The sequence below is a fragment of the Tursiops truncatus genome, chromosome 20 (genome assembly GCF_011762595.2).
Source record: "Tursiops truncatus isolate mTurTru1 chromosome 20, mTurTru1.mat.Y, whole genome shotgun sequence".
NCBI lineage: Eukaryota > Metazoa > Chordata > Mammalia > Artiodactyla > Delphinidae > Tursiops > Tursiops truncatus.
This window is the reverse complement of record NC_047053.1, coordinates 25,891,860-25,963,948: the sequence shown is the minus strand read 5'-3', so window position 1 is coordinate 25,963,948 and position 72,089 is coordinate 25,891,860. Positions and strand designations below refer to the sequence as shown.

Genomic DNA, 72,089 nt, shown 5'->3' with positions numbered 1-72,089 from the left:
CCTCTAAAGATAGAGGGAATGTATTGAATACTATTTATCAAAAGTTTTTTGCAGGTCCCCGATTCTGTGGCCCAACAATTTCAAGCCCTAGAAAATTTCTCAGGAAAGTATGAGCTGCACTCCCGTGACCACAAATACAGATGCTCCAGTGGTCAGGCCCAGAAATCACATCTGAGGTCTCTGAAAGACACATAAGAAGGAATAGCTTTAGCAGATGCTTCTGCAAGAATTAAAGATAATGTTTTCCACACCAGGTGGACATACCACCACTGGGTGACAGCCACAGGCCATGTAAACACTTAGAAAGCTGAGTAATGGTGCATCTTAGGAAAGGATACATCTCTGTTGAACTTGAGAGAAGGGCACTTCATCTTCCAGTAGATCACTACCTCTCTGTTGCATTCTTCTTCATAAAGTTATAACAAAACACAAAAGAAGTTATTGCATCTGGAAGCCTCTTTGGCTTCAGTTAACAAGAAGCTTTGATATGAAAACCTTATAAGAATGATGAACCAATAACTTACAAGGCACAGAATTCTAGAAGAAGACAGATTCATTACCACTGAAAACTTGTGCCCAGGGACAGTGTCTAGTAGATATAAAAACACAGTAAAGAGCGACTTCTGGGAAGATGGCAGAAGAGTAAGAAGCGGAAATCACCTTCCTCCCCACAGATACACCAGAAATACATCTATACGTGGAACAGCTCCTACAGAACACCTACTGAACGCTGGCAGAAGACCTCACACCTCCCAAAAGGCAAGAAAACCCCATGTACCTGGGTAGGGAAAAATAAAAAAGAATAAACAGAGACAAAAGGATAGGGATGGGACCTGCACCAGTGGGAGGGAGCTGTGAAGGAGGAAAGGTTTCCACACACTAGGAAGCCCCTTTGTGGGCGGAGACTGTGGGGGGCGGAGGGGGAAAGCTTTGGAGCCGCAGAGGAGAGCACAGAAACAGGGTTGCGGGGGTCAAAGCGGAGAGATTCCCACACAGAGGATCGGTGCCGACCGGCACTCACTAGCCCGAGAGGCTTGTCTGCTCACCCGCTGGAGCGGGTGGGGCTGGGAGCTGAGGCTCGGGCTTCGGTCAGAGCGCAGGGAGAGGACTGGGATTGCTGGCGTGGACACAGCCTGCAGGCGGTTACTGCACCACAGCTGGCCGGGAGGGAGTCCGGGGAAAAGTCTGGACCTGCCGAAGAGGCGAGAGACTTTTTCTTCCCTCTTTGTTTCCTGGTGCGCGAGGAGAGGGGATTAAGAGCACTGCTTAAAGGAGCTCCAGAGACGGCCAGAAGCCGCCGCTAAAAGCGCGGACCCCAGAGACAGGCATGAGACGTTAAGACTGCTGCTGCTGCCACCAAGAAGCTTGTGTGCGAGCACAGGTCAGTATCCACACCCCTCTTCCGGGGAGCCAGTGCAGCCCGCCACTGCCAAGGTCCTGCGATCCAGGGACAACTCCCCCGGGAGAACGCACGGCGCGCCTCAGGCTCGTGCAACGTCACGCTGGCCTCTGCCGTCGCAGGCCCGCCCCGCCCCGCACTCCATGCCCCTCCCTCCCCACCCCCCACCCCCCCACCCCCCACCCCCCTACCCCCTCACCCCCTACCCCCCCACCCCCCACCCCCCCACACCCCCCCAACCCCCCCACCCTGGCCTGAGTGAGCCAGAGCCCTCCAATCAGCAGCTCCTTTAACCCGATCCTGTCTGAGCGAAGAACAGACGCCCTCCAGCGACCTACACGCAGAGGCGGGGCCAAATCCAAAGCTGAGCCCCTGGGAGCTGTGAGAACAAAGAAGAGAAAGGGAAATCTCTCCCAGCAGCCTCAGAAGCAGCGGATTAAAGCTCCACAATCAACTTGATGTACCTGCATCTGTGGAATACCTGAATAGACAACAAATCATCCCAAATTAAGGAGGTGGACTTTGAGAGCAAGATTTATATTTTTTTCCACTTTTCCTCTTTTTGTGAGTGTGTATGTGTATGCTTCTGTGTGAGATTTTGTCTGTATAGCTTTGCTTCCACCATTTGTCTGAGGGTTCTATCTGTCCGGTTTTTTTTTGTTTTTTTTAAAAATTTTTTTTTCTTAATAATTACTTTTTATTCTAATAACTTTATTTTATTCTACTTTATCTTTGTTCTTCCTTTCCTTCCTTCCCTCCTTTAGACAACAAATCAACCCAAATTGAGGAGGTGGACTTTGAGAGCAAGATTTATAATTTTTTCTGCTTTTCCTCTTTTTGTGAATGTGTATGTGTATGCTTCTGTGTGAGATTTTGTCTGTATAGCTGTGCTTCCACCATTTGTCCCAGCATTCTATCCGTCCGATTTTTGTTTTGTTTTTGCCTCTTAATAATTACTTTTTACTTTAATAACTTTATTATATTTTAAATTACTTTATTTTATTTTACTTTATCTTCTTTCTTTTTTTCCTTCCTTCCCTCCATCCTTCCTTCCTCCCTCCCTCACTCCCTCCTTTCTTTCTTTCATTCTACTTCTACTAAATCTTTCTTTCTACTTTTTCTCCCTTTTCTTCTGAGCCGTATGGATGAAGGGCTCTTGGTGCTGCAGCCAGGAGTTAGTGCTGTGCCTCTGAGGTGGGAGAGCCAACTTCAGGACACTGGTCGACAAGAGACCTCCCAGGTCTACATAAAATCAAATGGTGAAAATCTCCCAGAGATCTCCATCTCAACACCAGCCCCCAGCTTCACTCAACAACCAGCAAGCTACAGGGCTGGACATCCTATGCCAAACAACTAGCAAGACAGGAACACAACCCCACACATTAGCAGAGAGGCTGCCCCAAATCATAATAAGTCCACAGACACCCCAAAACTCACCACCAGACGTGGACCTGCCCAACAGAAAGACAAGATCCAGCCTCATCCACAAGAACACAGATACTAGTCCCCTCCACCAGGAAGCCTACACAACCCACTGAACCAACCTTAGCCAATGGGGACAGACACCAAAAACAACAGGAACTACGAACCTGCAGCCTGCAAAAAGGAGACCCCAAACACAGTAAGATAAGCAAAATGAGAAGACAGAAAAACATACAGCAGATGAAGGAGCAAGATAAAAACCCACCAGACCTAACAAATGAAGAGGAAGTAGGCAGTCTACCTGAAACACAATTCAGGGTAATGATAGTAAAGATGATCCAAAATCTTCGAAATAGAATAGACAAAATGCAAGAAACATTTAACAAGGACCTAGAAGAACTAAAGATGAAACAATGATGAACAACACAATAAATTAAATGAAAAATGCTCTAAATGGGAACAATAGCAGAATAACTGAGACTGAAGAACGGATAAGTGACCTGGAAGATAAAATAGTGGAAATAACTACTGCAGAGCAGAATAAAGAAAAAAGAATGGAAAAAACTGAGGACAGTCTCAGAGACCTCTGGGACAACATTGAACACACCAACATTCGAATTATAGGGGTTCCAGAAGAATAAGAGAAAAAGAAAGGGACCGAGAAAATATTTGAAGAGATTATAGTTGAAAACTTCCCTAATATGGGAAAGGAAATAGTTAATCAAGTCCAGGAAGCACAGAGAGTCCCATACAGGATAAATCCAAGGAGAAATACGCCAAGACACATACTAATCAAACTGTCAAAAATTAAATACAAAGAAAACATATGAAAAGTGTCAAGGGAAAAACAACAAAAAACACACAAGGGAATCCCCATAAGGTTAACAGCTGATCTTTCAGCAGAAACTCTGCAAGCCAGAAGGGACAGGCAGGACATATTTAAAGTGATAAAGGAGAAAAACCTACAACCAAGATAACTCTACCAGCAAGGATCTCATTCAGATTTGATGGAGAAATTAAAACCTTCACAGACAAGCAAACCTGAGAGAGTTCAGCACCACCAAATCAGCTCTACAACAACTGCTAAAGGAACTTCTCTAGGCAAGAAACACAAGAGAAGGAAAAGACCTACAATAATGAACCCAAAACAATTAAGAAAATAGGAATAGGAACAGACATATCGATAATTAACTTAAAGGTAAATGGACTAAATGCTCCCACCAAAAGACACAGATTGGCTGAATGGATACAAAAACAAGACCCATATATTTGCTGTCGACAAGAGACCCACTTCAGACCTAGAGACACATACAGACTGAAAGTAAGGGGATGGAAAAAGATTTTTCATGCAAATGGAAGCCAAAAGAAAGATGGAGAAGCAATTCTCATATCAGACAAAATAGACTTTAAAATAAAGACTGTTAGAAGAGACAAAAAGGACACTACATAATGATCAAGGGATCAATCCAAGAAGAAGATATAACAATTGTAAATATTTAGGCACCCAACATAGGGGCACTTCAATACATAAGACAAATACTAACAGCCATAAAAGGGGAAATCGACAGTAACACATTCATAGTAGAGAACTTTAACACCCCACTTTCACCGATGGACAGATCATCCAAAAGGATAATAAATAAGGAAACACAAGCTTTAAATGATACATTAAACAAGATGGACTTAATTGATATTTATAGGACATGCCATCCAAAAACAACAGACTACACATTTTTCTCAAGTGCTCATGGAACATTCTCCAGGATAGATCATATCTTGGGCCACAAATCAAGCCTTGGTAAATTTAAGGAAATTGAAATGGTATCAAGTATCTTTTCCGACAACAACGTTATGAGACTAGACATCAATTAAAGGAAAGATCTGTAAAAAATACAAACACATGGAGGCTGAACAATACACTACTTAATAACGAACTGATCACTGAAGAAATCAAAGAGGAAATACAAAAATACCTAGAAACAAATGACAATGGAGACATGACGACCAAAAATCTATGGGATGCAGTAAAAGCAGTTCTAAGATGGAAGCTTATAGCAATACAATCCTACCTTAAGAAACAAGAAACACTCGAATAAACAACCTAACCTTGCACCTAAAGCAATTAGAGAAAGAAGAACAAAAAACCCCTAAAGTTAGCAGAAGGAAAGAAATCATAAAAATCAGATCAGAAATAAATGAAAAAGAAATGAAGGAAACGATAGCAAAGATCGATAATACTAAAAGCTGGTTCTTTGAGAAGAAAAACAAAATTGATAAACCATTAGCCAGACTCCAAGAAAAAAAGAGAGAAGACTCAAATCAATAGAATTAGAAATGAAAATGAAGAAGTAACAACTGACACTGCAGAAATACAAAAGATCATGAGAGATTACTACAAGCAACTCTATGCCAATAAAATGGACAACCTGGAAGAAATGGACAAATTCTTAAAAAGGCACAACCTGCCAAGACTGAATAAGGAAGAAATAGAAAATATGAACAGACCAATAACAAGCACTGAAAGTGAAACTGTGATTAAAAATCTTCCAACAAAAAAAAAAGCCCAGGACCACATGGCTTCACAGACGAATTCTATCAAACATTTAGAGAAGAGCTAACACCTATCCTTCTCAAACTCTTCCAAAATATAGCAGAGGGAGGAACACTGCGAAACTCATTCTACGAGGCCACCATCACCCTGATACCAAAACCAGACAAGGATGTCACAAATAAAGAAAACTACAGGCCAATATCACTGATGAACATAGATGCAAAAATCCTCAACAAAATACTAGCAAACAGAATCCAATAGCACACTAGAAGGATCATACACCATGATCAAGTGGGTTTTTTTCCGGGAATGCAAGGATTCTTCAATATACGCAAATCAATCAATGTGATACACCATATTAAAAAATTGAAGGAGAAAAACCATATGATCATCTCAATAGATGCACAGAAAGCTTTCTACAAAATTCAACACCCATTTATGATAAAAACCCTGCAGAAAGTAGGCATAGAGGGAACTTCCTCAACATAATAAAGGCCATATATGACAAACCCACAGCCAACATTGTCCTCAATGGTGAAAAACTGAAAGCATTTCCACTAAGATCAGGAACAAGACAAGGTTGCCCACTCTCACCACTCTTATTCAACATAGTTTTGGAAGTTTTAGCCACAGCAATCAGAGAAGAAAAAGAAATAAAAAGAATCCAAATCAGAAAAGAAGAAGTAAAGCTGTCACTATTTGCAGATGACATGATACTGTACATAGAGAATCCTAAAGATGCTACCAGTAAACTACTAGAGCTAATGAATGAATTTGGTCAAGTAGCAGGATACAAAATTAATGCTCAGAAATATCTGGCATTCGTATACACTAATGATGAAAAATCTGAAAGTGAAATCAAGAAAGCACTCCCATTTACCATTGGAACAAAAAGAATAAAATATCTAGGAAAAAACCTACCTAAGGATACAAAAGACCTGTATGCAGAAAACTTTAAGACACTGGTGAAAGAAATTAAAGATGTTGCAAATAGATGGAGAGATATACCACAGTCTTGGATTGGAAGAATCAACACTGTGAAAATAACTCTACTACCCAAAGCAATCTACAGATTCAATGCAGTCCCTATCAAACTACCACTGGCATTTTTCACAACTAGAACAAAAAATTTCACAATTTGTATGGAAACACAAAAGACCCCGAATAGCCAAAGCAATCTTGAGAATGAAAAACAGTGCTGGAGGAATCAGGCTCCCTGACTTCAGACTATACTACAAAGCTACAGTAATCAAGACAGTATGGTACTGGCACAAAAACAGAAAGACAGATCAATGGAGCAGGATAGAAAGCCCAGAGAAAAACCCACACACAAATGGCCACCTTATCTTTGATAAAGGAGGCAGAAATGTACAGTGGAGAAAGGACAGCCTCTTCAATAAGTAGTGCTGTGAAAAGTGGACAGGTACATGTAAAAGTATGAGATTAGATCACTCCCTAACACCATACAGAAAAGTAAGCTCAAAATGGATTAAAGACCTAAATGTAAGGCCAGAAACTATCAAACTCTTAGAGGAAAACTTAGGCAGGACACTCTATGACATAAATCACAGCAAGATCCTTTTTGACCCACCTCCTAGAGAAATGGAAATAAAAGATATTAAAAAAAGAAATTAAAAAATTAAAAAGTGTCTATTAGCTGCTGTAGTTTATAAACTTATAAAAATTACTACATCAAAAAAACAAACAAAAAACACAGTATACATTTAAAAACCCAACAAAGCTTGTTCATCATATACCACAAACAACATTCTCAGATTGAAGTGAAACAAAATTAGTCATTCATAAATAAATTTTAAGGTTTGAAAATCAGTGTAACAATCAAAAATCAGTAGAGTATGATTAGTTTTACTATTGTGTCCTTATTCCACTTTTAGATTTCTTTTCTTTTTTTTTTTTTTTCCAAATTTGAACATCTGATTTTTTTTTAACATCTTTATTGGAGGATAATTGCTTTACAATGGTGTGTTAGTTTCTGCTTTATAGCAAAGTGAATCAGTTATACATATACATATGTTCCCATATCTCTTCTCTCTTGCATCTCCATCCCTCCCACCCTCCCTGTCCCACCCCTCTAGGTGGTCACAAAGCACCAAGCTGATCTCCCTGTGCTATGCAGCTGTTTCCCACTAGCTATCTATATTACATTTGGTAGTGTATATATGTCTATGCCACTCTCTCACTTTGTCACAGCTTACATTTCCCACTCCCCATATCCTCAAGTCCATTCTCTAGTAGGTCTGTGTCTTTATTACTGTCTTACCCCTAGGTTCTTCAAGACTTTTTTTTTCTTAGATTACATATATATGTGTTAGCATACGGTGTTTGCTTCTCTCTTTCTAACTTACTTCACTCTGTATGACAGGCTCTAGGTCCATCCACCTCACTACAAATAACTCAATTTCACTTCTTTTTATGGTTGAGTAATATTCTATTGTATATATGAGCCACATCTTCTTTATCCATTCATCTGATGATGGACACTTAGGTTGCTTCCATCACCTGGCTATCGTAAATAGAGCTGTAATGAACATTTTGGTACATGACTCTTTTTGAATTTTTTTTTTTCCTCAGGGTATATGCCCAGTAGTGGGATTGCTGGGTCTTATGGTAGTTCTATTTGTAGTTTTTTAAGGAACCTCCATACAGTTCTCCATAGTGGCTGTATCAATTTACATTCCCACTAACAGTGCGAGGGTTCCCTTTTCTCCACACCCTCTCCAGCATTTATTGTTTGTATATCTTTTGATGATGGCCATTCTGACCCATGTGAGGTGATACCTCATTGTAGTTTTGATTTCCCTTTCTCTAATGATTAATCATGTTGAGCACTGTTTCATGTATTTTCTGGCAATCTGTATATCTTCTTTGGAGAAATGTCTATTTAGGTCTTCTGCCCGTTTTTGGATTGCATTTTTTGTTTTTTTGTTATTGAGCTGCATCAGCTGCTTGTAAATTTTGGAGATTAATCCTTTGTCAGTTGCTTCATTTGCAAATATTTTCTCCCATTTGGAGGTTGTCTTTTGGTCTTGCTTATGGTTTCCTTTGCTGTGCAAAACTTTTAAGTTTCATTAGGTCCCATTTGTTTATTTTTGTTTTTATTTCCATTTCTCTAGGAGGTGGGTCAAAAAGGATGTTGCTGTGATTTATGTCACATAGTGTTCTGCCTATGTTTTCCTCTAAATGTTTCATAGTGTCTGGCTTTACATTTAGGTTTTAATCCATTTTGAGTTTATTTTTGTGTATGGTGTTAGGGAGTGTTCTAACTTCATACTTTTACATGTACCTGTCCAGTTTTCCAAGCACCACTTATTGAAGTGGCTGTCTTTTCTCCACTGTATATTCTTGCCTCCTTTATCAAAGATAAGGTAACCATATGTTCATGGGTTTACCTCTGTGCTGTCTATCCTATTCCATTGATCTATCTTTCTGTTTTTGTGCCAGTACCATATTGTCTTGATTACTGTAGCTTTGTAATATAATCTGAAGTCAGGGAGGCTGATTCCTCCAGCTCTGTTTTTCGTTCTCAAGGTTGCTTTGGCTATTCGGGGTCTTTTGTGTTTCCATACAAATTGTGAAATTTTTTGTTCTAGTTCTGTGAAAAATGCCAGTGGTAGTTTGTTACGGATTGCATAGAATCTGTAGATTGCTTTGGATAGTAGAGTCATTTTCACATTGTTGATTCTTCCAATGGAAAGCATGGTATATCTCTACATCTATTTGTATCATCTTGAATTTCTTTCATCAGTGTCCTATAATTTTCTGCATACAGGTCTTTTGTCTCCTTAGGTAGGTTTATTCCTAGATATTTTATTCTTTTTGTTGCAATGGTAAATGTGTTTTTTAAATTTCACTTTCAGACTTTTCATCATTAGTGTATATGAATGCCAGATATTTCTGTGCATTAATTTTGTATCCTGCTACTTGACCAAATTTATTCATTAGCTCTAGTAGCTTTCTGGTAGCATCTTTAGGATTCTTGATGTATAGTATCATGTCATCTGCAAACAGTGACAACTTTACTTCTTCTTCCGATTTGGATTCTTTCATTTCTTTTTCTTCTCTGATTGCTGTGGCTAAAACTTCCAAAACTATGTTGAATAATAGTGATGAGAGTGGGCAACCTTGTCTTGTTCCTGATCTTAGTGGAAATGCTTTCAGTTTTACAGCATTGAGGATGATGTTGGCTGTGGGTTTGTCATATATGGCCTTTATTATGTTGAGGATAGTTCCCTCTATGCCTACTTTCTGCAGGGATTTTATCATAAATGGGTGTTGAACTTTGTCAAAAGCTTTCTGTGCATCTATTGAGATGATCATATGGTTTTTCTCCTTCAATTTGTTAATGTGGTGTATCACGTTGATTGATTTGCATATATTGAAGAATTCTTGCAATCCTGGAATAAAACCCACTTGATCATAGTGTATGATCCTTTTAATGTGCTGTTGGATTCTGTTTGCTAGCATTTTGTTGAGGATTTTTGCATCTATATTTATCAGTGATATTGGCCTGTAGTTTTCTTTCTTTGTGACTTCCTTGTCTGGTTTTGGTATCACGGTGATGGTGGCCTCGTAGAAGGAATTTGGGAGTGTTCCTCCCTCTGCTATATTTTGGAAGAGTTTGAGAAGGATAGGTGTTAGCTCTTCTCTTAATGTTTGATAGAATTCGCCTGTGAAGCCATGTGGTCCTGGGCTTTTGTTTGTTGGAAGATTTTTAGTCACAGTCACCTTAGGGAGGTGCAGACATTTTCCCGGACTCCATCCCGGCTAGCCGTGGTGCACTAACCCCTTCAGGCTGTGTTCATGCAGCCAAACCCAGTGCTCTCTCTGGATCCAACCGAAGCCCGAGCCTCAGCTCCCAGCCCCTGCCCACCTCAGTGCATGAGCAGACAATCCTCTCGGGCTGGTGAGTGCTGGTCCGCACTGATCCTCTGTGCGGGAATCTCTCTGCTTTGCCCTCCACACCCCTGTTGTTGTGCTGTCTTCCATAGTTCCAAAGCTTCCCTCCCTCCATCACCTGCAGTCTCTGTCTACGAAGGGGCTTCCTAATGTGTGGAAACCTTTCCTCTTTCACAGTTCCCTCCCAGGGGTGCAGGTCCCTTCCCTATTCTTTTGTCTATGTTTTTTTTTTTTTTCTTTTGCCCTACCCAAGTACGTGGGGAGTTTCTTGCATTTTGGGAGGTCTGAGGTTTTCTGCCAGCATTCAGTGGGTGTTCTATAGGAGCAGTTCCACATATAGATGTTATTTCTGATGTATCTGTGGTTAGGAAGGTGATGTCCATGTCTTACTCGTCTGCCATCTTCCTCAACTCCCTGCTTTTTTTTTTTTAACATCTTTATTGGAGTATAATTGCTTTACAGTGTTGTGTTAGTTTCTGATGTATAACAAAGTGAATCAGCTATATGTATACATATATCCCCATAACCCCTCCTTGCGTCTCCCTCCCACCCTCCCTATCCCACTCCTCTAGGTGGTCACAAAGCACCAAGCTGATCTTCCTGTGGTATGCGGCTGCTTCCCACTAGCTATCTATTTTAAGTTTGGTAGTTTTTATATGTCCATGCCACTCTCTCACTTTGTCACAGCTTACACTTCCCCCTCCCTGTATCCTCAAGTCCATTCTCTACATCTACATCTTTATTCCTGTCCTGCCCCTAGCTTCTCCAGAACCATTTTTTTTGATTCCATATATATGTGTTAGCATATGGTATTTGTTTCTCTCTTTCTGATTTACATCACTGTGTATCACAGTCTCTAGGTCCCTCCACCTCACTACAAATAACTCAGTTCTATTCCATTTTATGTCTGAGTAATATTCCACTGTATATATGTGCCACATCTTCTTTATCCATTCATCTGTTGATGGACACTTCGGTTGCTCCCATGTCCTGGCTATTGTAAATAGTGCTACAATGAACGTTGTGGCACATGACCCTTTTTGAATTATGGTTTTCTCAGAGTAATTGCCCAGCAGTGTGATTGCTGGGTCATATGGTAGTTCTAATTTTAGTGTTTTAAGAAACTTCCATACTGTTCTCCATAGTGGGCTGTATCAATTAACATTCCCACCAACATTGTAAGAGGGTTCCCTTTTCTCCACACCCTCTCGAGCATTTGCTGTTTGTAGATTTTCTGATTATGGCCATTCTGACCAGTGTGAGGTGATACCTCATTGTAGTTTTGATTTGCATTTGTCTAATGATTAGAGATGTTCATACTTTCATGTGTTTGTTGGCAATCTGTATATCTTCTTTGGAGATATATTTATTTAGGTCTCCTGCCTATTTCTGGATTGGGTTGTTTGTTTTTTGATATTGAGTTGCATGAGTCACTTGTATGTTTGGAGATTAATCCTTTGTCAGTTGCTTCATTTACAAATATTTTCTCCCATTCTGAGGGTTGTCTTTTTGTCTTGTTAATGGTTTCCTTTGCTGTGCAAAAACTTTTAAGTTTCATTAGGTCCCATTTGTTTATTTTTGTTTTTATTTCCATTTCTCTAGGAGGTGGGTCAAAAAGGACCTTGCTGTGATTTATGTCATAGAGTGTTTTGCCTACGTTTTCCTCTAAGGGATTGATAGTGTCTGGCTTTACATTTAGGTCTTTAATCCATTTTGAGTTTAGTTTTGTGTATGGTGTTAGGGAGTGTTCTAATTTCATTCTTTTACATGTAGCTGTCCAGTTTACCCAGCACCACTTATTGAAGTGGCTGTCTTTTCTCCATTGTATATTCTTGCCTCCTTCATCAAAGATAAGGTGACCATATGTGTGTGGGTTTATCTCTGGTCCTTCTATCCTGTTCCATTGATCTATATTTCTGTTTTTGTGCCAGTACCATACTGTCTTGATTACTGTAGTTTTGTAGTATAGTCTGAAGTCAGGGAGTCTGATTCCTCCGGCTCCATTTTTTCCCCTCCAGACTGCTTTAGCTATCCGGGGTCTTTTCTGTCTCCATACAATTTTTAAGATTTTTTCTTCTAGTTCTGTAAAAAAATGCCATTGGTAGTTTGATAAGGATTACATTGAATCTGTAGATTGCTTTGGGTAGAATAGTCATTTTCACAATGTTGATTCTTCCAATCTAAGAACATGGTATATCTCTCCATATGTTTATATCATCTTTAATTTCTCTCATCAGTGTCTTATAGTTTTCTGCATACAGATCCTTTTTCTCCGTAGGTAAGTTTATTCCCAGGTATTTTATTCTTTTTGTTACAGTGGTAAATGGGAGTGTTTCCTTAATTTTGCTTTCAGATTTTTCATCATTAGTGTATACAAATGTAAGAGATTTCTGTGCATTAATTTTGTATCCTGCTAATTTACCGGATTCATTGATTAGCTCTAGTAGTTTTCTGGTAGCATCTTTAGGATTCTTTATGTATAGTATCATGTCATCTGCAAACAGTGATTGTTTTACTTATTCTTTTATGATTTGAATTCTTTTATTTCTTTTTCTTCTCTGATTTCTGTGGCTAAAACTTCCAAAACTATGTTGAATAATACTAGTGAGAGTGAGCAACCTTGTTTTTGTTCCTGATCTTAGTGTAAATGGTTTCAGTTTTTCACCATTGAGAACCATGTTGGCTGTGTCATATATGGCCTTTAGTTGTCACATGTTGCCTTTATTTTGTTGAGGTAAATTCCCTCTATGCCTACTTTTTGGTGAGTTTTTGTCATAAATGGGTGTTGAATTTTGTGGAAAGCTTTTTCTGCATCTATTGAGATGATCATATGGTTTACTCCTTCAGTTTTTCAATAAGATATATCACATTGATTGATTTGTGTATATTGAAGAATCCTTGCGTTCCTGGAATAAACCCCACTTGATCATGGTATATGATTCTTTTTATGTGCTATTGGATTCTGTTTGCTAGTATTTTGTTGAGGACTTTTGCATCTATGTTCATCAGTGATATTGACTTGTAGGTTTTTTGTTTGTTTGTTTGTTTGTTTGTTTTTTGTGGCACACGGACCTCTCACTGTCGTGGCCTCTCCCGTTGTGGAGCACAGGCTCCGGACGTGCAGACTCAGCAGCCATGGCTCATGGGCCCAGCCGCTCCATGGCATGTGGGATCTTCCCGGACCAGGGCACGAACCCGTGTCCCCTGCATCGGCAGGTGGACTCTCAACCACTGCGCCACCAGGGAAGCCCCTAGTAGTTTTCTTTTTTTGTGACATCTTTGTCTGGTTTTTGTATCAGGGTGATGGTGGCCTCGTAGAATCAGTTTGGGAGTGTTCCTCCCTCTGCTATACTTTGGAAGAGTTTGAGAATGATAGGTGTTAGCTCTTCTCTAAATGTTTGATAGAATTCACAAGTGAAGCCATCTGGTCCTGGGCTTTTGTTTGTTGGAAGAATTTTAATCACAGTTTCAATTTCAGTGTTTGTAATTCATCTGTTTATGTTTTCTATTTCTTCCTAGTTCAGTCTCAGAAGGTTGTGCTTTCTAAGAGTTTGTCCATTTCTTCCAGTTTGTCCATTTTATTGGCATAGAGTTGCTTGTAGTAATCTCTCATGATCCTTTGCATTTCTGCAGTGTCAAATGTTACTTCTCCTTTTTCATTTCTAATTCTATTGATTTGAGTCTTCTCCCTTTTCTTCTTGATGAGTCTAGCTAGTGGTTCATCAATTTTGTTCATCTTCTCAAAGAACCAGCTTTTAGTTTTGTTGATCTTCACTATTGTTTCCTTCATTTCTTTCTCATTTATTTCTGATCTAATCTTTATGATTTCTTTCCTTCTGCTAACTTTGTTTTTTTGTTGTTGTTCTACTTTCCGTAATTGCTTTAGGAGTAATGTTAGGTTGTTTATTTGAGATGTTTCTTGTTCTTGTGGTAGGATTATATTGCTATAAACTTCCCTCTTAGAACTGGTTTTGCTGCATTCCATAGGTTTTGGGTCACCGTGTTTTCATTATCATATATTTCTAGGTATTTTTTAATTTACTCTTTGATTTCTTCAGTGATCTCTTTGTTATTTAGGAGCGTATTGTTTCACCTCAATGTGTTTGTACTTTTTACATTAATTTCCTGTAATTGTTATCTAGTCTCATAGCATTGTAGTTAGAAAAGATAAATGATACGATTTCAGTTTTCTTAAGTTTACCAAGACTTGATTTGTGACCTAAGATATGGTCTATCCTGGAGAATGTTCCATGAGCACTTGAGAAGTATGTACTCTGTTGCTTTGAGATGGAATGTCCTATAAAGATCACTTAAGTCCATCTTGTTTAATGTGTCATTTAAAGCTTGTGTTTCCTTATTTATTTTCATTTTAGATGATCTTCCATTGGTGAAAGTGGGTGTTAAAGTCCCTACTATGATTTTGTTACTGTCAATATCCCATTTTATGGCTGTTAGCATTTGTGTTATGTATTGAGGTGCTCCTACGTTGGGTGGATATATATTTACAATTGTTATATCTTCTTTTTGGATTGACCCCCTGTCATTATATAGTGTCCTTCTTTGTCTCTTGTAATAGTCTTTATTTTAAAGTCTATTTTGTCTCATATGAGAATTGCTACTCCAGCTTTCCTCTGACTTCCATTTGCATGGAATATATTTGTCCATTCCCTCACTTTCAGTCTGTATGTGGCCCTAGGTCTGAAATGGGTCTCTTTTAAACAGCATATATATGGGTCTTGTTTTTGTATCCATTCAGCCAGTCTATGCTTTTTGGTTGAAGCATTTAATCCATTTACAATTAAGGTAGTTATCAATATGTATGTTCCTATTACCATTTTCTTAATTGTTTTGGGTTTGTTTTTAGAGGTCTTCTCCTTTTCTTGTGTTACCTGCCTAGAGAATTTCCTTTAGCATTTGTTGTAAAGCTTGTTTGGTGGTGCTGAATTCTCTTAGCTTTGGCTTGTCTGTAAAGGTTTGAATTTTTCTGTCGAATCTCAGTGAGATCCTTGCTGGGTACAGTAATCTTGCTTGTAGGTTTTTCCCTTTCATCACTTTAAATGTGTCCTGCCACTCCCTTCTGGCTTGTAGAGTTTCTGCTGAAAGATCAGCTGTTAACGTTATGGGTATTCCATTGTATGCTATTTGTTGCTTTTCCCCTGGTGCTTTTAATATTTTTCCTTTTTATTTAATTTTTGATAGGTTGATTAATATGTGTCTTGGTGTGTTTCTCCTTGGATTTATCCTGTATGGAACTGTCTGCTCTTCCTGGAGTTGATTGACTATTTCCTTTCCCATGTTAGGGAACTTTCAACTATAATCTCTTCAAATATTTTCTCAATCCCTTTCTTTTTCTCTTTTTCTTCTGAGACCCCTATAATTCAAATGTTGTTGTGTTTAATGTTGTCCCAGAAGTCTCTGAGACTGTCCTCAATTCTTTTCATTCTTTTTTCTGTATTCTGCCCTGCGGTAGTTATTTCCACAATTTTATCTTCTTGGTCACTTATCCATTCTTCTGCCTCAGTTATTCTGCTATTGATTCCTTCTAGAGAATTTTAAATTTCATTATTGTGTTGTTCATCATTTGTTTTCTCTTTAGTTCTAGGTCCTTTTTAAACGTTTCTTGTATTTTCTCCATTCTCTTTCCAAGATTTTGGATCATCTTTAGTATCATTACTCTGAATTGTTTCTCAGGTAGACCGCCTATTTCCTCTTCATTTGTTAGCTGGGTTTTTGCCTTGCTCCTTCAACCGCTGTGTGTTTCTCTGTCTTCTCATTTTTCTTAACTTACTGTGTTTGTGGTCTCCTTTTTGTAGGTTGCATGTTCATAGTTCCTGGGTTTTTTGGTCTCTGCCCCACAGTGGGTAAGTTTGGTTCAGTAGGTTGTGTAGGCTTCCTGGTGGAGGGGACTGGTGTGTATTCTGGTGGATGAGACTGGATCTTATCTTTCTGGTGGGCAGGGCGCATCCGGTGGTGTGTTTTTTGGTGTCTGTGAACTTATTATGATTTTAGGCAGCCTGTCATCTAATGGGTGGGGTTGTGTTCCTGTCTTGCTAGTTTTTTGACATGGCGTGTCCAGCACTGGAACTTGCTAGTCGTTGAGTGCAGCTGGGTCTTAGCATTGAGACTGAGATCTCTGGGAGAGCTCTTGCTGATTGGTATTACGTGGGGCTGGGAGGTCTCTGGTGGCCCACTGTCCTGAACTCGGCTCTCCAACTTCAGAGGCTCAGGCCTGATACCCCACCATAGTGCCAAGACATTGTTAGCTCAGAAGAAAAGGGAGAAAATAAAGAAAGAAAATAAGAATAAAATAAAATAAAAGTTATTAAAATAAAAATATATTATTAAAATTAAAAAAAGAAGGGAGCAACCAAAACAAATCCACCAATGATAACATGCGCCAAAACGTATAGTAAGTTAAACATAAAAATCAAAAACTAGTCAGTCTCATACAGCAAACCCCAAATCTACAGTTGCTCCCGAAGTTCACCACCCAAGTTTGGGATTTTTAAATCATACTAGTCCCTTTTATTCAGTAAAAGACCATGTCTAGATTTCTAAGTACAACAGATTTCCCTTGTTTTTCTGTTAATCTGTATCCTCATCTGTGAGAGTTCGGGGCTGCAGTCGGCTGCACTATACTGTTTACCCTCTGTACAATTCATGAGCCTCACCTTGCCTGAAAGGTCTTTTGTTAAGACTAAACCAATGGATTTTAGATTAATTTAATTGCAAAAACAAACAAACAGAAAGGAATAAAAAATATGCTTTTAGATGGATTCATACTTCCAGGTGCTAACACAAAGTTTTTTGAAAATTGAACACAAATGGACCCATCTTCTTAAACACTGCTCCAGGGACTTACTTGAAGTCAAGGGGTAAACATGGGGAAACTTTCTAGAGATCCTGAGGTTTCAAGGGTCTCCTGACTCAGGTGGCATAATGCAGGGATAAGCACATCTCAGTTTAGGAATCTCAGATGTATGTGGAAGTGCCTGGCAGGAAATGGAAGGTAAAATTGAAATTGAATTCATAAGGATGTTTCAGCTCTAAAAGTATGTGGCTTTATACCAAGGGTTTCCAACCAGCAAATGACAAACTGGTAGGTCTGACCCCCTTACATGCTGTGCCATGAATGCCCCCTACGAAGGGCAGGACGCAAGAGAAGCATCTCCTTCCCCTCCTGCCCCTCTCCTCAAGCTCACAGATGGGAAGAGACTGAGAGTTTATACACACCACACACCTAAACCCACACATGATTTAATCAGCTTTGAGAGACAATTATCTTCTGTTCAGGAATAGTGGGTCCGCATTTTCCATACATACTGAGCATAAGGGATAATTATGTATTGAGATAACGTTCTCCCCAACTTCACATGAGTTAGCTTTGGTTAAATGCATGAATTAGGACAAAGTCGTTCCTGGACCTGGTTCCCTTCCCTCCTGAATGTAGTTGTAGCCCTTAGAGATCACAGTTGTGTACATATTACAGAAAAGTAAAACAGAAAGTTCTCTGGAAGAGAAAATAGAATGATGTGATTTATACTGAAGAATGAACTATTGTGACAACTTCCTTTAAACACTCCCTTCGTGGCAGAACTGAGAAATGCCAGAACTCCAGAGAAACAAAATGTTCAGTGACACCTTTCCTAGTCTATCAATAAAATGTTCTTTTCAAGGGCTGAAATTCTTGGATCAAGACATGGTTTCACCCATCATTTAAGGTGCTCTCAGCAAACAAACTTACATTATTATTATGTCTTTCAAAAATTAACGTGAATTTTTGTAATTACAAAAATACCTAATATTCATTTAGGAAAATTAGGAAATGCTAAAAATAATAAAGTAAATTAAATTAAAATGGTATTACGTCATGTAACCCCACAATCCACAAATACCTAATGGAAATATTTGACATATTTCTTTTAAGTAAATAAATACTTTTACATGTTACAAAATGTGATTAATTTGGTATAAATAGCTTGTGTTCTTATTATATTCAACAATATTATTTTGAAGTTATGGCAAGAGCAATTAAATTATTCTTGTAAGTCATTCCTATTTCCATATATTTTTACAATTATAAATATTGCTGGAACAATTATTCCATAAAGACAACTTGGTCCATATGTATAATTTTTTCATTAGAAAAGCTGGAAGCTTTATTAGAGATAAATTTTAGGGTAATGGACATTAACACTTTAAGGCTCTTTTTACTTTTTTTTTTTTTTTTTTTTTTGCGGTACGCGGACCTCTCACTGCTGTGGCCTCTCCCGTTGCGGAGCACAGGCTCCGGACACACAGGCTCAGCGGCCATGGTTCATGGGCCCAGCCGCTCCGCGGCATGTGGGATCTTCCCGGACCGGGGCACGAACCCGTGTCCCCTGCATCGGCAGGCGGACCCTCAACCACTGCACCACCAGGGAAAACCCTGTTTATACTTTTTATAAACTTTTAAGAAACTTTGTTTTACCACTTTATACTGTTACTAGTAGCAAAGGAGCATCTCACCAGGACTGGCTACTATTGTTTGTACAATTTAATAGGAAAAAGCATAAATCTTAGTTTTATTTGGGCAATGTTTTTATTATTGATATATAAGTCTCTTTCAAATTAGAGATATAATCCCCATGTAACATTTGCTACATTTATGTGTCCAAATGTACTCACATTTCAATAAATGACTCCAAACAAGTTTACTCAAGAGGTCATTGGCTTTTCCTGAAACTCCTCCAGAAAACCACTTCTAAGAATGGCTCAATTCCTTTACCTAAAGTAAAACACACTGCATACTTTTCTAATGCTTGATTTATAGGATATTTAACTTCCTACACTTCAGATAGTAAAAGACTTATTCAATATCATATCAGTCATTACAATTCCTGGAAGACACAGAAGATTTGTTATAGTATATACTCTCTTTATTGCTAAGAGAATGCCTACAGCCATGTGCATGGTTAATAAATTTCCTGGTCTCTTAGGCAGGTAGAGGTGACAATATGACACCTCCTTCCTGTTTTGAATATGGATATGATACCTGGAGGTGCAGCAGCTATTTTGTGCCTAAGAGAAAAAAAAAAAAAACATGAGAAGGCAGATTAAAAAGACAAAGTTTTACTGGCATTGTTGATCATCTAAACCAATGTCAGCAACTGCTGACCTCTGTACTACTTGTTAGGTGAGAAAAATAAACCCCTCTTAATTTAGGTCATTGTTAATCCAGTTTTCTCTTACTTGAAGCTAACAATAACCTTAATTTTTATAAGTGGTTCTTACTGGCAATGAATTTTACTTGAGTCTTGTGATCCTGGAAAACAGTAGAGGTTAAGAAACTCCCACACCCTTTGTGTTCCAAAAACAGCTTACAATAGAAGAACCGCCTTTCCCCCTATGACTTAGATGAGACTCACACACACAACCCTTGTTCATATATCACAAATCCAGAAACAGTATCTCTAAATTCCCTTTCATTGCCTCATAAAGGATTGGCTAAACTGCTTACTCTACTGATCAATTAGAGCAAAATGCTTGTTAACCACACTGGTTAAGCATCTCTCCTTCCTCCAGGCCCCTAAACTTTGGCCCAGCCTCAGCCTGAGCCAGTATTCAGCCCCTCCTGAGAACAGACTGGCCTCAGGGTAAGATATTCTCTGTTGTATTCTCCAGTCTCACTTCCTGCATCTCACTTCCCCACACATGGTTTCTAGCCTTGCTGAATCCTCTCTATAAAAGAAAGTCCTTTCTGCTTCACTCCTGAGACACTCACAGATCCTATGGTCAAAGTATTCTCCCTATTACAATAACCCCCAACCCCGGGCAAGAATCCTTTTAAACAAAAGTCTCTCCTTAGTAAGTTCAGGTTTGCTTTTTATTTGACATTACCCTAAAGTAGAAGAGTAGTCACAAAATAGTGCTGATAAAACCTAGGAACATTTACAAGGAAATATGATCATGTGTAAATTCATTAAAATTGTACAGACATACATAAGCATTATTAAAATGCATTGTCAAGGAAGAGAAGTAAGAGAAAATGGGCACTATTAATAGACAATAAATTAAAGTATATTTAATTTTGCACAGAAATATCTGAAATTACATACACTCTATTATAGAAAGTACCAGAGAGTGGCCAAGATGGCAGAGTAGAGAGACCCTGAGCTCACCTTCCCTTATGAGCACACCAAAATCACAACTATCTGCAGAACAACCACTAATGAAAAAGACTGGAACCTACCCCAAAAGATCTTCTACAATTAAATACATAAAGAAGGAGCCACAGTGAGACAGGTAGGAGGGGAAGACTTACGATATAATGAAATCCCATACTCCCTGTGTGGGCAACACACAAACTGGAGAATAATTACATTGCAGAGGTTCGCCCACAGGAGTGATAGTTCTGAGCCCCATGTCAGACTCCCCAGTCTGGGGTTCTGGAACTGAGAGAATGAGCTCCCAAAGCATTTGGCTTTGAAGGCCAGTAGGGCTTAGTTGCAGGATCCCCACAGGACTGGGGGAAGTAGAGATTTCACTCTTAAAGGACCACAGAAAATCTCACAGGCACCAGACCTAGGGAAAAAGCAGTAAATTTTTTGGAGCCTGGGCCAGACCTACCTGTTTTGGAGAGTCTTTTGGAGAGGTGAGGGGCAGCTGTGGCTCACCCTAGGGACAGAGATTCTGGTGACAGACATAGTGGGGAATATTCAGCCACATGAACACTCCTGGCAGCTGACATATTAAATCATTAGCACAAATATCTGGGCCCACCCAACAGCCTGTAGGCTCCAGTGCTTGGATGCCTCTGGCTGAATAACTAAATGGGTGGGGACACAGCCATACACATCAGCAAACAGGCTGCTTAGGGACTAAAGAGGTCACAGATGCCTACAGACACATGCCTACAGACAAGCCTACAGACATGGCCCAGCCCACCAGAGGACCTAGATCCAGCTCCATGCAATAGTGGACAGACACCAGCCCCTCCCACCAGGAAACCTGCCCAAGACTCTAGAGCAGCCTTACCCACTGGGGCAGATGCCAGAAGTGAGAAAACTATAATCCCATAACAGGCTAGACCTTACCCTAGGACCAGCTGAGCCCTGGCCTTGCCCACTAGTAGGCCAACTTAACCTTCTGGACATACTGGACACCATACCCAACCATACCAGGAATTCCTCCCCTGCCCTCCAGTGATCTGAAATGAGCTCTGGGATCCCTGAGCCCTGTAGCTAGACTCCAGGAAGCAGCTCTGCGTGCCTGTAGTGGAACACTAACTGCAGGCTCTGTCTTCACCTGCCAGTGGATAGGTAAGAGTCCCAGAATCTTTGAGACCCTGATTCTGTTTACCAAAGAGCCAGCACTAGCCCCAAGGCCCCCTAGGATTCCACAACCAGCCACTTCATGACTAGGCCCCACTAAGCAGCAGCCAGCAGAATCCGCACAAGCTAGCACCTGACAACCAACCAAAATAGGGTCCAACCAAGCCTACCAGACCACCTGCATAGTCAGCGCGTCACAACGGAAAGACCCACACTTCCCATCTCCAGGAAGTGCTAGGGGTCCTATATAGGACTAACCAAGAGAGGAACACACCAAGATACACTGTAATTTAAATGACAAAAAATAAAGAGAGAATACTAAAAGCAGCAAGGGAAAAGCAACAAAGAACAAAACAGAGAACTCCCATAAGGCTATCAGCTGATTTTTCAGCAGAAACTCTGCAGGCAAGAAGAGAGTGGGATGGTATATTTAAAGTAATGAAAGGGAAAAACCTCCAACCAAGAAATCTCTACCAAGCAAGGCTCTCATTCAAATTTGATGGAGAAATCAAAGCTTTACAGACAACCAAAAGTTAAAATAATTCAGCATCACCAAACCAGCTTTACTACAAATGTTAGAGGAACTTCTCTAGGTGAAAAAGAAAAGGTCACAACTAGAAACAAGAAAATTACAGAATAAAAAGGCTCACCAGAAAAGGCAAATATACAGTAAAGGTAGGGAATCACCACACAGAAAGCTAGTAGAGAAGTTAAAAGACAAAAGTAGTAAAATCATCTGTATTCACAATAAGCAGCTAAGGGATACACAAAACAATTAGATGTAAAATATGACATCATAAACAGTAATCATGAGGAGAGGAGAGTACAGATTCAGAGTATTTAAAATGCATTTGAAATTAAGAGATTAGCAATTTAAAACAATCATGTATATACATACACTGCTATATAAAAACCTCATGGTAACTGCAAAACAAAACTCTATAATAGATATACACACAAAAAAGGATAAAGCTATCCAAACATAAAGCTAAAGCTAGTCATCAAATCACAAGAGACGAGAACAAAAGAAGAAATGGAAAAAAAGACCCACAAAAATATCCAAAATAATTAACAAAATGGCAATAAAAATATACAACTGATAATTACCTAAATGTAAACAGACTAAATGCTCCAATCAAAGGTCAGAGACTGGATGAATAGAGACAAAAACAAGACCTGTACATATGCTGCCTACAAGAGACCCACTTCTGATCTAGAGACACATACAGACTAAAAGTGAGGGGATGGAAAAAAGAAATGGCAATCAAAAGAAAGCCGAAGTAGCAATACTTATATCAGACAAAATAGACTTTAAAATAAAGACGATTACAAAAGACAAAGAAGGGCACTCGAATGATCAATCAATCCAACAAGAAGATATAACAATTATAAAAAAAGGAAGACTGGAAAAAGGATGAATATTATCACCTTCAATGAACTAGGGCTGTGCTGTCTTTTCATATATTATTCTAGAATCATCTCAAAAACCCTGTAGCCAGGAAATACAGCTTGGTGGTTACAGCATGGGCTTGGAGACACAGTCCGAGTATGGTCTAAGCTCTTCCACCTACTAGTCTTGCTTTACTCAACTGCAAAGTAGGGCTAATAAGAGTTTCTACCTAAGGAAATGATTGTGAGGATTAAATTACATAACCCATGTAAAGTTCTTACTGTGGTGCCAGGTGCATAATAAGTAGTTAGTAAGTATTAGATATCATTTTCACTAGTAAGGTAAGTATAATAATGATCTCTTTTTTTTCAGATTAAAGAACTGGGGTGGGGGCTTTCCTGGTGTTGCAGTGGTTGAGAGTCCACTTGCCGATGCAGGGGACACGGGTTCGTGCCCCAGTCCGGGAAGATTCCACATGCCATGGAGTGGCTGGGCCCATGAGCCATGGCCGCTGAGCCTGTGCATCCGGAGCCTGTGCTCCGCAATGGGAGAGGCCACAACAGTGAGAGGCCCGTGAACCGCAAAAAAAAAAAAAAGAACCTCGGGATTCAGAACTACAACATAATGCACATTTGCAGGGGAACTACCATCTATGGGGTACCTATTCTGAACTGGCCACTGTGCTTGGAGATTAATACAATAATCCTGTGAAATAAGCATTTCATTATCTCCACTTTATCAATGAAGACTTGGAAGGGGTGTGGAGCCATGCTTCAGCAATTTGCTTATGTCATCACAGATTTTTGAGATCTTCTGTTCTTCTTGTGAACTTGCCTAAAAATCAAGCTGTTATGTTTCTTACCAATGGTGATTGAAATGCATTGAAAAACTGCATTTTTTTCAATTGCATTCATAGGGTTGAAATAGTTAGAGAAACATTACTGCCAATAGTACACTTATTTGTCCTACACAGAATAAATTCTGTAAGAGCTAATGTGTTTACATATGAGAAATGTCAAAATCTCATAATGTTTGCATTTGACATTTGCAATTCCTACAGAGAAGTAATACCCACTGTCCCTAACCCCTGCCACTTGACCTGAAGAAAGGAATCACTCATTCTCTTCAATTTATGGTATTTATCTGCATTTCATAACTAACTACAAGATAGCCTCAATGAATTACATCTCTCTAATCTTCTCAATGCACCCTCGAGTATGCACTGAATTTTCTTTGCCTCTCATAGAAAAGCTCATTTCCATTCCTTAGGGGTCAGGAAACTTCCCCAATCTACCACTGTGGAAGCTGTCCAACTCCAGCCTTCTGTGGCAAGTAACAGGTTCAGATGGTATGAAAAGCAAGCATTTTTCACCAAGGAGAATCACTCCTAATTGCAGGTATGAAAGCTGCAGCTACCACTGGGCAGTGTGTACCAAGACTGTAGGAAGAAAGACAGCTGACTAAATCTGAATTGATGTCTCTCCAAGAACACAAAGTAGATTTAATCCTGAAGAATTTCAGAGATCTAGGTAAGATAACAGTGATAGTTAATGCTTATTGAGTGCTTACTGAATACCAGGCCCTGGGCTGAGTGCTTTACAGGGGTCATCCCACTTAATCTACACAATGGTAATATGGGGTATGGACCGTTGGTAAACTCATTTTGGGGAAATGAAAAGAGAGGGGCGAGTAGGATCCCCCATTTCTGTCTCCAGGTATAACCCTGTCTTTCACCAGATCCCTGCATGAGGGTCACAGGAGGTGGCTATTAATAAACTGAAACTTTGATGTTCATTGGGCTTTGGGAACCCTTGAGAGGAAAGGAGACTTTGTAGGAAGGAATTGGACATTCTGGATCTTTAGACTTAACACCATACCAATACCTGGGTGAGCCGGGGACTGAACTGGGCCACATGGAGGATGGCTCTTGCCTGGCCTTCCAACCTGCCTTTAATATCAAAATCGCCACCTAAGGGCAGGAGGAGAGCTCTAGCAGGCTCCCCAGTGGGAGACACAAGCTCACCACTCCCTGACACTATTTTGGGAGGCTATGTTACCCTTCATGGAAACTATGCAAATGAATATATATATTTTTGTTTGTTTGTTTTGTTTGTTTGTTTGTTGCAGTACGTGGGCCTCTCACTGCTGTGGCCTCTCCCGTTGTGGAGCACAGGCTCCGGACGCGCAGGCTCAGCGGCCATGGCTCACGGGCCCAGCCGCTCCATGGCATGTGGAATCTTCCCGGACCGGGGCACAAACCTGTGCCCCTACATCGGCAGGCAGACTCTCAACCACTGTGCCACCAGGGAAGCCCCACAAATGAATATATTTTTGTAAGAAAAGGAGAATCCATGTGAATATGAACCTTTGGATTTTAGCCTGGGACTTTTAGTATGTTTTTAAGACCTAAGAAAAGCTTAGAGTTGTACATAGCTACCATATCTTGCCATTTAGTTTAGAAATGGCAAGCTAATGGTAGCTTTCCATAGCTACCTTTGGGTTATTTGAATATATCCTAGTGAGAAAAACCTCCAAAATGTTAGTTCATGTACCTATTCAAGCAATCGTTCAGGACCTACTGCGTGCCTGCATTTTGCTAAGCCCTGGTAATAGCTGGTGAATAAGACAAAGTTCATGCCCTGCAAAAGCTTTGAGACAATAAAAGAGGCACTTTTTATGTTATGTAGATCTGATTTCCTGACCTATACCATTTTTTCTTCCCCTTTAACATTTCTTCCAGAGCAGGTCTGCTGCTGATGAATTGCCTCAGCTTTTATTTGTCTGAAAAAGTTTTTATTTCTTCTTCACTTTTGAAGGACAGCTTCATTGGATATAGAATTCTAGGTCGGTGGTTTTATCTCTTTCAAAACATAATATATTTCACTCCACTCTCTTTTTTCAGGGTGGTTTCTGGTGGGATGTCTGCTGTAGTTCTCATTTGTATTTCTCTATAGGTAAAGTGGTTCCCGCACCCCTCCCCCAGCTTCTTTCAAGATTTTCTCTTTCTCTTTGGTTTTTTGAGTTTGAGTATGATATATTTAAGATTAAGATTTTTTTTGGTATTTATCCTGTATAGTGCATTCAAGATCGGCAGATTTACTTTGAAAGGTGGTCTGAGCTTAAATGGTAAATGCTCATGTTATTCAAACTAAAATATATTTGGAGCTTATGACACAAGGATTTCTCTCTTACATGTGGAATTGCAATATGGCTCTGTAATAATTCAGAACTTTCCTGGGTTGCATGTTTTGGAAGTGGTGGTGGCAATGATGTAAAGCAGGATTCCCCAAATATTTTTTCTATAAAAAACCAAATAGAAAATATTTTGGACTTTAAGGGCTAAAAGGCAAAATGGAGGCTATTATGTAGGTACTTATACAACAACTTAAAATGTAAAAACCATTCTTAGCTTGTGGACTGTTCAAAAATAGCCAGCATGACAGATTCAGCAATCCCTGGTCTAAAGTATAGTTTTGATGCTTAACTGCTCTGTGATTTTAGGATTTAGGACCCTAAGGCCCTTGCTGAGTCTCAGCTTCTCCATCTATAAACTGAACATAACTCTTATTTTGCCAAATTTGTACAGGGATCCAATGAGAGGATACATTTCGAAGCACCTAATAAATTAAATTGTGTCTGGTTGTGAGCTATAGCTAGGGTGATCTATGTTCCAATATACCCATCACAGGGTTTACACTTTTCCTGGTGAAACATTTTACAACACCCCTTTCACTCAAAAGTGTTCTGGTTAGGATGATAAACTATATCATTACCATGACTATAGCTATGTGCACTCTGATGGCTTATTACTTATCCAATGGTATGTTTGGAGAGGTCAGTGACAATTTGGAAGCTGTATCATAGACCTTGAACTCTACTGTCACATTAGTGTCTTCGAGTCCAAGTTCTGCTGCAACTAATGACTTCAAGTCAAGTTCATTAGTTGTGTGATCTTGGGTGAGTTTCATAACATCTTTTTTAAAAAAAATTAACAGCTTTATTGAAGTATCATTTAAGTGCCATAAAATTCACTCATTTTAAGTGTACAATTCAATGATTATTAGTAAATTTATGGAGTTATGCAAACTTCTACAAGTTACACATTTGTGTAACCCCCAAAGAAACCTCTTCTTCAGTTGCAGTGACTCCCTGTTCCCATTCCCAATCCCAGACAAGCTACTTCCTGTGTCCACAGATTTACCTTTCCCAGATATTTCTCAGAACTTCTTTAAACCTCAGTTTCCTTGTCTGAAGAAAAAGAAGAACACAAAGATCAAGAACAAGAACAAGAAGCTAAGGAGGAGGAGGAGGGGAGAGGGAAGGATTGGAAGGAGAATGAGAAAAGAAGTAAAATGCCAACTCTCAACCCAGACCCACTGAATCAAAACTGGGAGTGAGGTCTTAGTGTGCATTTTAACAGGCCCTGCAGGTGCACCAACATTTCAAACATACACAGAAGTAGAGAAGACAGAATAATCAACCTCTATGTGAAAGGGGAACTTTTCAAAAGGACCACCCAGGCCTACCCCAGCTCAATTATATCTGGAACTCTACGATAGGGCTTGGGGATGTCCTTAGAGCTCCCCAAGCAATTCTAATATGCTTGAGCTTTGAGAAACAAACACTCTCTGGTCCATTTCTCCTCCAGATATTTGCAGGATGCAATCTCTCATTTCACTTCTATCTCCACTCAAATATTACCTCTGGGCAGTGGGGCTTTCCAGATTTCCGTTATCTAGAACATATAACAACACCCCTGGATACCCCCCTGCCATACCATCTCTCTATCCCTTTATATCTCTTTACTTTTTTGTAACATTTTCCACCTCTATTTCATTACACACTGCTGGTTTATTCTCATCAGTGAATATGGTTCACTGTTCAAGAAGCTCTTTGAACCAGTAGCTCCAACTTCCTGCTCCCTGTTTATGCCCACTGCCTGCCAGGGCAGTACCAAGTGAAAAGCATTCGATTAATATCTCTAAAATGAATAAATGAATGATAGTGGGGCAGAGCAGAAATTTTAACCCAAGACTATCTGCCTCCAAAACCCCTGCTCTTCCCAGGATAACACATAGGATAGCACATGGCAGCTCTGCACTAGTTTTGCTTAGTTTTCAAAAAGAGAATGTCATTCTGAATTGAAGCAAGCAGTATATTTGGTACTGAGTTCATCAAAATAGACTGGTCCATGTCTAGTTCCTAGTGATGAGGCCTTGTGTGACTCACTTAACAATGCTGGGTCTTACTGCCATGTGTAAAATAGAAAGATAAACCTGTGTCTTACTATCTTCCAGATTTGTTGAGAGGGATAAATGAAAACTAATTATATGTAACAGAATTTTGTATGTTAACACACTGTGTAAAGATATTACCATTATAACATGGGAAGAAAAAAGAGGTGAGAACAAAGAAACAAAGTAGGCAAAGAAAGTAGGAAAAAGGTGAAAAGAACAGGTGATGCTATTGGACAGAAGATTTTCTAACTCTAAAATTTTGTGATTTAACAGAAAAAGAGAAAAATGAAAAAAATCAGAATATTATATGTAAAAAATAGCCATTTGTCCAAGAACAAGATTCACAATTATTTGGTTCTACTAAAAAGAAGCCACAATCTGTTTTATTTTGAAATATAAAACAAATATTTGTTACATTGAAAACTCATTCAAGTGCTTCTACACTAGTTCAGTCTTTTCAAAACACTTAATAGTAACTTTGTTACAGCATAATTTAGATCATGATGACAGCTTACTGTGGCTTCTTGGCCAATCATAGATGGCTATACATGATCCAAACGCATAGCAGGTTATTCCCTAGGGAACAGTCAGCCTGGCTCAACTGGATACAAGCCACTGTGAACTCTGAGAAGGGGGGCTGTCTTGATTCTTCCTATCCTATAAATTCCAAGTGGTACACCCCTGATGAAGCAGCTAATATGATTTGTATGCAAGCCATGTTGGACTGGCTTCATGATCAGGGTATTCATCCATTGAATATGCCTCTTACCCAGCAAAAATTTAGCAAAAACTTTGAGGAAGAGGGTCCCTTTTGCATGTGTACCACATATAACTTTACTGCAGCAAAACCGAGCAATCCAAGAAGTCTTATCAGATTACCTGTCTCAGCTTCCCCTGCGGGTCTTACATTAACAAGAACTTGGGAGAGACACGGGGAATCAAGGGACTCATTTCGCAGATCTTTAGATGGTTATTAAGAAATAAGATGAATGAAGTGACTATTTATGGGATTGAAGTAAAGGTTAATGCAGCACTATCAAAAGTTGCTTGGATCAATAGGACCCCCTGCTGGTCTCCCAACATTAAAGGGCCCCAAACAAGTCCACTTTATATAACCCAGCTGAAGGAATTTAAAAAGCCAGAAGACAAAAACTGCAATGAAAAATCTCACCGGGAATCACCTGGGCAATAGTAAGGTATGTACTCAAGGTGAAGACTGACTGAGGGGCCAGGGTCTTCTGGTCTGACCTCCAGCCAGGGACCTGGGGACCCAAGACCATATGCACATGCGTAGGTAAAATGGGCAGGGAAGTGGGTGGAGGAGGATGAAGAGGCACATAATGGCAACAACATGCATGGTAGATGAAACCATACTGGCCCACAAGACAGAAAAGGGCAAAGCCTTTAAGAGAGATAAGTGCAGGTCTAGGCAGAGTGTGGGACAAGCTTAATTCCATTTTGATGTGGTGGTATTCAGATGACAATATTTACTAACTGGAGATTAGAGGGAATTCTCTTCCAAGAGGAAAGTAAAGGATGGGAGTCAACCTGGAAAGAAAATGAGGCTCTACCAAAATGGGTCAGGCAGCAACTAATGCTGGGTATGCACTAAGGGTTCTAGGAAAGAAAGGGTTTGTACCCTGACCCAGCAGGGACTCATGACATTTAATACAGATGGAGATCAAAGCGGCCACGGGGCAGCGGCCCTCCATCCTAGCTACTGAGGCTCAAGCGCAACACCTATGGGAATCATACAGCCTCCAAACTTATGGAAGTTCTCTGGAAAGACTTGTAACTTACATCAATGTACCATGACTGCCCTCATGCCCAAAACAGGTGGAAATAAGACATAGCCATAATATGACTAAAATATGATTAGTAGAGATAGGAACTATATTCTGAATACCACTCACATCCTGAGCACATGAGGGAGGTGGGCACTGCTACATAAAAATACACGATGGAAACAATACACAAAATGAAGTCACTCACTGTCTCAGCTCAGGCAGCTGTGGGACAAAAGGTAAAAAAGCAAAATAGCACAGCCTGTGGAGGGTATGGGGGGAGTGGCTGGGGTTGCCTGGAGGACAGGAGGGTGTGGGTGAGTCATGGGACGTAGAGCTGGAAATGTGAGTTGGAGTCAGACTAGTGTCACATGCATAGCCCACCTGGCAGCTTTGGCCCTCTTTCACAGTCAGTGCAGGAACGTATTTACGGCAAAGGTCTGGAGCTAGACAGCTGAGTGAGTCCTGAGTGATCAGTTAAGCCTTTCTACATATTCTTTCTATACAGGTAGAAAGGTGACAATCAGTACCTTACATCAGGGTTAATGTGAGGACTGAGTAAGGCAATGCCTGCAAAGCACTCAACCAGTGCCTGGAGCCTAGGAAAGCATGCAATGCATTAGCTATTACAGTAGTTATTATTATTATTAATTGTGCAATCAACAGGGCCACTGGAAGGGGACTGATAAGGTCGCAGCCTCTCTTTCCGGTACTTGATTGGACTGTAGTGCATAGGATGGAAGGAATCAGAGGGGTGTAAAGCCAAGAAGCTAGTCAGGAGGTCACTGCAATTCTAGGTGAGAGGTACTACCCAAAGTGGCAAAGGTTAAAGAGGAACAAAGCAAGGGAAAGGGACCAGAGATTAGATACATCTGAGCAGTGAACTGACAACACTTGGCAAATGCCTGGGCATGGCTGGTGTGGAAAATGAAATGGTCAGAAGATAGAAGGATGTTGTCTGAAAACACGTTCATGTTTGCACTGAGGTAACTGCTGAAATGACACTAAGAAATTAATTCTGCCTGCCCTAGACTGAGCTTCGTGTTCATCCTGTTGTATCCAGTGGCTCTGGTACTCACAGACGTTCAGAGCTCCTCCCGTCTCGAACACTCTAATCCTCTGGTTCTCTGTCAGGAAACGTTGCCTAAAGGTGACTTCTAAGCTACTTGCCAGGCACTACTAGCAAATGAATAACTGATGACTGGCCATCGTTCCACCTGGCTGGCTACCTGGCTCCAAAGGCCTCTGGGCACGCTGCCAACCCCATTCCTCCTACCCTTTTACTTAATCTTTCTCCCAGAAGTTTCAGACTAAAGTTATTAAGTCCAATTTACAAGGAAGGGGGCAGCCGCCAAAGAAAGCAAGTCACTAAAATGACTAGCCTCAACCCTGAAATACTCCCCGCCATACACACAGGAACCGGCATCCACCCAGGAGCGGGGCTCCACGTCCCTTGCAGGCAAGTGCATGGGGCTAAGAATCAGCCCACCCACGTTTTAACTCTACCATTAACTTCTAACAAAACATGTGTCCAGTCGGGCCTCAGACCTGAGACAAAATTCTGGATACCTCCATACTCCCCGTGGCGCAGGGAAGAGTCAGCTGGAGGCACCAGCCCAGTGCTCACTCCTCCTTGGCTCACGGTGTCCTGACCTGGCTGCAGATGGAACTCCCTGGGGGCCGTACCCTCAATCCCCGGGCCCCCACCCCCGGCGCACTGCCACCCCTTGTGCCTCTAGCGGACCAACTACTACTTGGCTCAGCTGCCAATAGATGCTGATGCTCATGCTCTTCACCAGCAGCTCCCAGCAGGCCCCGCCTACCCCGGGCGGCTGGAGCTCCCGGCAGACGTTCCTGAACTGCTCTTCGGAGAAGTGTCTGGAAGCAGAGACCATTCTTCATTTGCCACAGCTCTTCTGCCTGCAGGGGAGGCCGGGGACAGGTTTGGTGTGTGTTAGGGATGTGGGTGAGAGGGTGGTCCAGCATGATTGACAGGAACCCAAAAAGAGACAGGGTAGAAGGTGAGACTTAGCCGGGAGAAGGAGCTAGTGTGAGGAGGCAGCGAGGGGTAGGTCTAGAGAAGTGGACTGGGCTGAATAAGAGATGAGCAAGGATGGAAAAGAAGTAAAACCAGAGGAACAGGGAGCTTGATCTGGGGAAAGATGGAGGTGCTAGAAATGGGGAGGCTTCTAGAAAGAAGGGAAAAGGAAGACACCAATGTCATCTCAAAAGCATCTCTTCCCCAACAACATACTCTCCAAACCTGCTTGCGTGTCTCCTCTACCTTTTCTGAAGAACATTAGGGAAGGTATCTGAGCAGTTTGGTAGAAGTGGGACGTGAAATAGACAGAGCCAAAATGCTTGAAAATCTCAGGGATCAGCTGCTAGAAAAAGATTCCATTCTTTCTGTTATGTGCTTTCAAACATTTTTCTGAGAAAGGATTCATGAGATTCCCCAGAAGGCCAAAGGGGTCCGTGGCACAAAAAGAATTAAAAAACCTAATCCATAATGATAATTTGCCACCTGGATGGTGAAAGATAACCTAAAGGTATCATGGTGTCCATCCAGGATTTCTCAGCTTGCATAATTTAGATCTTTTGCAACTCAGAGATCTTTTTGCTCCCTCAAGTCCATGGAGTATTACTATTTTTCTTACTACCAGATCGTACTTACATTTGAGTAGATAGTTTAAATATCAATCAGTGTAACACCTCATGGGTGCCAGTAAATTCTGACAACCTATAATTTCTAATTTGTAAAATAGGGTAAAAATTGTGCAAAAATTTAACATTGAGGAGGTGATTACAAAAAATAAACATAGAACATGTTTGCACAGTGCTTATCAGAGTAAATGTTCATTAAAATGTCCACTTGTTTTACATTACTATATTGAAATATTTCTCCTTCTATACTTGGAAGAAAGCTTTGAAGTTGATGGCAAACTGCCTTTATGCCAGTTTCCAAGAAAGGAAAATGATCAGGCTTGGCAGCATAGATAAGTTACTGTTGTATTCAAATCAAGGCTGGTTCTGTTCTGTTTTATAAGTCTAGGAGGAGGGATGGGGTAGTTCCCTACACTAAATGCACAAGGGATTAGAGACTACAGTTTTATAATGCATTTTATGTTGTCTCTTACTTATAAAAATGTATTTAAACTAAAATTCAATTGCTTAAAAAAGCAATTGCATGGAGGAACTTCAAGATGGCAGAAGAGTAAGACACGGAGTTCACCTTCCTCCCCACAAATACATCAGAAATACATCTACATGTGGAACAGCTCCTGCAGAACACCTACTGAACGCTGGCAGAAGACCTCAGACCTCCCAAAAGACAAGAAACTCCCCCACGTACCTGGGTAGGGCAAAAGAAAAAAGAAAAAACAGAAACAAAAGAATAGGGACGGGACCTGCACCAGTGGGAGGGAGCTGTGAAGGAGGAAAGGTTTCCACACACTAGAAGCCCCTTCATGGGCGGAGACTGCGGGAGGCAGAGGGAGGAAGCTTTGGAGCCACGGAAGAGAGCGCAGCAACAGGGGTGCAGAGGGCAAAGCGGAGAGATTCCCACACTGAGGATCGGTGCCAACCAGCACTCACCAGCCCGAGAGGCTTGTATGCTCACCCGCCGGGACAGGGGCGGCTGGGAGCTGAGGCTCAGGCTTCGCTCAGATCCCAGGGAGAGGACTGGGGTTGGCGGCATGAACACAGCCTAAAGGGGGCTAGTGCGCCACAGCTAGATGGAAGGGAGTCCGGGGAAAAGTCTGGAGCTGCCAAAGAGGCAAGAGACTTTTTCTTGCCTCTTTTGTCTCCTGGTACGCAAGGAGAGGGGATTAAGAGAGCCTTAAAGGAGATCCAGAGATGGACACGAGCCGCGGCTGTCAGCGCGGACCCCAGGGATGGGCATGAGATGCTAAGGCTGCTGCTGCGGCCACCAAGAAGCCTGTGTGCAAGCACAAGTCACTATCCACACCGCTCCTCCCGGGAGCCTGTGCAGTCCGCCACTGCCAGGGTCCCGTGATACAGGGACAACTTCCTCAGGAGAAGGCACGGTGCGCCTCAGGCTGGTGCAATGTCAGGCCAGCCTCTGCCGCCGCAGGCTCGCCCCACATCCTTACGCCTCCCTCCCCCCGGCCTGAGTGAGCCAGAGTCCCCAAATCAGCTGCTCCTTTAACCCTGTCCTGTCTGAGGAAAGAACAGATGCCCGCAGGCGACCTACATGCAGATGTGGGGCCAGATCCAAAGCTGAACCCCGGGAGCTGTGAGAACAAAGAAGAGAAAGGGAAAGCTCTCCCAGCAGCCTCAGGAGCAGCGGATTAAATCTCCACAATCAACTTGATGTACCCTCCATCTGTGGAATACCTGAATACACAACGAATCATTGCAAATTGAGGCAGTGGACTTTGGGAGCAGCAATACTTTTTAACCTTTTCTCTTTTTGTGAGTGTGTATGTGTATACATCTGTGTGTTATTTTGTCTGTATAGCTTTGCTTTTACCATCTGTCCTAGGGTTCTGTCTGCCCATGTTTTTTTTTTTTTTTTTTTTTTGGTTTTTTTTTTTTTTTTTGTATAGTTTTGAGCACTTATTTTCATTGGTGAATTTGTTTTTTAGTTTGGTTGCTCTCTTCATCCTTTCTTCCTTTTTATTACTTTTTAATTTTTTTTCTTTTTAATAATTATTTTTTTATTATTTTAATAACTTTTTCTTTTCTTTCTTTCTTTCTTTTTTTCTCCCTTTTATTTTGAGATGTGTGGATGACAGGGTCTTTGTGCTCCGGCCGAGCATCAAGCCTGTGCCTCTGAGGTGGGACAGCCGAGTTCAGGACATTGCTCCTGCAGAGACCTCCCAGCTCCACGTAATATATCAAATGGCGAAAATCTCCCAGAGATCTCCATCTCAACGCCAAGACCCAGCTCCACTCAATGGCCAGAAAGCTATGGTGCGGGACACCCTATGACAAACAACTAGCAACACAGGAACAAAACACCACCCATTAGCAGAGAGGATGCCTAAAATCATAAGGTCAGAGACACCCCAAAACACACCACCAGATGAGGACCTTCAAAGGACCAGGACCAGAAAGACAAGATACAGCCTCATCCACCAGAACAGAGGCACTACTCCCTTCCACCAGGAAGCCTACACCACCAACTAAACCAACCTTAGCCACTGAGAGCAGACATCAAAAACAACAGGAACTACAAACCTGCAGCCTCCAAAAGGGAGACTCCAATCACAGTTTGGGATGAAGTTAAGTTAAGAAAAATGAGAAGACAGAAAAGCACACAGCAGATAAAGGAGAAAGGAAAAAAAACCAACCAGACAAAAAAAATGAAGAGGAAATGGGCAGTCTACCTGGAAAAGAATACAGAATAATGAGAGTAAAGATGATCCAAAATCTTGGAAATAGAACGGAGAAAATACAAGAAACATTTAACAAGGACCTAGAAGAAATTAAGAGCAAACAAACAATGATGAACAACACAAAATATGAAATTAAAAATTCTCTAGAATGAATCAATAGCAGAATAACTGAGGCAGAAGAACGGATGAGTGACCTGCAAGATAAAATAGTGGAAATAACTCCTGCAGAGCAGAATAAAGAAAAAAGAATGAAAAGAATTGAGAACACTCTCAGAGACACTGGGACAACGTTAAAAGCACCGACATGTGAATTATAGGGGTCCCAGAAGAAGAAGAGAAAAAGAAAGGGACTGAGAAAATATTTGAAGAGAATATAGTGGAAAACTACCCTAATATGGAAAGGAAGTAGTTAATCAAGTCTAGGAAGCACAGAGAGTCCCATAGAAGATAAATCCAATGAGAAAGATACCAAGACACATATTAATCAAACTATCAAAAATTAAATACATAGAAAAATTATTAAAAGCAGCAAGGGAAAAACAAAAATAAAACATACCAGGGAATCCCCATAAGGTTAACAGCTGATCTATCAGCAGAAACTCTGCAAGCCAGAAGGGAATGGCAAGACATATTTAAAGTGATGAAAGGGAAAAACCTACAACCAAGATTACTCTACCCAGAAAGTATCTCATTCAGAGTTGACGGAGAAATTAAAACCTTTACAGAAAAGCAAAAGATAAGAGAATATAGCACCATCAAACCAGCATTACAACAAATACTAAAGGAACTTCTCTATGCAGGAAACACAAGAGAAGGAAAAGGCCTACAATAACAAACCCCAAACAATTAAGAAAATGGTAATAGGAACATACATATCGATAACTACCTTAATTGTTAATGGATTAAAAGCTCCAACCAAAAGGCATAGACTGGCTGAATGGATAAAAATACAAGACCCGTATATATGCTGTCTACAAGAGACCCACTTCAGACCTAGGGACACATATGGACTGAAAGTGAGGGGATGGAAAAAGATATTCCTTGCAAATGTAAGTCAGAAGAAAGCTGGAGTAGCTATACTCATATCAGACAAAATAGAATTGAAAACAAAAACTATTACAAGTGACAAAGAAGGACATTACATAATGATCAAGGGATCACCAAGAAGAAAATGTAACAATTGGAAATATTTATGCACCCAGTGCAGGAGCACCTCAATACATAAGGCAAGTACTAACAGATATAAAAGGGGAAAATGACTGTAACATAATCATAGTAGGGAAATTTAACACCCCACTTTCACCAAAGGACAGATCATCCAAAATGGAAATAAATAAGGAAACACAAGCTTTAAATGATACATTAAACAAGATGAACTTAAGTGATCTTTATAAGACACACCATCCAAACACAACAGAATACACTTTTTTCTCAAGTGCTCATGGAACATTCTCCAGGATAGATCATATCTTGGGTCACAAATCAAGCCTTGGTAAATTTAAGAAAATTGAAACTGTATCAAATATCTTTTCCGGCCACAACGCTATGAGACTAGATATCAATTACAGGAAAAAATCTGTAAAAAATACAAACACATGGAGGATAAACAATACATTACTTAATAACCAAACGATCACTGATGAAATCAAAGAGGAAATCAAAAACTACCTTGAAACAAATGACAATGAAAACACGATGACCCAAAACCTATGGGATGCAGAAAAGCAGTTCTAAGAGGGAAGTTTATAGCAATACAATCCTACCTCAAAAAACAAGAAACATCTCAAATAAACAGCCTAACCTTACTCCTAAAGCAATTAGAGAAAGAAGAACAAAAGACCCCCAATATAGCAGAAGGAAACAAATCATAAAGATCAGATCAGAAATAAATGAAAAAGAAATGAAGGAAACAATAGCAAAGACCAATAAAACTATAAGCTGATTCTTTGAGAGGATAAACAAGATTCATAAACCATTAGCCAGACTCATCAGTAAAAAAAGGGAGAGCTCTCACATCAATAGAATTATAACTGAAAAAGGAGAAGTAACAACTGACACTGCAGAAATACAAAGGATCATGAGAGATTACTACAAGTAACTCTATGCCAATCAAATGGACAACCTGGAAGAAATGGACAAATTCTTAGAAAAGCACAGCCTTCCGAGACTGAACCAGGAAGATATAGAAAATATAAACAGACAAATCACAAGCACTGCAATTGAAACTGTGACTAAAAATCTTCCAATAAACAAAAGCAAAGGACCAGATGGCTTCACAGGCAAATTCTATCAAACATTTATGGAAGAGCTAACACCTATCCTTCTCAAACTCTTACAAAATATGGCAGAGGGAGGAATACTCCCAAACTGATTGTACGAGGCCACCATCACCCTTATACCAAAGCCAAACAAAGATGTCACAAAGAAAGAAAACTACAGGCCAATATCACTGATGAACATAGATGCAAAACTTCTTAACAAAATACTAGTAAACAGAAACCAATAGCACATTAAAAGGATTATAAACCATGATCAAGTGGGGTTTATCCCAGGAATGCAAGGATTCTTCAATATACGCAAATCAATCAATGTGATTCACCATAATAACAAATTGAAGAATAAAGACCATATGATCATCTCAATAGATGCAGAAAAAGCTTTCAACAAAATTCAACACCTATTTATGATAAAAACCCTCCAGATAGTAGGTATAGGGGGAACTTACCTCTACATATAAAGGACATATAGGACAAACCCACAGCCAACATCATCCTCAATGGTGAAAAACTGAAACCATTTCCACTAAGATCAGAAACAAGACAAGGTCGCCCACACTCACTATTACTATTCAATATTGTCTTGGAAGTTTTAGCCATGGCAATCAGAGAAGAAAAAGAAAGAAAAAGAATCCAAATCAGAAAAGAAGAAGTAAAGCGGTCACTGTTTGCAGGTGACATGAATATACATACAGAATCCTAAAGGTGCTACCAGAAAACTCCTAGGGCTAATTAATGAACTTGGTAAAGTGGCAGGATACAAAATTAAGGCACAGAAATCTCTTGCATTCCTATACACTAATGATGAATAATCTGAAATTGAAATTAAGGAACCACTCCCATTTACTACTGCAACCTTAAACAAGATGAAAAGACAATCCTCAGAATGGGAGAAAATATTTGCATATGAATCAACTGACAAAGGATTAATCTCCAAAATTGACAAGCAGCTTATGTAGCTCAATATCAAATAACAAACAGCCCAATCCAAAAATGAGCAGAAGACCTAAATAGACATTTCTCCAAAGAAGATATACAGATTGCCAACAAATGAATGACAGAATGCTCAACATCATTAATCATTAGAGAAATGCAAATCAAAACTACAATGAGATATCATCTCACACCGGTCACAATGGCCATCATCAAAAAATCTAGAAACAATAAATGCTGGAGAGGGTGTGGAGAAAAGGGAACCTTCTTGCACTGTTGGTGGGAATGCAAATTGATACAGCCACTATGGAGAACAGTATGGAGGTTCCTTAAAAAACCACAAATAGAACTACCATATGACCCAGTAATCCCACTACTGGGCATATACCCTGAGAAAATCATAATTCAAAATGAGTCATGTACCAAAATATTCACTGCTGCTCTGTTTACAATAGCCAGGACATGGAAACAACCTAAGTGTCCATCAACAGAGGAATGGATAAAGAAGATGTGGCACATATATATATAATGGAATATTACTCAGCCATAAAAAGAGACAAAATTGAGTTATTTGTAGTGAGGTGGTAGACCTAGAATCTGTGATACAGAGTTAAGTAAGTCAGAAAGAGAAAAACAAATACTGTATGCTAACACATATATATGGAATCTAAGAAAAAAAAATGTCACGAAGAACCTAGGAGTAAGATGGGAATAAAGACACAGACCTACTAGAAAATGGACTTGAGGATATGTGGAGGGGGAAGGGTAAGCTGTGACAAAGAGAGAGAGTGGCATGGACATATATACACTACCAAATGTAAAATAGATAACTAGTGGGAAGCAGCCGCATAGTGCAGGGAGATCAGCTTGGTGTTTTGTGACCACCTAGAGGGGTGGGATAGGAAGGGTGGGAGGGATGGAGATGCAAGAGGGAAGAGATATGGTAACATATGTATATGTATAACTGATTCACTATGTTATAAAGCAGAAACTAACACACCATTGTAAAGCAATTATACTCCAATAAAGATGTTAAAAAAAAAAAAAAAAGAAAGAATGACCTGGTTGACAAGCTTAAAAAATAAAAAATATATTGAGAAAAAAAAGCAATTGTCTCAAAAACCATTGGCTAAGAAGTATTTTCAAATATTGTCAAGGAATCCCATTTTAAAGGTGTGCTTTGATGAAGCTGCTGCTTTATCACTTTATAGCAAGTGATTAAGGAAGACAAGCATTGGAGTATATATGGCATCATGCAAGATATAAGACGTAAGGCAAGAAATTTAAATTGTGTTTATTACATGCATTTAAAAGTGTACCAAACTCAGAAGGTAAATGTGTATATTTTGGGGTATGGTGAGACTTATAACCATGTTTATTTTATTACAGCTAATGAAGAAAAGAATCATATAGGAAATAATTTTTATTTGGGGGCAAAAGTCGGGAAGATGGTTGGAAGGGGGCCTAGAAAGACATGTTCTCTTTCAGGACTTGTCTATTATAATAGGCTAGCCTGTTTCCTTTGTGAAAAATACTCTTTAGAGGAACTTCTAGCAACATGGCAGGTGGTGAAGAGACAAATAATGTATTTGGGGGACTTCTTAAAATCACAACAGATGAAAGCTCTTAGGGCTGAGATTAAGGTTCTAATACTCACACGTGGACTAAAGATGTGGTACTGGACAATAGCTGGTGGGAATCTGGACCAGAGACTTCTTCATGGAGCCTAGGTCCTCTAAGAGCTGTCCCTTTCATTCCAATGTAACCAGAAAATCCCCAGACTGTAGACCATGGAGACCTCGAGGAACCTCATGCTTTTCCTGAAGCTTTAGGTAGAAAGAAACAAAAAGGCAACTGGAAGAAAACACACCCCAAGCCTATGCCAGAGAGTGAAATTAAATTTACATTACCTGCAACTGTATGGGAGCTGCAAGGAGATAAATTAACACAAAGGACCATTGAAATGCCTGGGACCCTGTCAAAATCAAAACCAGTGACAGTTTCGCAGCTATGACACATGAAATTATCCAAGGAAAAACAATACCCACAGAAGGTGCATGTACAAAAAGGAAGTTACAAAGACTTGAGGAAACAACTCACCATGTCAGAGAGATAGCAGATGTGCAAACAGGATTATCAGAACCAAAGAACCACAGATAGCAGACCAATATGAGTGTAATTATTCAATGTGTATTTGTGATAATATAAGAGGTAAAAGAAGGTCTAGAAGTGGAAGAAAAAGATAAATGAATTTTAAAATTTACGAAAAGAACAAAACCACCTTCTACAATGAAAACTGTAACAGTCACTACAACTAAAAGCTTAAAAGAGGAGGTAAAATAGCTGTCCTGCCATAGTTCAAGAGAGGAATAAGAAGGTGGTTATGAGGAAATTCCCCAGAAAGCAACAGTGAAAAATAGAGAAATGGAAAACATGAATGATTAATTAAGAGACATGAAAGACACATTGAAAAAGTAAAACATTTCTGACTGCAGTTCCACAGAAGAGAACAGAGAGGTTAGAGGCGAAGTGGATGGGTGGGGAAGAAATAGTTAAATGCATGTACAGAAACAAAGTGCAACTAAAATTATAAATAGCAATAAACTAAAACAGGAGAGGGCAAATTACCTGTAGAAGGTATTTAAGAGATATTGATTTAGTCCCCTATGCATATTAAAATTTAATGGAGGCCAGAATCACAATTAGCTGCTGGACAATCATCGACGGGAAGACACTGGAACTCACCAAGAAAGATACCCCACATCCAAAGACAAAGGAGAAGCCACAATGAGATGGTAGGAGGGGTGCAATCACAGTAAAATCAAATCCCATAACTGGTGGGTGGGTGACTCACAGACTGGAGAACACTTATATCACAGAAGTCCACCCACTGGAGTGACAGTTCTGAGCCCCATGTCAGACTTCCCAACCTGGGGGTCTGGCAACAGGAGGAGGAATTCCTAGAGAATCAGACTTTGAAGCCTAGTGGGAATTGATTGCAGGAGTTCGACAGGACTGGGAGAAACAGAGACTTCCCTCTTGGAGGGCACACACAAAGTAGTGTGTGCATTGGGACCCAGGGAAAGGAACAGTGACCCCAGGGGAAACTGAACCAGATGTACCTGCTAGTGTTGGAAGGTCTTCTGCAGAGACGGGGTGGGGGGAGGGGATGTGGCCCACTGTGGGGACAAGGACACTGGCAGCAGAAGTTCTGGGAAGAACTCCTTGGTGTGAGTCTTCCCAGAGTCTGTCATTAGCCGCACCAAAGAGCCCAAGTAGGCTCCAGTGTTGGGTTGCCTCAGGCCAAACAACCAACAGGGAGGGAACCCAGCCTTACGCATCAACAGTCAAGTGGATTAAAGTTTTAATCAGCTGTGGTCACCAGACCAACACCCAGCTCTACCCACCACCAGTCCCTCCCATCAAGCCTCTTAGATAGCCTCATCCACCAGAGGGAAGACAGCAGAAGCAAGAAGAACTATAATCCTGCAGCCTATGGAAAAAAACCCACATTCACAGAAAGATAGACAAGATGAAGTGGCAGAGGGCTATGTACCAGATGAAGGAACAAGATAAAACCCCAGAAAAACAACCAAATGAAGTGGAGATAGGCAATTTCCAGAAAAACAATTCAGAATAATGATAGTGAAGATGATCCAGGACCTCGGAAAAAGAATGGAGGCAAAGATGGAGAAGATGAAAGAAATGTTTAACAAAGACCTAGAAGAATTAAAGGACAAACAAACAGAGATGAACAATATAATAACTGAAATGAAAACTACTCTAGAAGGAATCAATAGCCGAATAACTGAGGCAGAAGAACAGTTAAGTGAACTGGAAGACAGAATGGTGGAATTCACTGCTGTGGAACAGACTAAAGAAAAAAGAATGAAAACAAATGAAGACAGCCTAAGAGACCTCTGGGACAACATTAAACGCAACAATATTCGCATTATAGGGGTCCTGGAAGGAGAAGAGAGAGAGAAAGGACCTGAGAAAATATTTGAAGGGATTATAGTCGAAAACTTCCCTAACATGGGAAAGGAAATAGCTACCAAAGTCCAGGAAGTGCAGCGAGTCCCAGGTAGGATAAACCCAAGGAGAAACACACCAAGACACCTAGTAATCAAATTGGCAAAAATTAAAGACAAAGAAAAATTATTGAAAGCAGCAAGGGAAAAATGACAAATAACATACAAGGGAACTCCCATAAGGTTAACAGTAGATTTCTCAGCAAAAACTCTACAAGCCAGAAGGGAGTGGCATGATATATTTAAAGTGATGAAAGGAAAGAACCTACAACCAAGATTACACTACCCGGCAAGGATCTCATTCAGATTCGATGGAGAAATCAAAAGCTTTACACACAAGCAAAAGCTAAGAGAATGAAGCACCACCAAATCAGCTGTACAACAAATGCTAAAGGAAATTCTCTAAGTGGGAAACACAAGAGAAGAAAAGAACCTACAAAAACAAACCCAAAACAATTAATAAAATGATCATAGGAACATACATATGGATAATTACCTTAAACGTGAATGGATTAAATGCTCCAACCAAAGGACACAGGTTTGCTGAACAGATACAAAAACAAGACCCATATATATGCTGTCTACAAGAGACCCACTTCAGACCTAGGGACACATACAGACTGAAAGTGAGGGGATGGGAAAAGATATTCCATGCAAATGTAATTCAGAAGAAAGCTGGAATAGCTATACTCATATCAGATAAAATAGACTTTAAAATAAAGAATGTTACAAGAGACAAGGAAGGACACTACATAATGATCAAGGGATCAATCCAAGAAGAATATATAACAATTATAAATATATATGCACCCAAAATAGGAGCACCTCAATACATAAGGCAACTGCTAACAGCTATAAAAGAGGAAATTGACGGTAACACAATAATAGTAGTGTACTTTAACATCTCACTTACACCAATGGAAAAATCATCCAACATGAAAATAAAAAAGGAAATGAAGCTTTAAATGACACAATAGACCAGATAGATTTAATTGATATTTATAGGACATTCCATCCAAAAACAGCAGATACACTTTCTTCTCAAGTGGGAACAGATCATTCTCCAGGATAGATCACATCTTGGGTCACAGATCAAGCCTCAGTAAATTTAAGGAAATTGAAATCATGTCAAGCATCTTTTCTGTCCAAAATGCTATGAGATTAGACAAGAATTACCGGGAAAAAAAAAGGTAAAAAACACAAACACATGGAGGCTAAACAATACATTACTAAATAACCAAGAGGTCACTGAAGAAATCAAAGAGGAAAGAAAAAAATACCTAAAGACAAATGACAATGAAAAAACAACAATCCAAAACCTATGGGATGTAGCAAAATCAGTTCTAAGAGGGAAGTTTATAGCTATACATTCCTACCTCAAGAAAGAAGAAAATACTCAAGTAAACAATCTAACCTTACACCTAAAGTAACTACAGAAAGAAGAACAAATGAACCCCAAAGTTAGCAGAAGGAAAAAATCATAAAGATCAGAGCAGAAATAAATGAAATAGAAACAAAGAAAACAATAGCAAAGATCAATAAAACTAAAAGCTGATTCTTTGAGAAGATAAACAAAATTCATAAACCATTAGCCAGACTCATCAAGAAAAGAGGGAGAGGACTCAAATCAATAAAATTAGAAATGGAAAAGGAGAGGTTACAACAGACACTGCAGAAATACAAAGCATCCTAAGAGACTACTACAAGCAACTCTATGCCAATAAAATGGACAATCTGGAAGAAATGGACAAATTCTTAGGAATGCACAACCTTCTGAGACTGAACCAGGAAGAAATAGAAAATATGAACAGACCAATCACAAGTAATGAAATTGAAACCATGATTAAAAATCCGTCCAACAAAGAAAATTCCAGGACCAGATGGCTTCACAGGTGAATTCTATCAAACATTGAGAGAAGAGCTAACATCCATCCTTCTCAAACTCTTCCAAAAAATTGCAGAGGAAGGAACACTCCCAAACTCATTCTATGAGGCCATTATCACCCTGACACCAAAACCAGACAAAGATACTACAAAAAAAGGAAATTACAGACCAATATCACTGATGAATATAGATGCAAAAATCCTCAACAAAATACTAGCAAACAGAATCCAACAGCACATTAAGTACATCATACACCATGATCAAGTGGGATTTATCCCAGGGATGTAAGGATTCTTCAATATATGCAAATCAATCAATGTGATACACCATATTAACAAATTGAAAAATAAAAACCATATGATTATCTCAATAGATGCAGAAAAATCTTCTGACAAAATTCAACAACTATTTATGATAAAAATTCTCCAAAAAGTGGGCATAGAGGGAACCTACCTCAACATAATAATGGCCATATATGACAAACCCACAGCAAACATCATTCTCAATGGTGAAAAACTGAAAGCATTTCATCTAAGATCAGGAACAAGACAAGGATGTCCACTCTCACCATTATTATTCAACATAGTTTTGGAAGTCCTAGCCACGGCAATCATAGAAGAAAAAGAAATAAAAGGAATACAAATCAGAAAGGAAGAAGTAAAACTGTCACTGTTTACAGATGACCTGATACTATACATAGAGAATCCTAAAAATGCCACCAGAAAACTACTAGAGCTAACGAATGAATTCGGTGAGGTTGCAGGGTACAAAATTAATGAACAGAAATCTCTTGCATTCCTATACACTAATGATGAAAAATCTGAAACAGAAATTATGGAAACACTCCAATTTACGATTGCAGCAAAAAGAATAAAATACCTAGGAATAAACCTACCTAGGGAGACAAAAGACCTATATGCAGAAAACTATAAGACACTGATGAAAGAAATTAAAGGTGATACCAACAGATGGAGAGATATACCATGTTCTTGGATAGGAAGAATGAATATTGTGAAAATGACTATACTACTCAAAGCAATCTATAGATTCAATGCAATCCCTATCAAATTACCAATGGCATTTTTCACAGAACCAGAAATACTCATCTTAAAATTTGTATGGAGACACAAAAGACCCTGAATAGCTAAAGCAGTCTTGAGGGGAAAAAAACAGAGCTGGAGGAATCAGACTGCCTTAATTCAGACTATACTACAAAGCTAAAGTAATCAAGACAATATGGTACTGGGACAAAAAGAGAAACACAGATCAATGGAACAAGGCAGAAAGCCCAGAGATAAACCCACACACCTATGGTCAACTAATCTATGACAAAGAATGCAAAGATATACAATGGAGACAAGAAAGTCTCTTCAAGATGTTGTGCTGGGAAAACTGGACAGCTACGTGTAAAATAATGAAATTAGAACACTCCCTAACACCATACAGAAAAATAAACTCAAAATGAGTTAGAGACCTAAATGTAAGACCAGACACTGTAAAACTCTTAGAGGAAAACATAGGAAGAACACTCTTTGACATAAATCACAGCAAGATCTTTTTTGATCCACCTCCTAGATTAATGGAAATAAAAACAAAAAATAAACAAATAGGACCTAATGAAACTTCAAAGCTTTTTCACAGCAAAGGAAACCATAAACAAGAGGAAAAGACCACCCCCAGAATGGGAGAAAATATTTGCAAACGAATCAACAAAGGATTAATCTCCAAAATATATAAACAGCTCATACAGCTCAGTATTGAAGAAACAGACAACCCAATCCAAAAATGGGCAGAAGACCTAAATAGACATTTCTCCAAAGAAGACATGCAGATGGCCAAGAAGCACACGAAAAGCTGCTCCACATAACTAATTATTAGATAAATGCAAATCAAAACAACAATAAGGTATCACCTCACACCAGTTAGAATGGGCATCATCAGAAAATCTACAAAGAACAAATGCTGGAGAAGGTGTGGAGAAAAGGGAACCCTCCTGCACTGTTGGTGGGAATGTAAATTGATACAGCCACTATGGAGAATAGTATGGAGGTTCCTTAAAAACCTAAAAATAGAATTACCATATGATCCAGCAATCCCATTACTGAGCATATACCCAGAGAAAACAATAATTCAAAAAAGATACATGCACCCCAATGTTCATTGCAGCACTATTTACAATAGCCAGGTCATGGAAGTAACCTAAATGCCCATCGACTGACAAATGGATAAAGGAGATATGGTACATATATACAATGGAATATTACTCAACCATAAAAAGGAACGAAATTGAGTCATTTGTTGAGACGTGGATGGATCTAGAGACTGTCATACAGAGTGAAGTCAGTCAGAAAGAGAAAAACAAATATCGTATATTAAGCATGTATGTGGAACCTAGAAAAATGGTACAGATGAACTGGTTTGCAGGGCAGAAGTTGAGACACAGATGCAGAGAACAAACATATGCACATCAAGGCGGGAAAACCGTGGTAGGTTGGGGATGGTGGTGTGCTGAATTGGGTGATTGGGATTGACATGTATACACTGATGTGTATAAAATTGATGACTAATAAGAACGTGCTGTATAAAACAACAACAACAATAAAAAAACTAATACTAAGCTTTCTTTTGGTTATTTGTATGGAAAGATGTTAATATAAATGTTTCAGACATTACATGAAATTTCTAAAAATCTTATATGTTCTGGTATAATGTTATAAGTCATAAGTCTAGTTATTACTTTAAAATGTATATCTCAGTAATAACTAAATTTCCTTGTCAATTGCATTATTATGAACTTTCATCAAATCTTTAACCGTGGTCATTTTTAAGTTTTTTGTCATTTACAGACAGTTCTGTGTGTACTCTGATGCTTCTGCAAAATTGTTCCTATAAAAGTGTTTCATCTTGGGCTCCCCTGGTGGCATGGTGGTTGTGAGTCCGCCTGCCGATGCAGGGGACGTGGGTTCGTGCCCTGGTCTGGGAAGATCCTGCATGCCGCGGAGTGGCTGGGCCTGTGAGCCGTGGCCGCTGAGCCTGTGCATCCGGAGCCTGTGCTCCACAAGGGGAGAGGCCACAACAGTGAGAGGCCCACGTACCGCAAACAAAACAAAACAAAACAAAACAAGTGTTTCGTCTTCAAGGAATTCATGGAAAAGGCTCTGACAAGTACAGGTTTCTGGTAACTGACTATAATGCTGAACTGAATGAATAAGCACTTTCAGAACTCTACTGATGAATTCATAAAAGGGCTAACAAAGATCAAGATGAAAAGAAAATTAATTACATGGGAGTGAGTGAACTGTTGCAGATGATTATAATTTTTGTGACTTACTGTTTGAATAAAAAAAATTTAATGAATGGATTCTCAAATCTCAATAATAAAACAAAGAAACTAATAAAAATGAGAAAAAGGTTTAAACAGAAATTTCACCAAAGGCTATATACTGGTGGTAAATAAGAACGTGAAAATATACTCAATATCTTTAGTCATTAAGGTAACATAAATTAAAATCACAATAGGATACGGTATGCTCTTAAATTGGTAAAAATTAAATTGATTGTTAAGAGCAAGTTTTGGCAAGGATGTGGAAGAAACAGAACTCTCATGCATTGCTGGTAGGAATGAAAATGTTACAAACACTTCAGGAAACTGACAATTTCTTAAAAAGTTAAACTTACATCTACCATACAATCTAGCCATTCCATTCCTAGCTATTTACACAAGAGAGAAAAAACAACCCAGCATTTTCTGTATATACACAAATTTTCATAGTATCTTTTTAAAATTTTTTATTGAAATATGTTCTATTTAATTTCTGCTGTACAGCAAAGTGATTCAGTTATACATACATATTTTTTTCATATTCTTTTCCACTATTGTTTATCACAGGTATTGAATATATTTCCCTGGGCTATACAGTAGGACCTTGTTGTTTATCCATCCTATTTATAATAGCTTGCATCTGCTAATCTCAAACTCCCAATTCTTCCCTGCTCCACCCATCCTCCCCCTTGGCAACCACAAATCTGTCTCTGTATCAGTGAGTCTGTTTTTGTTTCATAGATTTGTTCATTTATGTTGTATTTTAGATTCCACATATAAGTTATATCTTATGGTATTTGTCTTTCTTTTTCTGGCTTACTTCACTTAGTATGATAATTTCTAAGTCCATCCATGTTGCTGCATATGGCATTATTTCATTCTTTTTATGGCTGAGTAGTATTCCATTGTATATCTATACCACACCTTCTTTATCCACTCCTCTGTCAATGGACATTTAGGTTGCTTCCATGTCTTGGCTATTGTAAATAGTGCTGCTATGAACATAGGGGTGCATGTATCTTTTTGAATTAAGTTTTGTCTGGGTATATGCTCAGGAGTGGGATTGTTGGATCATATGGAAACTCTATTTTTAGTTTTTTGAGGAACCTCCATACAGTTTTCCATAGTGGTTACACCAATTTACATTGCCACCAACAGTGCAGGAAGGTTCCCTTTTCTCCACACCCTCTCCAGCATTTATTATTTGTAGACTTTTTAATGATGGCCATTCTGACTGGGGTGAGATGGTACCTCATTGTTGTTTTGATTTGCATTTCTCTACTAATTAGTGATGATGAGCTTCTTTTCATGTGCCTATTGGCCATCTGTATGCCTTCTTTGGAGAAATGTCTATTTAGGTCTTCTATGCGTTTTTTGATTGGGTTGTTGGTATTTTTGTTATTGAATCATAGGAGCTGTTTGTATATTTTGGAAATTAAGCCCTTGTTGGTCGCATCACTTGAAACTATTTTTTCCCCATCCGTAGGTTGTCTTTTTATTTTGTTTGTTATTTCCTTTGCTGTGCAAAAGCTTATAAATTTAATTAGATCCTATTTCTTTATTTTTGCTTTTATTTCTATTGCTTTGGGAGACTGACCTAAGAAAATGATTTATGTCAGAGAATGTTTTGCCTATGTTCTCTTCTAGGAGTTTTATGGTATCTTGTCTTATATTTAAGTCTCTACGTCATTTTGAGTATATTCTTGTGTATGGTATGAGGGTGTGTTATAACTTCATTGATTTACATGTGGCTGTCCAACTTTCCCAATGCCACTTGCTGAAGAGACTGTCTTTTTCTCATTGTATATTCTTGCCTCTTTTGTCAGAAATTAATTGTCCATACATGTGAAGGTTTATTTCTGGGCTCTCTATTCTGTTCCATTGATGTGTGTGTGTCTATTTTTGTGCCAATATCATGCTGTTTTGATTACTGTAACTTTGTAGTATTATCTGAATTTTGGGAGGGTTATGCCTCCTGCTTTCTTCTTTTTCCTCAGGATTGTTTTGGCAATATTGGGTCTTTTATGGTTCCATATAAATTTTAGGATTATTTTTTCTAGTTCTGTGAAAAATGTCATGGGTAATTTGATAGAGATAACATTAAATCTGTAGATTGCTTTGGATAATATGACCATTTTAACAATATTAATTCTTCCAATCCAAGAGCATGGGATATCTTTCCATTTCTTTGAATCTTCTTCAGTTTCCTTTATTAATGTTTTGTAGTTCTCAGTATATGTCTTTCACCTCCATAGTGAGGTTTATTCCTAAGTATTTTTTTGAAATGATTTTAAATGTATTGTTTGTTTACATTCCCTTTTGATACTTCATTATTAGTGTAAAGAAATTCAACCAATTTCTGTATGTTAATCTTGTATCCTGCTACCTTGCTGAACTCATTTATCATTTCTAGTAGTTTTTCTGTGAAGTTGTTACAGTTTTCTGTATATAGTACCATGACATCTGCTTATAATGATATTTTTATCTCTTCCCTACCAACTTAAATACCTTTTATTCCTTTGTTTTGTCTGATTGCTGTGGCTAAGACTTCCAATTCTATGTTGAATAGAAGTGGTGTTAGTGGGCATCCTTGTCTTCTTCTAGATTTTAGCAGGAAGAATTTCAGCTTTTCACCATTGAGTATTATATTGACTGTGGGTTTGTTCATAGCATCTTAATTTGTAAAAGCCCCAAACTGGAAACAACCTAATGTTCTTCAGTGTGTGAACTGATAAAACAAATTGTGATATATCCATCAATGAATTACTAAGCAATAAATTTTAAATGATTAAAATATGTGTATATGAGTTCGTGCATGTCATATATAAATACATATATTACATATATATGTAATGCATGCAATATAGCATATATCATTCAACTTAGGAATGAAATAGCATGATATCTGCAATTTAAACTCAAATCGTTGTTTAAAATTGTGTAAATTATAAACAGAGAAGCAAAAGTGGCACTATATAAACAACTCATAAGTTTAGGTAGAGGTAGCAATATTTCTGTTCTATTCCTTAAATTTTCAGAACCACAGCAGAGAACCAGGTCACTAAGGGAACCCGGCCACAGTCAGGAAGCCAGGCATTCAGGAAGTTACCATCAGAACCATATACGATTCCAGTTAAGTGGATGCCTCTCTGCCCTGTTACCTCAGTTCCCGATACACAAATTAATCTTACTGGGAGCCAAATTCAATGTGCTTCCCAAGACACAAAAAGCTCCCAGGATTATGAGACCAGATGTGCTGGGTTCAAACTCCACCTCTGCCACTGCATTTACCTGTGTGACCTCTGGCCAGTTGCCTAACCTTTGTGAACCTCAGTTTCCTCATCTTAAACACTGAAATGATCCCACCATATGGGGTTTAAGTGAGGGCCATCATGACAATAAAGCACCTAGTACAAGGTAGGAAAGCAATTAGAGTATGTTCTTCTCCTCTCCTTGCCCCCACCCCAGGTACCATGTGAGTGAGTAAGGAGAGGAGGGATGTGCCTGGAATTAGACAGAGGTTTAGTGATGCTCCTTTGAAGAGACAAGTCTGTGGACAGACAGAGGAAGAGGTGATATAGAACTTGGTTTCTGGCAACATGTGACCATGTGTTAGAGAATGTGGATATTTAAAAAGAAGCCCATTTTTTCTGTTCCAATGAAGTTTTAAAAACAAAAGCTGAAATATTATAGACAGAGAGGTTTAGGATTTAATATGAGGCCATGCATTGTGCTCACAGTTGTAAAGAATAGACTTTTTCACCAGGTATTTAGAAGCTTGCCCAGATGTCACTTCCATTCCAGAGCCTGCAAAGTGATGATAGGCTGTAAGTGATGCCACTGTCTTTGTAGCAAAAAGGCGACTCTTCACTTCCCCTGGAAGCTAGGTATTAAATCATCACTAGATGACAGTAACATCCAAAAGTTACTTCTCTATGAACTTGTCAAATTACTTCATCTTTTTTTCCCCTTTGCTTCTCTATGTCAAGCAAACATTTATTCAACACAAAATAGAAGCAGCCCTAGGTCTGTCCCATCTTTATTTTGCACTTGACTTGGATGAACATAGAATTTTTAAAAGAAGGCAATGGCCACTATTCAAGCTATGGGCAAAAGGCTTCTCACTGGGCTCTCAGAGCTCAAATTAAGACTTTCAATCCTGTTTGGACACGGATGAAAAGATAAATATCTAATGTCATCTGTATTTAATGAGTCATATACTTGGCCCAACTGCTCTTTTTCATAAATAAGAAAAAAAAAGATCCAAAAAGATATTTACACATTTGCTGCAAATATAGCCAACTTTCCTAAGGTAAAATCCATCTGGTTATCTACAGAAGCTTCTTCTTAACTTCACTTTCACTTTCTCTCCCAAATTCCTCTTTCCCATTTGCAAATTCATTTGTACATCCATAGTCAGGTTTTTTCAATGAACTGTTAGAGCCGGGGTGAAAGAAAAATGTGGAAACATTAAAAAGGACTGATGATGATTGAAATCTATGCCATGCTCTAGGAACACCAAAGAATCTGGAGCTGTGGATCCCAGGATGTTCCATGAGAGAGTTTCATGGGGTCTTGAATTAGTCCCAGAGAACTTCCAGGACACTCAGCTTCCAAAGTCTTGACCTCCTTCAGGGAACTGGGATAAATATGAAACCCAGGTCTGTCTATTTCTATGATCAGGAACCAAGTGACCTACAGAATATGTAACAGCTAAAAAATGTTGGCACCCAAAACTTCCCTCCTTACCATGAGGTAGCTCCAATAATAACTTACCACTGCTTGATATTTGGGCCTTAGAAACTTTGCACTGATGTCTACAGTATTGGCAGGTGGGCTGGGAATGGGGCAGAAGTTAGCCTGAGACATGCACACTGAGGTTAGACAAGGGATAGATCCAAAGGTGCGAGAAGTCAAGTCATGTTCAGTGCTGCTCGGGCTGTACCTGTCTCCATATTCACTTTGGAAATGTCTGTACCAACAACTTTCATCCAGTCAATGGAGTTAGAATTAGACTGGTGGGCACTGAGAGTCTAACAGATCAGGTGGACATAATCTACAAGGTCTTTTTCAAAGCAAAAATATCCAGGTCAGGAACTGGGTCACTATAGCTAGAATCTGGACTAGTGAACTAGGCAAGTAAACTGATTGGACAAAGGACAGAGCATCAAGGTTGCAGCTCTAGTCTGTGGATTGGGTGAATGTAGGGGAAGAAGGTAGAAGAAGTGAGCAGCAAACAAGTCTTTCCCATCCCTCCCGGCAACCAATCCTGCTAGTAGATCTCAGATCTAATTAGTGGCAAGCAGTGTGGGAGTCCCTCAGTCATCCGGGGTCAAGAATCTTGGGTCTAGGATAATATAATACCAACCTGGAATGGGAGTCATGCTGCATTATTCATCACCATCTGCAGGAGGTGAGGGGGCTGAGGCTCTAGCTGGGGAGCATCAGCAGAACCATCTGTGAGCAGCTGGGTACTTAGAAACAATGAAAGCAAGGCTGGAGCTAATGCAGCATTGAAAAAGTTGGACCTACTAACATGTCCACAGTGATTACCATACAACAGCTCTTTTGATAATTGTCTGGACTAGAGTCCACTAAAAACAACATTTCCTACCACGAAGAATTCATATATGACATTGATATGCTGAAGTGGAAGGAGGGAGAGACTGGGAACCATTCTTTTGCCTTGAAGCAAAAATACAAGACTGCTGGTCACTTCTCTCATAAGATTCTATTTTATATCTTTACTTTCAAGTCTTACTTTCTCAGTGAACATAAAATTTCTGATGATGAGAAGACAAGGAGAAGGAAGGAGATATCCATGGAGGAAGCTTTAGCTCCTTATTGATGTAAGCACTTCCCAATCTCTATTTTTTAGTTATTTTGGGGAAAAACACTTTAAAGGATGCATCTGGTTGCTTCTCTTTCTTTGAAAATTTAACTTTGGGCATAAGACGTTATGTTAATGGTAAAGACAATGTATTCCATCCAGGATAACAGTGGAAGTCAATGTTAAAATTTATCAGCGAAAGAAAATAAATGTTTTTAGTACGGGGTAAAAAGTCTGACAGGGGATTAGAGCTTCTTAAAGGAGAAATAGTTATGTTTTAACCTTCATTGACCAACTCAGCAACTGACTTTTAAAAACTTTAGTACTTTAATATTGTATCTCCCAAATGCCAATAGTTTTATATCCATTTGAATGCAAACTCCAGGAGGACAGGGGATTTTGCCTGTTTTATTTACTGCTGTCTTTCTAATGCATAGATCATAGTGAACACTCAGTAAACACTGTGAATAAATGAGAGAAACCAATTTGAAACTAATATCTGCTTATGGACAGCCTTACACATGTTTCAGTGTTTCAATAAGGTCTCAGCTGTTCCCATGACATCATCCTTGCCCTCGCCTTCCTTCCACTCAACCTATCATGGAGAGTTTGGGTTTACTGACAACTAGAGGATGGCTCTCTGATCCTAAGCATCCCATTTTTTTTTTCTGCTCTGATTCTAAAGAATCCAATGGAAAAAATCAAAGGATGAGATGAAGCCACAAAAATTCCTAGGAACACTCTAGAATCCACAGAGTAAGAGATTGGGGAAGTCATAGAAAGACAGTTCCCCTTCCAGCCTCTGCTCTTGATCACAGAGAACAGAGTAAAAGGATACATTGCTTCCCTTTGGGACTTAACTTCTGTTACTTCAGTTGATTTTCACTCTCTTTCTCAAAAACTCTGTTATCATAACCGTATTCATAATTAACACCCCCATTGCAATTTCCATTGACAGAGGGTGCCATTGTGCCACTTCCCACAGAAGGGTGATCATGCCTGTGGCTTCTTTTGGACTTGGATCATTGCAAGTTTTTCGGTCACCTTTGTCTAAGGAAGAAGGGGAACAGTCAAGGTACTGATTTTGTCAAGCCCAGTCAAACATCCTGAAATGTTTTCCAACATTGGGAATTTGACAAGACCCCAATCACATTTGGCTCAGGTCCCCCTCTTCCCCTTCATTGCTGAGCCCAAACAGAAGATATAATCCATCTTCTTCAGAGTCATTTCCCCGAAACTCACCCAGATTTTCCTTGGTGAGAGCTATTTGAAGTCTTTGTCTTCATGAGCCTAACACCTTCCTTCTCATGTTTTATTTCTTGGAACTAGGAAGCAGACAGATCTAAAAGGAACAGAACTCAGTTTCAAACACAAGACATAATCTGTAAAATCAGATGCTGGGGGTCGAGAGTCTCACTTCCAGAATTACAGCTGTGACACATCTGAGGGGGAGTTAAGGGTGTCTCTACAACAAATGTGTCCTAAGAAAACCAGAGAACACAACTAACTGAGCACAGAGTCCTCTCCACCCTGTATCCAGCAGCAACTGGGACCCAACACCTCACCACCATTCCCTGGTGGGAAAGTTGGGAAGCAAAGGTTTCACTAACTCCTGCTCTTTGGTGGTTGGTCATATTGTAAACACTGAACTTGGAGCACAAGAAGGTTCACAAGATCCACCTAAGACCTTTTAATAAGCCCCTGGCACTCAAAGTGAGACAAAAATGGGTCAGAGTCCTAACTCCTAACTATTATGGTACTTACTAGTTTTGTGACCTTGGGCAAGTTCATTAATGTCTCTGAACTTGTGTTTTTTCTTTGTAAATAAATATAATAAAACTCTCCTGACATATTTACAGTGAGACTTAGGTAAGATTATAGAGCTTAGCACAGTGCCTGGCATTTGGATAGCACTCAGTTAATGACCGCTATGTGTATCGTTATTGTTATTTTTTATAACAACTTTATAGAGATAATTCACATACCATAAAATTTATGCGCTTAACGTGAACACTTCAGTGGCCTTTGATATATTCACAGAGTTGTTCAACCATTACCACAATCAATTTTAGGGCATTTTATCACCCCAAAGGAAACTCCATAGCCAATAGCAGTCACTCCCCATTACCTCTTAATCCTAGGCGACCACTAATCTAATTTTTGTCTCTATGGATTTGTCTATTCTGGACATTTCATATAAATGGAATGATGTAATATGTGGTCTTTTGTGACTGACTTCTTTCACTTGATATAATATTTTCAAGGTTCAACCATGTTGTAACATATATTAGTACTTCATCTAATTTTATATATATATATATATATATATATATATATATATATATAATATAATTTGAAAAACTTTTCTCCCATTCTATGGGTTGTTTTCACTTTCTTGATGATATCTTTTGAAGCAGAAAGTTAATTTTGATAAAGTCTAATTTACCATTTTTTTGTTGCCTGTGCTTTTGCTGTCATATTTAAAAAATCATTGTGAAAACCAGTGTCATGAAGATGTCCCACCCCACCCCCCATTTTCTTCTAAGTATCTTATGGCTTTAGCACTTATATTTAGGTCTTTGATACATTTTGAGTTAATTTTTGTATGTGATGTGAGGTAGGAGTCCAACTTCCTTCTTTTGTACGTGGATATCCAATTGTCCCACCACTGTTTGTCGAAACGATTATACTTTCCTCATTGGAATTTTTGTCACTCTCTGTGGAAAGTCAATTGATTTTAACTGTGAAAGTTTATTTTTGACTCTCAGTTCTGATCAATTGATCTATGATTATCCTCATGCCAATACTGCACTGTCCTGATTAATGTATATTTGTAGTAAGTTTTGAAATCAGAATCTCTGAATCTTCTGTTTTACACTTTTTCACGAATGTTTTTCTATATACAAGTTCCTGTAATCTGCAAACAGAGATAATTTTACTTCTTTCTTTCCAAGCTGGATGTCTTTTATTTCTTTTTATTGCCTAATTGCCCTGGTCAGAAACTCCAGTGCAATTTTTGATTAAAAATGGTAAGAGCAGACCACCTTGTCTTGTTCTAGGTCTTAGGGGGAAAGAACGTTTCATCATTAAGAATGAGGTTAGCTGTTGGCTGTTCATGGATGGTCTTTAACAGATTGAGGAAGTGCATTTCCATTCCTAGTGTGTTGTGTATTTATCATGAAAGAATTTGATTGTTATTATATAAAAATGCAGGTATTCTATTTTTTCCTTTTTTTCCTCTTCTTCCCCCTTTTTTTCTCTATTTCCCCCCTTTTTGATTTCTTTCCAGAGTCTAGGCAGGGCATCAGGACTACATCAGGAAAGAGGAAGCCATAGGCTGCTGTGCATCCATTCCCTGAAGTGCCCTAGAGGAAGTATCTGCCAACCCCTCCCTCCTGTCTGCACTCCTGACTGAGTGGTGACCTTGTTGTTCTGGCACAAGCTGCATCCCTCCACTTTGACTTTTCTGGCCTACTGTCTCCTGGTCCTGGGTCCTCGGCTTCCTGTCCCTTTTCTTCAAGGTTCTGATCCTGTCTCTACCTCTTTCCAGGTGTCCTAGGCTGCTTTGACAGCTACTGTGTTTGGAAAGTTAAAGGCTGTTTTCCAGGTGGTAGAGTTTCCTTTTCACTCATATGCCCAGTTTGATTCCACCAATATTTTATGAAAACTTTTTAATGCCAGTCATGGTGCTTTTTTTATCCTAGTAATACTCACAATAACCCCACAATGTTGTTTCCAGTTTGGTCCCATTTTTCAGAAGAGAAAACAGAGGCTTCACACGTCTAATTTGTCTGAGGTTACATACATAGTAAGTGGCAGATTTGGTTACAAATCTGTCTGTTTAGGGAAAAAGAGAGGGATATGCGTAAAGTTGAAATTAGAATCTAATATGGAATTCAAGACATCAGTTGCCATGATGCAAGAGCCATGAAGAGCTAGGAAATTCCTATGTCTCATTTCAAATACAAGGTTTCTATTTCTCTGACCTTTGCCAACTTATCCAGCCCTTCTTCCAAAAAACACATACCCACCAACCCAAGTCATACTGAACCATGCTAGGCTATCTCTATTGTTATGCTTTTTTATAGGCTTATATCTCTGCCTGTCTTCTACTCAACTGCCAACTTCTAGATGCCTGGTTAAATCCTATTCCTAGTTCAAACCCAATAAGGAATCACTTCTCCTGGAAAATCTTTCTGACCCACTCCAGACTGTGTTCCATCATAACCCATACCTACCTATGTCATAATGCTCACCACATTTATGTTCTCCTCCTTCTCCCCTACAACCAATCACCAATAAATCATAAGCACCTTGAAGGCAGTGATCATGGTTAGTTCTCCCCTGTCTCCTAGGACTCAGGATAATTCTAACCCAATACTTTTTGAATTACTAATTTAATCTTCGGAATGAGTTCCTCTCTGGTAGGAGATATAAACTACACCTCTACCCAAGTAGATAAAGGGCTGGAACAGTTTCGTGTTTCCTTCCACTGTGAAGAAACTGAATCCTAAAACAAAGGGCTCAAGTTTGTGAAAACTATAAGCTTAAAAGAGTAAAACCTCCTTTCTACTCTACAAAATACAACTCAGAGTCACCAGGTCAAGATGAGGCAGATCTCAGGAAAGATGATGATCCAAAGGAAGGAACCAAGGGTCTCACTTTAAATGCAGGGCAAGAGCACTCAGCCTACTTAGATAGTTCTCAACACCCAGGGATCCAGAGTCAGTGCCAGAGACCACGTTTGGATTGAAAAGTGCAAGCTGTTCATGTCTTCAGCTATTAAACAAAAATGATCATTTTACTTCTGACTCAATGACAGCTTAGTGAAAAGAAGCCAGCTGCAAGAGAGGAGCTTTCTGGACTCTTCATCACAACTCTGAGAACAAAGCTTTAATGTAGTCACATTTTGCTTTCTCCTCAAAGAAAATGCTGGCGGTCAGACCCAGGAAGACAATGCTTAATAGCCCCAAAAGGCCCTTGGTATTAGTCCTCACCAATTTCCCTCCAAGCCCTGGCACATATTGGGCTGAAGGTACAAATGTTACCTTCATTTAAGCATGAATGCTGAACCACCGAGTATTTTTTTTCTGGGCTTTCTGATAACTCTGTCTACAAAAATGTGGTTTTAAGAAAGATTACTCCTGGTCATTTATCTAACAGACCATACTATGATGTGTAAGCTCCATCCTTCTTGAAATTTTCACATTCTATAAGATGGGAAATTTACTCAAGCAGGGGAGTTCATTTGAGGCTGAAAATGTAAAGTGGCCAATTATCTCTCGGCCATTAGTTGCATATGATCTTTACCCCAAGTTTTGGAAATAAAGACAACATTTAGCAAACATTCTGCTTCGAAGCTAATGTTTGGGAAAGAATAACAGCATGTTGGGAAAAAGTTATATGGACTTTAGTGCTATTGCCTATTAACAGGCAGAGTGGTGTGCCAGCTCATGAGAGAAAGCCAGTCTTCTAAGGAATTGATTCCTGGACTTACGGCATCCCTGTTAAAGGTGAGTATGCAGAGAGCACGAGGGTCCATGTCTGTGGGAGCTTACCTAGGAGAGCTATGAACCATAGGTTGTCCTTCCATTCTGGTAATATCCAGACCATTAGCACACTCTGAGTAATGGCATTTGAGGCTTTTCATCTAAGACTATCTAGTTTCCCACACCATTAGTTATATTAATTCTAACACTAGGTAATCTAATATACCCAACACAAGTAACTAATTGAACCTTACTCAAATACCTACCAGGTTAAATGTATTTTGCCAGGCTCTATGGAAGAATAGTGGGATGCTTTAACAGACCAATGATTCCATTTCTATTAAATGTCCATAGATAACAAAATTTAGCTTAGTGGTTTCCTAGAGCAGGGAGAATGGGGGGGCTTGGGGACTGCTGGCTTAAAGACTGTTGGGTTTCTCTGGGGAGTAATAAAATATTCTAAAATTAATTGTGGTGAGGGTTGCACAGCTCTGTGGATACACTAAAAGCTCTTGAACTGTACAATTTAAGTGGGAAAATTGTATGGTATATGAATTATACCTCAGTAAAGCTTCTTTGAAAACCACAAAACCTTGCCCTCACAAAGAGAGGAAACATGTTAATACTTTCAGATGGAAACAGGAAGAACTAAAGTCAGGTACCACACAGCACAGCTTCCTTCTGGCTTTGGGCTTTCCTTTCATCTGGAGCTGTCACCCTCTCTCTTGGCACATGTTTAGGCCTGGGAGGGTGGGATAGATGGACTTACAGGAGCAGGAAGAGAGCTTCTAATAACTGACTAGAAATGAAACCCATGGGAAGATAGAGAAAGGTGTCCAGGGAGCAGAAACACCAGACTTGAACCTCCTGGTGGGGTCCCAAAGTAAGTGCTACCTCCTGGACAGCTGGCTGAAAGTACAGTGTCTTGTTTAAAGGGGGAAAGAAGGGAGGGTGACATTCCTTCAGCTGAGAGGTGTCTCCTCTTACAGTGGCTTCTCTATTTCAAAGAAAATTTCTCCAGAAGACCACCATCCCCACTCCTACTCAGCCTCCCAATCTCTTGGGCAAAGGGCTCTGGAATCAGGGCTGCCCAAAAAATTAATCAACAAGAACTATACTTATCACAATTTATAAGTCTAAATAGTACCCTGTACACAAACAATACAAACCTATATTTCAGGCCCTGCAGGCTGTCATAAAAACTCTTCAGGCAAAAGAAGAAATTTTATTGCATGATTAAGAGATTATTATTTTATTGGAGTGGGTGTATGTTGTTTAAGAAAATCCATCACCATCTTCACCTTCTCCATAACCCCTCTCTGCCATCATTTTTTGTTTTGTCCCTGAATTTCCAGCATTTAGTCAAAAGCAAAATTAACAGGTATACTTAATAGAAATAATTCCAAATAACTTCAAATGTGATAATACTTTAAAATTTTTAAACTGATTGAAATATGATAAATGATAAATTGTTTTCATAAGTAATAGCAAACTGTCAAGCAGTGCTGTGCATAAGCATTTTAAAGAAAAAGTTCATCAAGAGGTTATTCTGCATGAATATGACCCTGAGTTCCAGGTTTGGTGTCGTCTGTACATGTGGACCTCTGCTTCTTCACTCTGGCAATGAGGACCTGCCGCCGTTTTGTGCTATTCTTGTGTCTACAATCTTGTGGTTGGAAGAAAGGCTGAGCTGAGTGCTGAGTTAAGGAGATGGTGGGGCAGGGAACCCAATATTTCCTCTCCTCTTGGAAGTGCCTGCAACTGGGTTATAGTTATACCAGTCTCATACTGGAGTTCTTTGGAATTTGTGGGTCAAACTAATGTGATATGTTGTCACTCTTGCTCCTCTGATTCCTGTTTGCCTGGAAGAACCAAGGAGAAAGAGCTTCCTTTTCCAGTGCCTGCCTCCATCCACCTTCCATGACAAGACAAGCATTGCCTTTGGGAAGCTGCCAAGATTCTGGGGTGGGACCTGAACCCTTGGCCTCCCAGACAAAGGTAATGATGCTACCAGCTGAGTGACACAGACATACTTCCTGAGTCAGTGACTAAACACAGCCAAAGGAATGTGAGGCATTTCTTTCCCTCCCCTTGGCTAGCCTTGGCATGTCTGCTGGTGCAGCCAGAGGTGCCCTCCCCTGGGAGTAGCTGCTGGGCCACTTCCAAGGCTGCAGAGTGCAGAGCTGCTCCTCAGCTTGTTGGTGAGTTTCTTCACCTTTGGTTTTCCTAACTTGAAAATAACTAAAATGAAAGTACATCTTAAAAACCTGTTTTGACCCTTTTTTCCCTTCTCCTTTCTAACAGCTGTCTTATTTTTAATGGGAACCATGAATACATGACATAATAGCCAAATTTACATTTCCCTGGATTTTCAGGCCTTCTGCCCCCTCTGGGATGGATATGACTAAGCTTACACTCTAGAATGGAGATACAGGGCTTCCCTGGTGGCGCAGTGGTTGAGAGTCTGCCTGTTGATGCAGGGGACACGGGTTCGTGCCCCGGTCCGGGAGGATCCCACATGCCATGGAGCGGCTGGGTCCGTGAGCCATGGCCGCTGAGCCTGCGCGTCCAGAGCCTGTGCTCCGCAACGGGAGAGGCCACAACAGTGAGAGGCCCACGTACGGCAGGAAAAAAACAATAGAATGGAGATACAGATATCAAAGATATTAATGAAGAGAAGACAGGAAAAAGTAATAGGTCTGGGTAATCCACACATTAAGTTATCTTCTGATAAGAACTGTTTTTAAGAATATGGGACAACATGGAAAAACACTGACTGTAGTCTATAATCACAGTCATGTAAAAGTGGACAATATATGAGCAAAGACTAACAAGGATCATAAAGAACCAAAGCAGAATGTGAATATTTTCTTTAATTTTTTTCTAATGTTGCTATGGTATTGTTTAACTTACGTCTTTTTTTAATGAAGAGGTAAAGGAAAGTGTGTAACAAATAATGCACTGACACAAAACAGCCTTGCTCCTTTTAGGTTTGCTATATTAATAACTAGATATAACATTAATCTTCAATCTGACTTTCCTTTTCTTTTTCCCTTTCTCCCTTGCCAGGAATGACTCTGTTCTCAATCACTCTGCAAAGAGTTTCCACTGCCTTCACCAGGGGGAGTGACAATCCCCATGGCTGCAGAGACATGTGAGTGATTCTCTTCCAGAAGTGGTGTCATAACGCTACTAACTTAAGGGTCCTTCTCATATCTCAGTGACAGGGTTGTGGATTTTCAAAGGCTTGGCAAGGCACCCACATTTCTACTCCAGTTGACTCACAGTCAGATGGGATAAGATGGTCTTTCTGACAGAGGTAACTGGCCTGGACATCCTGACCTCTACGCCAGGTGAATCTGCATCTCAGTAGATCCATCATCTGCCCCGGAGTCTGTTGGCAGTTTTCCTAAGTCAGTGTTAGAACATGGAGGTAAAGGTTGAGAATTGTGACTTTGATTGGTTGAGTTCTGTTGGCAATGTTGGCAGTCGGACCTATTTTTCAAACGCCTGTCTCCCCCTTCCTCTTGGTTCTCACCCTGAAGATCCAGGGCATGGTTCTGAATCGAATCCAGAATGGACACATTGTATGTTTATGTATAGCTGTTATAACAAGCTATACTGACAAAATGCCTGGGCTCATATCTTGGTGCTATCATTTGTTATCTTGGACTAATGACTTAACATCTCTGAGCATCTTTTCCCTTCTTTGTAACATGAAGGAAGTACTGGTGCCTACTTCACATGGATGTTGTGAGGATGAAATGAAATGATGCTTGTAACGTGTTCCCATAGTGCCCAGAACATGGTGAGAACTCAAAAATGTTAGTAGTGATGTTTGTTATTTTGATCATCAATTTTATTATATTTCCCCTCCATTCTTCACTTTAATCATCACAAAGTGAGCTAGAAGCATTTTGATATGACAACAAGAGCAGGGAACCTGGAATCGGATCCCTTCTGTTCTGGTAGCTGAATGACTTTAAGAAGTACTTAGCACATCTGAATCTACTGCCCCATCTGTAAAACATGGATAGTAATGCTCACCTCATTGGGTCCCTGGGAAGATGCACTGTACCAAGATGCAGAGAAATGCTTGATATATACCAAGTGCTCAGTAAATAATGGTTAAATCAGGACATAGGTTTGGGCCACCCACACAGCTTGTCTCTTTTTAGCTCAGATTTGCAGCTAAAGGAGAAATCACCCCACTGTCCACTATGCTGCTTCCAGCAAAGAGCAGCAGGACAGGGAGCCAAAGCAGGAGCCAGCTTTTGGCAGGTGCGGAACAAGAACTGTGATCACAAGGCCACCATGCAGAACTTCCCAAAGAATGTGCAAATTATGCTATTCAAGCTGGAGTATCACCCAAGTATATTTTAGAACTGCAGTGGCCACATCCCAGCTTGATTGGGGCAGTGAAGTTGTCCAGACAAGGATTTTTATTATTTTATTTAAAAGTGTGAATCATCAGACAAGCAACATTCTCCATCCAGGTGCTGTATTCAGATTGCACTTAACATCTACTTCCTTGACACCTAAGCAAGGCAAAACCATTTAGGAAAAATTGTTCTGGGCCTGGGGAGATATCAGGGGTTAACATCTCAGTGTTTTAATCAAGGAGACCCTGGGATTATCACTTAAACACTCTAGGACTCAGTTTCCTCGTGCATAAAATAGGAAGATAATAGGAAATACTACATAGGTTGTTGTTATCATGACCAAATGAGATGTGTGAAAAGTGCTTGAGGAGAGCATGGCACATGTAATGAAATGTGTTTTGCTATAATGAAAATGATTATTGTACTAAGGCCTTTGGGGCTTTCAAAAGACATCACATTCTTACCTCTACTTTAATAATTTTATATTCGTTTTGGAGAAAAGACTTTGTACATAACAAATGAAATGAAGATACAGAGCCTTTTAAAATACATGACAACTGAGCAAGTTTCCTATAGTCTGCATGGCTGGGAATAATTCTCTGCAGAAGAAAATAATTAGAACCAACCTTTGCAGGAAATTTAAAAACTGTAGTAAAGCATAGGAGGGAAAGAAAGGTGAATAACTTGGTAAAAATGTCCAGGCTGCCCTGATGAATTCTGGCCAATTTTTTGCAACTACACACACACACACACACACACACACACACACACACACACACACACACACACCCCCAAGATTTTCAGTGTTTGCTTAAACCACCTGGTTTCCTCTGCTTCATGAATCAGAACTTGTTTTCATTCTCCTGACCTCTTGGCCACCAGTTCTCCTGGCATATCTATCATTTTGTCCTAGTTGCCCCATCAGATCAACACATAGTTCCGTCTTTAAGTTTTTGATCCCAGTTTCCCTCCAGAGTATAGTTTCCTTTAGTTGGCTCTGGGGGAAGCAACCCAGAAGTTTGATCCAGGCCAGTAGAACACTTTTTCAACATCACATCCACAGGGAGCCCCTACAAGTCTCATGAGCAAGATGGGGGTAAGCTGTCCTAGGCCCTCTCATGTTTTAAGGACAATGAATAAGTCTAATTCACTCCTGTGATCAAGACAGTAGCGGTAATAAAAGCTCATTAAAGGGGGCTCCAATAAAGATGGCAGAAAAGGAGGATGTGAAGCTCACCTCCTTCCACAAATATGTCACAAATATATCTACATGTAGAACAATTCTCACAGAATACTTACTGAACGTTGGCAGAATATCTCAGACACCCAAATTTGCAGGTAAGATCTCCACATAACTGGGTAGGACAAAAGAAAAAAGGCAGGGGGAATTGGGATGGAACCTGTGACTCTGGGAGGGAGCTGTGAAAGAGAAAATACTCCTGCACCCTGGGAAGCCCCCTCACCAGCTGGGAGATCAGCCAAGATGGAAAGAGAGCTTCAGAGGCTTGGAGAAGAGTGCAGCAGATGTTTTGTGGCAGGCAGAACAGAGAGGGGCCTGCACAGACTGTCCGTGCCACAGCCCAGCACTCCTCAGCCTGAGATGAATGTCTGCTGGTGCACATGGAGGCTGAGTGCTGAAACTCAGGCTCTGGAGGACCGATCTGGAGAGAGGACTGGGGTTGGCCGTGAGGAGACAGCTTGAAGGGGCTGGAGTGTGGTGCGACTGCAGCTGGGTGGTGGGTAGGGGTGGGGGATGGGAAGCAGAAGTAGCCTGGGCCTGCCAGAGAAGTAAAGTGCCATCATTACAGAGGGTGTGAACAGAGGGGCGGGGCCTGCCATAGCAGCCTCTTTCTCAGTGTGCTCTCAGCTGGCCCAGCATGACATCACAATATCTGGGAGTGCACAAGAACCAGCACGCTGCTCACACGCTGAGGTGGGGCTGAAAATAGAGCTGATCCCCAGGGGCCATGCCACTTCGGAAACAGGAATGAAATCTGAGCCCTTTCCCCATGGCTGTGCAATCTGCTGCTGACTTTGTAAACTCAGTGCCTGTGGGACATCAGAGTGGACTGCAAGTGCTCCCATGGCTGGGATGGGTCCAGCCTTAGCAGCCGTGGGCTGTGTGGGCATGCACATATGGAGGATGGGACAGAGTCTGGGCTCTTTCCATAGTTCCCACAGCAGGTGAAGGTCCATGACTATTGTGGTCCTGGTACCTGACTTCAGTGGATCTGCGCTGGCTGATCTGTGCTGGTGGCTTTGTGAGCACAGCACCTGAGTGACACCAGAGCTGTTTGCCTGCATTCCCACAGTTAAGGCAGGGCCGACTGTGAAGCCAACAATAGTGTACTTTGTGAGCCCCCACAATGAGCGACAGGTCACACCACAGAGTTCACTCTCCTGTAGACAACTCTGGCAGAGGAATATTCAGTGGCTCCTCTCCCAGTGAGAGTGCTCCAATACAACCTAACTCACAACGCAGCTCAGAAACAGATCTGGGGGCTTCTACTCCAACAGCTGAGGAGCAGATCCTGCCCCAGACAGGGCTGTGGCAACCACAGAGCAAAGAGGAGACCTGGCTCAATATCCAGTGCAGTCTTTGGTCACCACAGCACCAGTCACATACCCATCAAAGGAATAATGACCAGAATAATGAGGAAAGATGTGGCAGGCATCCATACTGAAATCAGTCCTTGCACCAAAAATATTATACTCACACAGGCTAGACAGGGATGTCCCCACATAAAAATAGCCCTCCAAGTCCACAGTAGACAACTGTTTCTCCTAAACACATAAAGTAAGAGAAATATAAGTAAAATGAAGAAGCAGAGTAACCACTCCCAATTAAAAGATCAATAGAATTCCCCTGAAAGAACAAACAATGAAACAGACCTCTTCAGTCTAATAGACACTGAGTTCATAAAGGAAGTAATGTAAATACTGAAGGAATTAAGAAAGGCTATTGATAGAAATGCAAATTACTATAAAAAGTAACTAGAAACTATAAAGTGGAGCCAATTAAAATTAGAAAACTCACTTGCCAGTATGAAAACTGAGCTGAAGCCAATAACTAGCAAATTGAATAATGCAGAAGAATGAATAAGGGATCTAGAAGTTAGAATAATGGACATCACCCGATCAGAACAGCAGACAGAAGACCAAATGGAAAGAAAATGAAAACAATGTAAGAAGCCTATGGGATAATATTAAGTGTGCCAATCTATACATAATAGAGATCCCAGAAGGAGAAGAAAGAGAAAAGGGGATAGAAAGTGTAATTGAAAAAATTATGGTTGAAAATTTACCAAACCTGAAAAAGGAAATAGACATCCAGGTATAGGATTCTCAGAGAGTCCCAAACAAGAACCCAACCAGACCTACACCAAGACATATTATAATTAAAAGTCAAAAGTTAAGATAAAGAGAGGATTCTAAAGGCAGCAAGAGAAAAAAAAGGGGGTTAATTACAAGGGAACGCCCATAAGGCTCTCAGCTAATTTCTCTACAGAAACGTTGCAGGCCAGAAGGGAGTGGCAAGATATATTCAAATGCTTGAAAGGGAAAAACCTGCAAGCTAGGATACTTTACCTAGCAAGATTATCATTTAGATTAAAAAGAGAGATAAAGAATTTTTCAGACAAGCAAAAATTAAAAGAATACAGCAATACTAAATCTATCCTAAAAGAAAATTAAAGGGTCTTCTCTAAGTAGAAAAGAAATAAGAATCTATAGGAAAGAGAAAATCAAAATTGGAAATTAAATCATTTAGATATGCCAGTACACAGATTTTTTAAAAATAAAAAAATTCCATGAAAGCAGTGATAACCACATGAATAGCAAAGTGATAAACATGAAGATGTAAAAGAGGACATCAAAATCATAAAGTATGGGGGAGGAGAGTAAGAAAATGTAGATTTTTTTTTTTTTTTTTTTTTAGAATGTGTTTGAACCTATATGACCACCAGTCAAAAACAAGTAGATGTAGTAAGGAGTTAATATACTGGAAAAAGTGTAACTACAAATCAAAAACATACAATAGATTCACAAAAAACAAAAAAAAGAGAACACAGCATAATACAAAAGAAAACCACAAAAGGAAAAAGAAAAAGAAAGTAACAAAGAAGAAATACAAAATCAATTGGAAAGCAAGCTTTAAAATGGCAATAAATACATATCTGTCAATAATTACTTTAAACGTCAGTGGATTAAATGCTCCAATGAAAAGACATAGAGTGACAGATTGGATAATAAACCAAGAGCCTACAATATTCCTTCTACAAGAGACTCACGTTAGGGTGAAGGACATCCATAGATTGAAAGGGAATGGAAAAAGATATTTCATGCAAATGCAAATGACAAGAAAGTGAGGGTAGCAATACTCATATCAAACAAAATAAACTTTAAAACAAAGTCCATAAAGAAAGATAAAGAAGAGCACTATATAATGAGAAAAGGATCAATACAAGAAGAGGATATTACACTTGTTAACATATATGCACCCAATATAGGAGCACCCAAATACATAAAACAAATACTAAGAGACTTAAAGGAGACATTGGTGGGAATACAATAATAGTAAGAGAATTTAACACCACACTGACATCAACAGGCAGGTCTTCCAGAAAGAAAATCAATAAGGCAAAAGAGATCCTAAATGAAGCAATAGAACAGTTAGGTTTAGTTGATATTTTCAGGATAGTATATCCAAAAAATACAAAAAAAACAAGAAAAAACAGAATACACATTCTTTTGAAGTACACATGGAACATTCTCTAAGATTGACCACATACTAGGATATAAAACAAGCCTCAACAAATTTAAGAATATAAAAATTATTTTAAGCATCTTTTCTGACCACAAGGACATGAAACTAGAAATCAACAACTGAAAGAGAAATGAGAAAAAAATGATTACATGGAGACTAAACAACATCCTGCTAAAATACCAATGGGTCAGTGATGAAATCAGAGAGGAAATTAAGAAAATACTTTGAAACAAATGATAATGAAAACATACAAAATCTATGGGATGCAAAAAAGCAGTTCTTAGAGGGAAGTTCATGGAGACACAGGCCTTCCTCAAAAGTCAAGAAAAATCTCAAATAAAGAACCTAACCTAACACCTAAAAGAATTAGAAAAAAAATGACAAACAAAACCTAAAGTCAGCAGAAGGAAAGAAATAATAAGGATTAGAGAGGAAATTAATAAAATAGAGATTTTAAAACAATAGAAAAATTAATAAAACCAAGAGATTGTTCTTTGAAGGGGTAAAAAAATTGACAAAGATCTGACCAGGCTCACCAGGAAGAAGAGAGAGAGGACCCAAATAAACAAAATAAGAAACAAGAGAAGAGAAATAATAACCAATACTGCAGAAAGATAAAAACCATAAAACAATACTATGAACAATTATATGCCAACAAATTGGACAACCTAGAAGAAATGGACAAGTTTCTAGAAGCATACACCCCACCAAAACTGAATCAAGCATAAAGAGATAATTTGAATAGACAGATCACTAGAAGTGAAATAGGATCTGTAATAAAAAATAATAATAATAATCCCTACAAATGAAAGTCCAGGACTAGATGGCTTCACTTGGGAATTCTACCAAACATACAAAGAAGAACTTATACCAATTCTTCTCAAACTCTTTCAAAAGATTGAAGATGAGGGAACACTCCCAAAGACATTCTATGAAGCCACTATCACCCTGATACAAAAACCAGACAAAGACACTATCATAAAAGAAAATGACAGGCCAATATCTTTGATGAATATAGATGCAGAAATTCTCAACAAAATATTAGGAAACTGAATCAAACAATACATTAAAAAGTTCATACACCACGACCAAGCTGGATTGGATCAAGTGTCGCAAGAATGGTCCAACATATCCAAGTCAATCAATGTGATACACCACATCAACAAAAGAAAAAACAAAACTGACATGATCATGTCTAAGTTGTAGTTCTCCACCTCGTAAGGTTGTTGGAAGGATTAAATAATGTAGTATATGTCAAGAAACTATCACAAAACCTAGAACCCAGGAAGCATTATCAGGATCATCATTATAAATCCATTACTCTCACCAACAATGTATGTATCATTATCACTAATATCTACTTTATTTACTATTAGCATTTTAAGAGTTTGCAACAAGATAATGCATATGAGAATGATTCTTGCCAAAAAAATAGTTATAAATAGCTTAAAATGTTGACATTTATTTTACTCTGAGTTGAAAAATATATTTTTAAATGGAATAAATTGAATTTAAGGTAATTGTGCATTTCACAAATTTCTTGAAAATCATCTCTTCCAGGGTCTTAACTCCTGAGAATGCTGAAAGATGATTTCAAGTGAAAAAACAAAGACATTTCACCAATCTCTCCAGGCCATAATATTTGTCTTTATAAAGTTCAGCTGTATACTTATTGCTCAGTTAATCACTGGCTTCATGCAGAAGCTTAGTTCAATCTCCTACAGTGCATTTTATCAACATGGATGGGGTAGCAGGAGGAGATTTACTATCTTATACAAGACAGGGTTTTCTTAAACTTACAAATAGGGATAAAAGTCATAAGTATCCAAGGATTTTCTTTGTGTCCAGAGGAGATGGGAAGGAAAAGAAGAGAGTCCATCTTCAACCAAAATTGTAGATACAGTTCTGATACTTATGTCAGTCCTTCCAGGCTCCAAGTGAGAAAAGAATAGAAAGACTAGGACACCCCAGATTGCTGATGACTAGTTTCTTCCAGTAGAAATCTCTGAGTTGTATTAGTTCTATGAACATGTGAAAGCTCAGCCCTTCATGAACACAGCTACTGTAAACCTAGTGGTTTCCAAGTAACAGTCATGGTGTTGATGATACTGATGATTAAAAAAATCACCATAACCCATCAGCATGATTTTATTGCCCTAAAGCTTTGACGATTGTTCACAGCTCATTGTTGTAGACTCCATTATGGCCTAACTCCAACATCAAAGGGAATTTCTGGAAAAGAATGAAAGACTACCATCATCAAAATCACTCTCCCCCTCATGGCTGTTCTTCACATGTTCTGATATATCTTGTTTTCCTATACATGTATATAAATTTAATTTTAAACACAGGGAAAACTGTACCAAATGCCTCCTGAGTCATTAACAGAGTAACATTCATCCCTGACCTGTGTGGAACGTAAGAATATATGTTCTGCAAATGTCACTACTTCTGGGACTCAACTTGGGAATCCCTGTCTCTTCCACAAACCTATTTTTTTATGATGAAGATGAAAATATTTTCATGTTCCTTAAAATATACAAAATGGAAGGGACTATTCATATTATTTATATAAATATATATATTTATATTATTTATATTATTTCTACAAACAAAAACGTTGTAGCGGAATATTAACACTGCCATCCAAAACTTAGAGTATTGGGACTTCCCTGGAGGGCCAGTGGTTAAGACTTCGCCTTCGAATGCAGGCAATGCGGGTTCGATCCCTGGTCAGGGTACTAAGATCCTGCATACCTCATGGTCAAAAAACCAAAACATAAAACAGTAGCAATATTGTAACAAATTCAGTAAAGACTTTTAAAACGGTCCACATCAAAAAAAAATCTTTAAAAAAAAAGTGTGAAAGAAGCTGCTCTAGAGAATTTGCCCACCCATCAAAAAACAAACAAAAAAATAAACCTCAGAGTATCTTCACAGGTTCCTGTCCATCCTCAGGCTTAGGTAGGAGCCTTGCTTTCTTATTCCCCACTGCCCTCAGTAGGTGTACAGTGATCCTCCTGACACATGAGAGAATTTTCAAGTACTAAAGGGAGTTATCTCCATAGGGTTGGGTGTTGCTTCCTACCTTATTGCAGAACAGAATAATAGATCGGGGTCCACTGTGAGCACAGGTAGAATGATGTTTCCAATTACACAATGACTGAATAAAATAGTGGCTGAATTCCAGTAATGGAGTCAGGTTCCCCAGTGGGTTGTGTCTCCAATAGGCAATCTACCTTGGCAAACAATCATGTGACTGAGAGGATGGAGTTCTTTTCCTGATCCTGTGTAGTCCCTGGGCATCAGACAGTATTCCTCAGGTAGTGGTATAGTGGTATCTATAAAATAGCTTCCCTCAAAAAAGTCCTGATTTGTAACACTTGCCAATTTCTGTGGTGTGAATAATCCTACCACAGGTGATTTTAACCTACTAATGTGATGTTACTGAACTTAGAGTTGGGAAAAGATGCACACAAAAGGCTCTTGGGAGCCAGAATGAACCAGTAGCTCCAGCATAATCCTGTGATAATATCCTTCTCCTGGTGTGCTACGTCTGCACTCGCCTTAGGGGGTCCCCTCTCAGGTATGGCATCCAGGTATCCAGATGTTTGAGTTCCAGTCCCTTATTTCTCCTTTCTCACTTGGCTTTCTGAATGCAAAATCTCTCTTTGTGCTTCTATTTTCTAATAATAGGACTCAGTGGTCCATTTTAAAGTAGTTAGTGGCACTTTGAAAAAGAATCCAAGCACTTGGTTTCTTATTTATCCTTCTAGAATGAAAAGGAGAACCCCTTGCCTAGAA

At 39.5% G+C, this 72,089-nt stretch overlaps 2 long non-coding RNA genes across 2 annotated transcripts; one reads left to right on the top strand and one right to left on the bottom strand.

Moving 5' to 3' along the window:
* The first annotated feature begins 61,012 nt into the window (after positions 1–61,012).
* On the top strand, positions 61,013–70,458 carry LOC141277397 (uncharacterized). Its single transcript, XR_012328745.1, has 3 exons — positions 61,013–61,136; positions 62,208–62,292; positions 69,846–70,458. It is a non-coding gene; the product is annotated as an uncharacterized lncRNA (long non-coding RNA).
* On the bottom strand, positions 63,610–65,783 carry LOC141277426 (uncharacterized). Its single transcript, XR_012328840.1, has 3 exons — positions 65,737–65,783; positions 64,820–64,875; positions 63,610–63,676 (listed from the first exon to the last, which is right to left on the bottom strand). It is a non-coding gene; the product is annotated as an uncharacterized lncRNA (long non-coding RNA).
* Positions 70,459–72,089: the final 1,631 nt, after the last annotated feature.